The following is a 72,089-nucleotide window of genomic DNA, read 5'->3' on the forward strand; positions in this document are numbered from 1 at the left end:
TCTGTTAATGATGACTTTATGTGGCATCGCTCCTGCGATGACTTTATGTGGCCCCGCTATTTGGCGGCGACTGTTTGCAATCACCTATACAAATCTATCATATATCGTTTCTGTGACAGGTTTGTATGGGTGTTGTGGGAAGTTCTTGTACATGCGGTAGCTGCTTAGGGGTTTACCCATTGGAATAATAAATCTTTGATAATGTGAAGCTAAGAATTAAGTATTTGCAGGAAAATCTTGCCAAACTAAAATCATGAATAATAACCTCAACCCTTTCTGGCTTAGGGAGAAAAATAACTTTATGAGAACTTACTCTTACGTGATGAGGAAATTATGTGGGTCCAAAAAGTCAGAGTTAATTGGCTTCAAATAGGTGATAGGAATACAAAATACTTCCAAACCTAGGCTACTATTAGAAAGAAAAGAAATGAGATTCAAAAGATTAAAGATGATAATGGTATTTGGTGGGAAAGAAATAATGGCATGGAAGAAGTTTTTGTTCAGAAGTTTAAATCAAGATTCTCAAGTGCAACTAATACTCTTCTAGGAACCTTAAGGTGGTATTTGTTTGGGCTCACTAATACTCATCATCTACTCCTGGTCTGGTAAATTTCGAATCTGACAATTTATTTCTTCGATTTTGTTTCCAGATCGTTAAATTATTACTGGGTTTTCATCGATTTGTTGTTTTGGGTTTGAAAACTATGAAAATTCAAAGATTGTCAATTTTGTAGATAATATTAGTTTTCTTGAATTTTGTGGTTATGGATGTTTTTTTATTTGGGTTGAATTTCATAAATCAGTAGTGGCTAAGTGGTCCGAGGCAGGTGGGTGATTAGCGTTGTTCAAATTGTTTGTCTGTGTACTATGCAATGACTCTGCAATGGCAGTAGCCTGGTGCACGGGGCTGCACATTTGTTCATATTAATATCAATAATAATTAGGTGTTATATGAGGAAAGTAAAATGATAATTATGGTGCAAATTTTGATTAGAAAATTAGTATTAAGGACAAAGAATTGTGTGCCTCAGCATGTGGTGCTCTTGTCTATTCCTATCACGTCCACAATTTGATGTATATGCCAGGGTTTGGATGCAGATGCAAAGCTTTTGATTAGAAAACTAGTATTAAGGACAAAGAATTGAGATGCAAATACAGAGCTTTGGAGTTTGGGTGTTGTTTTTGGTGAATTATTAATAAATAAAATCCGAAAACTTAGAGCCAAATTCATTAATTGTTTGTCTATGTATCTACTTTGCAATGGCTGCCATGGCAGTAGCCTGGTGCACTGGGTTCAGTTGTTTGTTTTGGTCTGGTCTGTTGTACTTTCCCGTTCATATCCCTCCGATTCTATTTCAATTGCTTTTTACAATTGTTCATTTAATCTCACTTGCGTAAATAAATGTAGAAAAATGTTGTTGTTTGATTCCTTGTGCTGAAATACTTCAGTTATATTTGCAGTTCTTGGTTTACTTGCATGGTATTTGTCCGAGAAGATCAAAGTGTTTGATCACAGAGGCCATTCCACAAAGCTCTGCATTGTATTTCTTCCATTACTCTATGCTGCTCTCGTGGGAATCTCTCGTGTGATGATTACTGAATCATTAGCAGGACGTCTTCGCCAAAGGTCTTGTAGGAATTGTCACAGCTTTGATTTGTTACTAGCAATCCTTACCTCTCCTAAACCAGCTGGATGAGTCGGCACCTCAAGTGTATTTCCACATGCTAGGTGCATAGAGGAATGTTGGCCTGTCCTTATCTTCGACTACGAGGTTAAGCTCTCTTCGTATGAGATATGCGAAGAACAGATATTGAGAGTCCAAACTCAAGTGCACCAGTCCACTAGTTACTGGAAGAAGGGAGAAGATCCTGAGTTGAGTTGTATGCCAAATAGAAATCATATAGAACATATATTTACATTTGGTATACACAACGTAGTACTTCATTCGATGACTCCATATCATGTGCAGCTCCTAACATCATTCTTTAATAAATGAAAATTTTATAATTTTATATAAAAAAAATGTATGATTTTTGTTCTGAATTGCTTTGTTGGTCTTTTGGATGATGAATGTAATGGTTTTTCGTTATCATGCTTTTTAGTCCAAGACTGTACCAAACGTTTCATTAAGTTAGTCCAGCTTAGTCTAATCTAAGTCAATCCAGCATAGTCTCTTAAGGTAATCCAGTCCGAAATAATCTAGTGCAACAAACGCACCCTAAATGATTTCACTAGTATTATTGTTCTTCTATTTCAACACAACAAAAAGCTAATCTTTCGCAAGCGGTCACATATAAGGAAAATTTTGAAGCTGTTAACTCTATTGGTGGCCTAAAATCCCCTAAACCAGATGGGTTACACCACATGCAATTTTATTTATTTTTTTGTAATAAAAAATGCTGGACTCATGTTAAGGATTTCGTTGTGAACCTGGTGAAATATTTCTTTTTGCATGGTTCTAGCTTGAAACTCATTAATCCTACTAATATTGCTTTGATACCGAAAGTGGATAACCTGAAATTATTGACCAATTTAAACCTATTAGCTTATGCAATGTTAGTTATAAAATAATTTCAAAAATCATTGTTAGCAGTCTGAAACCAATTTTAAATCAATTCTCTGCTGCCTCAGGTCAAAAGATCAACTTCCACAAATCTTCTCTTTATTTTTCGAATGATACAACTAACCATTTGAGAAATGAAGTTGTAACTATATTGCACATTCAACACAATACTGCTATTATAGGGAAATACTTGGGAATACATAACATTGCTTTTTTTTTAAGGATCCCGTTAATAAGAATTCAGAAAAAGCTTGTAGGTTAGAAAACTAATACCCTTTCTCGTGCATGGAAGTTAAGTCTTATTAAATCTAACTTGGCTGGTCTGCCTAACCATGTTATGTTATAATGAAGAGAAATTTCAGTTGCACTTATTGGCCCCTGGACCATCTATGCCTAATTTGAATAGTTGGTTTAACCAATTAAATGCTAGTGACAATAAAAGCCCTTCAGCCCTGGGCAGAACCTTATTAATATGCTGGTAGATTTGGAATGAAAGGAACAATGTAATTTTTAAAGGATTTAAGAGCTCATCCTGCTAAGATACCTATGACTGCTGCTGTTGTTGGGAAGACTATTAAATAGAAAGCGAAAATGCGTTTAGAAGGGAAGATTATGAAATGGAAAGCTCCAACAGAAGGCATTTTGAAGATCAAATACTATAACTGTCGCTGAGGCTCTTGCTCTTAGGGATGCTCTTCTTTTGGCCAAGCAAAGTAATATGAAGGATGTGGTGGTTCAAGGTGGCTCCAAGATAATTATTTATGGGATTCTTGATCTTTGTAAGATTCCTTAGAGGCTCTGAGTTATTGTTGTGGACATCAAATGGCTGGCGACCTCTTTTGATTCTATTAAGTGGTAACGTGTTTTTAAAGAACCCAACTTCCTCGCAGATGCTATCACTTCTGTTGGTCAGAATGTTGAAAATATTTGTATTGGGATAAGATGCTTCCTAGTGAGGCTCACCAAGCGCTTTTAGTTATTTTTAGCATATATTTGTATCTGGGCTACATTTTATTCCTCTCTAATATTTTATAATTTTTAGCATACTGTGAAATATTATGGTAAAACACTCACACACCAACTACCATGTGTTGTTAAAAATTAATTAAACAACTATTTGTACCTGTTTGGAACAAATTGTCTTTTTATGTGTAAATATTTATCTTTAGAGACAAATATTTTGAATATAACGTCTAAGATTGAGCCAACAGGATCCTCTCCATATCCTCTTTGTGAGGATCCTAGGGATTCGTGATCATGTCCGTTCATGATATATCATGTACTATTCGTTTTTAATTTTAAATAATAAAATATAAAATATTTTCTGACCGTACGATGTACGATGAATAGACACTATTCACAAATCCCTGAGATCCTCACAAAAAGGATTCGACGAGGATCCAGATTCAAGATTGAGAACCATTTAGCAAAATTCCATATAAGATTTTAGATTAAAAATGAGAAAATTAGAATTCCCTGCACTTTTCTAATACTCTTTAGATCAAACATTGCTTCTATTTTGAGATTTGATTAGGACACCTAAACGATAGCCATGTCAGCATTTTTATATTTATTTAGATTATATTGTTGCAGTCCTATTAGATTAAGAATGTGATTGTGTAAATCCTAGTGTTTCTAGGGATATCTTTGAATATTCCCTTTAGTAGTTAATATCATATTAGAGTTGTAATCCTATTAGAGTAAGGATTTAACCTATCCTACAACTATAAATAAAGGCACAATGGGATGATACAACACACACCTTAGAATTACATCTCTCTCTTCTCTCTCTCTTTCCGCCAACCCTCTCCCTTTATAGTCCTAAATACAGTTTAGTAAATTAGGCCTACAACACGTTATCAAGAGACTCTTACTAGAAGCTAAGGAACTAAAGGATCGTTGAGGAGGCTTTCTTCTACAACACCAAAGGCTTCCAATTATTTTTTGCCAATCAAATTCTTTTAAAATAAATTAAAATATTTGAAACGACCTTGAAGCATGAAAACATTCCCTATATTTATATTTTCCTTTTAATTATATATATTGCATATGTGTTCATATATTTTGTCAATATATATATATATATATATATATATTTGTTCATGCAATACGCAATTATACTATGTGGAATTTGTGAGTCAAGGCATCAAAATTAATTTAGAAGCAATTACGGTTTTTAACCCTAGAATTTGAAAAAAAATCTGGGATTTTTTGCAGTTGAGTCGCACCTCCACGCTGCACCGCCGAGCCACACTAGTTGGCATGCAGCCACACCACAACTAGGACGGTGTCGTTTCGACGTCATGGACCTCTTGCAGCAGCCCCGTGGGCTTGCTGCCACTACACCGTAATCAGGCCTCGGCCTAGGTTGGTTTATGTATGGGCCCGAAGCCCGGAGTTCACTCCAGCAGGCTAGCAAGCCTTTGTTGGGCTCTATCCTTGTCTCAGCCCATCAAGCTAGCAAACTTTGCTTGCTCGGCACGCCATCTGTCTCGGTCTGTGATCACCAAAGCCAGCCTATGTGGCTGAGCTTGCCTAGAACCGACCCACAATGAAACCAGCTCTCGGTGGGCTTCACACTCACCCATCCCAGGCCAGCTTCGTGTTGGGCTTCTGCACCCGTGCCTTTTATGGCCCACAAACCAGCAGCAGACACACGGCCCACGGCCTGCAGCCATGATTGGGTTGCTCCGCAGCCAACCCGTGGCCCATTAAACCCCTTTTGGGGCCTTGCCCCGCACACAGCACTAAGCCCACCGAGATTGGGCTATAATATTAACCCGAATGTTATTATTATGTTTACTTCTACGATCAAACCTGAATGATTACGATCTATTGAATTAATTAAAGTGACCAACAATTTATTAATCTGATAATTAATCTAAAATTATTGACCTAAAGTTCACTTTTTGATAATTAACGATTCAATAAATTATTTTGTTTCTTTGAACCGTTGACTATCTTTTGTAGTCCCAATGCACTCACACTTGGATTCCTAAAGCAATCCACAAATTCACTACACTTTATTGTATTTTGTCTTCTGTGTTCTTGCAGGTACCTCTAGATATGAACTAAACGTTCATAACTAAATCGAACCTGTAGTTTCGAATTTAGTGCCTTTGAAACCTGCAATTTTCATTCAAATCTTACCACATGAAACCCATAGTGTTCATGCTTAAATTAAACCAATACATGTCTATAGAACACACATGTTCTACAATATATGTCTATGGTTTTCCATACGACTAACCATGTTTTGTTGTACCCTCTGTTTTAGGGACATGTCGAACTTGAACAAGCTCAATTTCACCGCTCTGGAAGTCTTTGGAAGAAACTACCTAAAGTGGGTTCAAGACGTGAAGCTCCATCTTACCACAAAGAGTCTTAGAGCTACTATCGAGGAACCTACCGATGATGAACCCATCGAAAAAACTCAGAAAGCTACTACTATGATCTTCATTGGCAAACACATCCATGACGCACTACAGATCGAGTACCTCGCAGAGGATGATCTACTTACCCTATGGTTCACTCTGGCCGATCGCTTCGATCACCAGAAAGACATTTACTTGCCTGAAGCAAGATACGACTGGCAGCATTTACACTTCCAAGACTTTAAGTCTACTATGAATGAATACAACTCTAAAGTTTGTAGAATCTGATCATTACTTAAGTTATGTAAAGAGGACTTAACCGAACAGGATCCTCTTGGAGAAGATTTATTCGACCCAATGCCACCAATATTGTCCTACAACAATAATATCGGGCACAGAAGTTCACCAAATTTATGGATTTGATATTTTTTTTACTTTTCACTGAAAAGCAGAACCAGCTTTTGATGAAGAATCATCAAGCTCGACCCACTAGCTTGAACGCTCTGCCTGAAGTGCATACGACTAATTCTAGCAGCCACAATAAACAGAAACCCCATCATGGCCGTGGAAATGGGAGGCAAGCCCCACCATAGGCCCAAAGTCAACAAAATAAAGGCCCATCCAAGGGAGGAAATTTGACCCAGAAGCGCCAACCCCTTGCACCTAAGGCTCCAAACTTCAAGAACAAGGGAAATCTATTGTTCAATCAACTTCCATTGCAATGGACATGTGCTATCATTGTGGATCAAGGATCATTGGTCACACATATGCCGAGTTACCCCCGAGGCTATTGCCAAGTATCATTCTTGTCGTGAGACTAACTTTGTGCATGTAGAACATCCTGAAGATACTACTACAACTCTGGAGGTTTCAGATTTTCAAGAGGCATCCACTTCCATGGAAGAATAAAGTTTTATTTTTCTAAGACATGTTAGGGTATTTTTACACCCCTAGTGGCCAAACCCATTAAGAGTGGCCAAACCCACTAGGAGTGGCCGAACACATCCCTTAAATTTTAGGTTTATGGCTTAATTTTTGGACAATTTTTCTAATTCTTTGGAATTATTTATTTGGATTGGTTTGTTTTGAATTAATAATTATTTTATGGATATTACTTCTAGAATTGATTAATTGAATGAATGGAATTATGTTTATGCATGTGATCGATTCAATTAATTTATTTTTAGGTATGACTAGTGGAGAAGTTAGTTGTTTGGCTAATAATGCCACCATGCACACCATATTGTGTGAGAAACACTATTTTACTAACTTCGTACCTAAAAATGCACATTGATAACCTTCTCAGGCCCATCCAATCTGATAGAAGGATACAGAAATGCCCATATTATGTTGTCTAATGGTACTGAATTAACCATTAAAGAGGCACTTTATTCTCCACGTTCCGGTAGAACGTTGCTGAGTTTTAAAGATATTTGAGATAATCAATATCATGTTGAAACCATTGAAGAGAATGGTTCTGAATTTCTTTGTATCACTGCTTACGAATATGGCTAGAAGAGTATTTACGAGAAGTTGGAACGTCTCTCGAGTGTGTTGTACATAACAACCATTCCATCCGTGGAGACCCATCACGTGGCCGACCCTATGGCTGGGTTCCAAAGCACTCTCCTGCTTTGGCATGATCGAATGGGACACCCCAGATGATATATGATGCGCCGTATCCTCAAAGCATCACATGAGCATCACTTAAAATCTTATCCCGGATATCCGCTTTGCAAAGCATGCTCCCTAGAGAAGTTGAACATTCAACCCACACTTACAAAGATTATTCACAACCCCTCTAAGTTTCTTCAGAAGATTCAAGGGGATATTTGTGGACCTATCTAACCAACATGCGGACCATTTAGATACTTCACGGTGTTGGTTGATGCATCGACGTGATGGTCACATGTCTACTTATTGTCCACACATAATGCTACATTTGCAAAACTCCTAGCATAAATTATTAAGCTTAGGGCCCACTACCCTGATTATCCGATCAAGTCGATTCAACTAGATAATGCTGGAGAGTTTACATTACAAACTTTTGACGATTATTGCATGTCTGTTGGGATTGAAGTTGAACATCATGTACCCCATGTTCACACCTAAAACGGCCTGGCATAGGTTTTCATAAAGCGCATTCAAACGATAGCTTGAACTTTGGTCATACGAACCAACTTATTGGTATCTGTTGGGGCCATGCAATATTGCACGCAGCTATGTTGGTCCGCCTAAGGCCTACCGCTTCCCAACCTTATTCACCGTTACAGTTGGTTATTGGATACCAGCCTGAAGTTTCGCATATACGTGTGTTTGGGTGCGCAGTCTATGTGCCAATAGCAGTGCCACTACGAACCAAAATGGGTATTCAGAGAAAAATGGGAATCTATGTTAGTTATGATTTGCCATCAATTATTCACTACTTAGAGCCCTTGACATGAGATCTCTTTACCTCATATTTTGCAGATTGTCACTTCGATGAGACAGTCTTCCCATTGTTAAGGGGAGATAAGATCACTAACATTCCTGTAGAACATCGCGAATTGTTGTGGATTACTCCCACTATGTCTCATTTAGATCCTCGTACCCCTCAGTCTAAAACTAAAGTACAACGTATTCTAGATATTCAAAGCATCGCTTAAAGCATGCCAGATGTTTTTACTAATCTAGCAAAGGTGACGAGATCACATATACCCGCTACAAACGCACCTGCAAGGATGGACGTACTCAACGTACACTATACCACCGCATTGGATGGCAGGACCATCCTAGAGGGTGGGGCGACGACACCTCCTACGCGGCTCGGTACACTAGCAGCTAGCCAATCATCTGTTCCTACCCTGAAGTGTGGCAGACCTTCTGGTTCAAAGGATTCATAACCCCGGAAGAGGAAAACGGCACAAATTAGTAACCCCAGTTTGAATCCGACCATTGCTTACTCATATGTTCCAACGTATGAGGTTATTATAGATTACGGTGATGTCTTAGATGAGACATATCGGCCTCTCGAGAATCGTGAGATTTTGGTCCATTACGCAGTATTGAATGAGGTTTGGAATTAGAATGAGATGATAGTCGATGATGCATTCGTGTATACAGTTGCTTTCGACATCATGTTTACGATCGTTGCAGTTTATGTCGACCCCATGAACCTTATTGGAACTCCCCCAGAGCTTAAGGAAATTGCCTTTCACTTGAAATCGAAATTTGAGATGAAAGATCTTGGGAAAACTCGATATTGTCTCGGCCTAGAGATCGAGCATTGTTCGGATGGAATCCTAGTACATCAATCGAACTACACCCAAAAGGTGTTGCGACGTTTTAATGAGGATAAAGCGAAGCTTTCCAGTACTGATATGGTTGTTCGGACTCTAGATGCTAAACGAGATCCCTTCGTCCCAAAAAGGATGAGGAAGAGATTTTGAAGCATGAAATTTCATACTTAAGTGCAATTGGTGCTTTATTGTACTTGGCTCAATGCACTAGACCCGACATCTCATTCGTTGTTAATCTTTTGGCTAGATACAGCAATGCGTCTACACGCAGACATGTTAAAGACATTTTCCGCTACCTCAAGGGTACGATGGCCGCCCCCTTCGGTCCTCAAGTTGATTTCCGCCTCATTGGTTATGCAGATGCTGGTTATTTGTTCGATCCACATAGGGCACGTTCTCAAACGGGCTATGTCTTTACCGTTAGGGACACTGCTATATCTTAGAGGTCTACCAAGCAAATGCGAGTTGTGACTTCTTTGAACCATGCTGAGATTCAAACCCTGCATGAAGCATTTCGTGAGTGCTTTTGGTTGAAAGCAGCCATGTAATATATTCGAAGCATTAGTGGTCTTACTTTCGTCGTTGACTTTCCTAAGACGATCTTTTAAGACAATGCAGCATGTATCAAGCAGTTAAAGAAAGGATACATCAAGGGAGACAACACCAAGCATATAGCACTGAAGTTCTTTTATTCTCACCAGCAACAACAACATCAGAACATTGAAGTTACCCAAGTCCGTTCCTAAGACAACCTGGCCGATCTCTTCACCAAGTCATTACCCAAGTCTACTTTTTCAGAAGCTCGTCCAAGGAATCGGTATGCGTAAATTATCTGCGTTGAATTGCTTATAGTTCTCTTATTTGGAAGTTATGTCTAACTCAGGGGGAGTATCCAAAATCATACTTATATGATCTTAATGTACTCTTTTTCCTATGATTAGGAGCATTTTTCCCACTGGGTTTTTGCTACCTAACAAGGTTTTAATGAGGCACCCATCTTAAATGATCATGCTTTGTTGAGTTCACTATTTTCATCATGTTTGACACTTGTTTTACACATTATGTATACTTCTCACCTTTTTTCTCCTTAGTATATGGGTTTTTACCTACCTTAGGTTTTACCATAGCAAGGCTTTGTGAGTTTTACTACCCACACATACTTTCTTTTAAATTTGAGACTCACATACACTCGTTGTGCCTGCGACTTCATCAATTGTTCTACCTCATCTGCTGAAGATATGATGTGATGTTTTGTTTGAGTATTTACATACTTAAAAGGGAGTGTTGCAGTCCTATTAGATTAGGAATGTGATTGTGTAAATCCTAGTGTATATAGGGATATCTTCGAATATTCCTTTTAGTAGTTAATATCCTATTAGAGTTGTAATCATATTAGTGTAAGGATTAACCTATCCTACTACTATAAATAAAGGCACAATGATGTGATACAGCACACACTTCAGAATTACATCTCTCTCTTCTCTCTCTTGCCGCCGACCCTCTCCCTCTCTAGTCCTAAATACAGTTCAGTAAATTAGGCCTACAACATACATGTCATTATTGTGTTTTTTTTTTTAAATTTAAAATGTTAATTATTAAATTCCATATATATCCTTTTAGGCTGACATATTTCTGAACGTGGCCTTTATTGTAGGAAGCCATATGGTTTGCTAGTAATGTTTCTAGAATTCTTCTCCCACGTTTGAATTCTATGATCCTCATTTTTTAATTTTGAATGGACTTATCTATTTCAATTATTGGCTGTTATTCTCTATTTTCGGAGGTTTGAGGATGGTACGTTCATAAGGTTTTATCGAGATTCTCTACAATGTCTACCTTGTTATCTATGGTACTTTGTGATAAATACTAATAGCTAATTTATAGTGATTGTGATATTTTGTTGTTTAGATATAAATGTGCTTAATGGGGTTTCAGATAATTATCATAAAGTTAATGCCTTTTTTGTAGTTTTGTCGATTTTAGTTTAGGTTCGAAAAGGGATTTGGATTGGTTATTTTGTTATGGGTTTGCTGCTTAATGCTCATTTATATTGATAAGTTATAACACTGGAAGATGCACACTAAACAAGTTGTGCTGATACTTTTGAAGATTTGAAAGTTGCCCAACACATATTTGATGAAATGCCCCAATATGCATTGGTGCTGCGTGCATTTTGCTTGGGCATGTAAGGCTTATGAAAGTCATGTTTTACACCAAATTTTAACAAAATAAATGAGAGAAAAGTTAAGCAACTAATAAAAATGGAGAGGACATTAATATATCTTCTTTGGTGTAAATAAGTTGTTATATAATAGGTTGTTTTTTGCTTTCTTCTTAGCTACTTTGCTAAATAGGAATTCCCTGGTTCATTTAGTTTTTCAGCATTGATCGATATATAATTTTACATTTTGCATTGGTAATATGGTATGTGTAGCTTAGTTTTCCAATTTATTTTTGTATGTAGGACTTCATGGAAGGAGCTATTGTTGGGAGATGTACCCATAATGATATTACTGCTTCTATTCCTATTTTTTAGCACACTTCATTTTTTGAGTTGTGCAACCAGGTTAGCTCAAGGTTCAACGGTTTGGTGGTTGGTTCATTTAACCTTACATATGCTATGAATGGATGTGCATGTTGTCTTTTGGAATGTGACATGGATGTGCGTATATTTCACACGCAGTTGCAGCTATCATGCACAACGGTAGCAATCCTTATGATTACATTGAAGATTATTTCACAGCTGATTACTATAAGTCTTCATATTCTTTTCCAATTGAACCAATTCCTGACATCCATCAACCCCCACTTCATATAGTGAAGGATTTTGTCATTAAGCCTCCAGTGACAAGAAAACAAGCCGGCGGACCAAAGGTTAAGAGGATTAAGTCTAATGGGGAATAATCAAGACCAATGAAGTGTGGGAGGTGCAAGAAGCTTGGACACCACAATAAGAACACTTGCTCAGCACCCTTTTGACTATCAATCATATCTATTAGTTTTTTTTTTTTAATTTGCTCAACACCCTTTTGATTTTGCTCAGTATTATGTTTTTGGTAATAAATCATTATGCTTTTTTATCTTACCATTATAAACACTTCTCTTTCATACTCAATGTTGTATACGCTCAGTTATCATACATTGTTGAAAGACATAGCTCATCTTCAAAATATTCTTGATATCTCAACAACCCATATATTAGGGTGCGTTTGGTACGTGGGATGGAACGGAACAGAGTGGAACGGACGCGTTCCGTCCCACGTTTGGTGCACTAAAATTATGTGGAACGCGTGTCCCATGGAACGAAAATGGGTTAAATTTTGGTTCTCCCTCCCCCCCTGGAACGGGTTTTTCCATCTCGTGGAACACAAAAATGATAAATTTTTAAGACAAAAATACCCCTTAGCTTTTTCAATATTTACACCTTTTAAATTATACGACAAACCCTGATCCTTCCTTTTCCTCTTCTCTGCCGCTGGAGTTCCTCTTCTCTATGCTGCTGAAGTTCCTCTTCTCTGCTGCTGAAGTTCTTCATCCTGCATCTTCCATTCGCAAACTTCCTCCTCATCCTCTTCCATGTGCCTCTCCGTGAACTTCATCTCTACATCTCCGTTCCAGGTTCAATCTGGATTCATTTTTTTTCAGTGTTCAAGTTTCGATTTTTATGTGCTGAAATGTACAAATCTGATGTCTTTGGGTTTTGTTGGATTGGATTATGTTTTGGATTTTCCTTTGTTGGATTGGGTTCTGTTGGATTAAATATAAACTAGAACCTTTGATGAATTTATAATTTTGATCGTTTAACATCTGGTTATCTTAAAGAGATGCATGATAACAATCATATTGGGCATTCAAAAAAGTAATCTTCTCACCTTATCTCTAATGAAGCTTTAAACCTTTTCCCGAATGATCTCATATGTGCTTGGTTCCTCAACACTCCCAATGTGCTTGAATAATGTTGTCAAAGAAGCTGTGCATACAAGAAGATGAGGTACATTATGAAAGAGAGAGATTTCGATGATCCTAGATGTATCAAGTGCTGAACTTAAGGACGTAGTAAGAAAAATACATAAATCTGCATAAAATGTGTAAGCGTTTGTTCATATATACATATTTACTTATAAATAAAATTGCTAACTTACAATCTGATGTAATGAAACATCAGTTAATTTGTAATAAACATGTAATCTATAATCGTGCACTATGACTTAATTTGAAGATCACAAATATACCTTTAACATCTTGCCTCAAAAGGGCAATAAGTGCTTTATGCACAACATCATGCTCCACAAATTCCTCTAAAAGCATCAACAAAGCCCAACATCAGACTCATATAACACAACCACCATACTCCCAGGATCACAATTCCTAACAAAGAATGGAAAAAACATTCCCAGTGTGTTGAGGTGTAAAATATGCCAAGAAATAGAAAGTTAATTAATTAATTTACAATTGATTAATTAATTAAAAATGATGGGAAGCAGTCGGTTGAAACAGGTAGATGAGAGTTTGGCACCGATGCACAAACTCCAATACATCTATTTGAAATTGTCACGGAAGAGGAAGGTAAAAAAATGCCAAAATTCCGATTGTTAATCACATTTCTATAAGCCACACCGATTGTCAGTGACCCTATTTCAAACCCCACCGATAATAAAACTTCAGTGAATATAGAGTTAAGAAAGGCACAAATCTTTCATTAGTGTGTAAAAAAGGGTGTCCTATAGCTAGAATTCTTGTAGTGCCAAGGATTTAACATGCCGTAGGTCACCGGAATATGAAGGGATTCCCCCACTCAGCTTGTATTGATGCGGTGGCGGCCTTAATGTTGTGGAAAATATCTCCATCAGATTTGTCATTATTTAGCTTGACCAGGAAGTCTTCATCCAGAAAAATCAAAGCCATAACAGAGTAAATGTTCATGATATCAAACAAACAGAGCAATACAAACAAAAGAGGAGAAACCGTCAAAGACATATTTTGTATAAGTTAATACCTGGTGAATCATGTATGTTAAAAAATAACTGGTGAACATGCAGTGCTTACAACTAATCTGAGAATTTGACTTCACATTTCCTTCTTTTTAAAGTGAAAAAGTGTATTTACTAACACCTAAAAAATCATCATTAATAAGCAAACTCTCGGCAACTCAACAAAAAGGTTAAGAAACTCACAGCAAGTCCCACATATCCTAAACTGAAGATCGATCATATAGCAGATACAGGACATGGAACTATCAATTAGCTATAAAATTGGTCTTGGCTAAAACTAAAACAGTTGCATGCAACCTCCTGAAAATTCGAACACCAGATGAAATTGGCTAAAACTGAAACAGTTGCTCAAGTTCACAACTTCCTGAAAAATCGAACACCAGATGAAATGTATGAAACTTGGAAGTGTACTGTGTATAGTATCCACTGACCCTATGTTGACTTTGTTTTTTATTTGCAATTTACTTATTTGCAATTTACTCTTTGTGGTTTAATATGTCATCCCAGGTTTTAGTTTGGACACTTTTATCATTATCAATTCCTATTATGGTTCTTTCGTTTCTGAAAATTTAGTATCATATTTTGATTCATTCAATAATTGAATCTTGCGTATGTTTTTTTTTCATGTGAAGGTATGGATGAATATGAGACTCAATTCTTTGTTCTTTTGAACGTTTGGATTATAATGGCACAAGTCTTTAGTATGAATTGCCAATTGTTGAGGTATAGACAACAACAAAGGAGACAACGGGAAAAAGCTAGTTTAGAGCAAATGACATTTGTTAGACTTCATGTTAGGAGAGAGGAAATAAATCGTATCACGCAATTGAGTGATACTAACTGTTTGTGGGAGCTGCGAATGGATAGGAATGCATTTGCAGTTTTATGTGATTTACTACAAACTCGTGGTGGGTTGGTAGATGATGGTCATGTTACAATAGAGGAGCAAGTTGCTACTTTTGTTAACATATTAGCCCACCACAATAAAAATAGGTCAATGCAAGTTAGATTCATTAGGTCTGGTGAAACTATTAGTCGGTATATTCGCAGAGTATTGCGTGCGTTGCTCAATTTGCAAGAGGTGTTGTTTGCAAAACCAACCCCTATCCCGGAGGATTGCACGGAATCGAGATGGAAATGCTTAAAGGTAAGCATCATAGTAAAATCATTAATAACATAATTATTTGTAGTTGGTAATCAATATAAGTTTTTCTTTTGTCTAGGGTTGCTTAGGAGCGCTAGATGGAACATACATAAGGGTCACTGTGCCTGAGGTCGATAGACCAAGATATATAACAAGGAAGGGTCATATAGCAACTAATGTGTTAGGCGTATGCACACATGACCTCAAATTCGTATATGTGTTATTCGGTTGGGATGGATCAGCTACTGATTTGAGAGTTCTGGGTGACGCTGTTACTAGAGCTAATGGCCTCAAGGTCCCAACTAGTAAGATAGACAAGACCTATTATTCTTCCTTACCTTTGTTGGCCAATAACTAAAATTTATTATCAACTAATGTAGGTACATACTATTTGGTTGATTCCGGATATACGAATGGTGAGGGTTTTCTGGCACCGTATAGAGGCACTAGATACCATTTGCAAGAGTGGGAAGGCAATTACGGGCACCTACGAATCATGAAGAATATTTTAATATGAAACACTCACGTGCTAGGAATGTCATTGAGAGGTGTTTTGGCCTCCTCAAAAGACGTTGGGCTATCTTGCGAAGTCCTTCCTACTATCCAATTAAGATTCAGGGACGAATGATCACTGCATGTAGTTTACTTCATAATTTTATCAGAATGTACATGGCGGTTGATCCTGAGGAAAATGCAAGGCTTGCATTTGATGAATTGCCTATAGGGGAAGATTTACCAGAAGTATTAGCCTACATTGAAACCGTTGAGTCAAGCCAAATATGGACTCAATGGAGGGATGATCTTGCAAGAGAAATATATGATGAGTGGAGAAGAATGAGGGCTTGAAAATGGGTTGACATAGTAGTTGTTGTAATTATCTTTTATTGTTTGATGACATTTTACTGAGATGATTGCTGTAATTGTTTTTCATTGTTTGAAGACTATTGAGATGTTTATTAAGTGGATTTGTAATGTGGTAATTGAGATCCCTTGGTGTAAGTGCATTTTCTATGTTTATTAAGTGCATTTTCTATGATCTTTAAAATTTTTGTTTGTAAGTGCTATCCTTTGGTGTTGCCATGTAGCCTTGAGTACATGGATAATAAATTGATAATTGATTACCTTTGATAGATTATATGGCCACCTCACGTAATTGGAATGATAATGAGGAGGATGTGTTGCTTACCATTGATCGGATCATATTTATATATATTTTTACTTCGAATTCACTCGTCTTTTCTTAGTTAGTTCCTTATATTTTTGAGCTATTTACGTTATTTTTGTGTTTATAGGATTTGTTATGCAAAGAAAATAAAAATAGAACAAGTGAAATTTTATGTAATAAATTCGTCAAAAGCAAATTTAAATTACAATATTGCCAACCCATTGTGACGCTAAATGTAAACCAATATTTAAACTATATATTTCATCCTTTTATATTTCTTTTCTTGTCTTGTCTAATTTAGTTAAAGCTTTAAGTATTTATGATACTTTTAATTTATTGTGTTTGTAGGAGAAGAAAGTGGAAAGCACTGAGAAATTAAATAGAAGAAGTGGAGAGACAGCGTGAGCAATAGAGAAAAGCAGAAAACGTGAAAGGGATCCAAGAGGGAGAGCTGCTTTGCAGCTGGGCAGCTCGCGGGGAGCGTGAAGCTGCAGAGAGAAAACGAGGGGAGAGAGGGTCCAGACGAGGTGCTGCCTTTGGGCAGCGAGAGGGGTTGACGCGGGTAGACTGACGGAAAGGAAAATAGAATAGAGGGCAGGTTTGAAAAGAAGCTGGGCGTGAGAAGGGAGTGACGGACGCAAGGCAAGTGAGGCGCGGGAGGTCAGGAAGAAGGAGAGGACGTGCAGGAGAGAGGAGAGACACGGGCAGGGCAGCACATTGCAGGGAGACCAGCAGACGCATGTGAGGAGGGACTGACAGAGCACGTACTGACGACGCGGTGAAGCTGCACAGCAACAGATCACCTTCTTTCGGTTTAATCTTTCCAAACTTCTATTTTATTTCTGTTTTAATAATGTGTAATTAAATTTATTTTGGCTAGAGGTTAATTCGAAACCATGAATATATTTGTAATATGAATTGATTACCTTCAGTTGTGATTTCTGAGTTGTGATTTAATTTGCTTAACTGCTTGATTGATAACTTATTTTTGTATGTCGATTAAGGATGCATACTTAATTTACATGCATGAATTTGATGCTAGAATATAAGTGAATTTCACCTAATCGTTCTGAACTTATATTCACAAGTAGTGAAGGTTGTTATCCACAATCGTGTTAAGTGAATTCTTGGCAAGAGTATCATGCTTTTCATAGTTACGAATGCCTCGTCAATGCTTATAGTTTTCACAAAGTTTAATGATTTTTGATTGTATCTCTATTGTGCTTTTCACGTAGGGGACTTTTGAAGAATGTTTTGAGTTGTTGTATGCGTTTTCCCGTCCAATTCAATAACTTAAAGAAAACTTGAAGATTAAAAAAGTGTTGTTCACGGTTAATCTGAAGTATTGAGATTCACAACTTATTGAAAGAACAACTGAAAATCAATTTAGGTTGCATATGTGTCATGTGTAGAGAAGAACCCTCTAGCTAATCCATCACTTATCCTTTCACCTTAATTTCATGTTTTTGTCAATTCTGTAATTTATTTAAGTTTAATTTACTTCTAGTCAAAACCAAGCACCCATCCATTATTAAATTATATTATTTATTTAGTTTTCTTTATTGTTAGTCTTTTAATTTAATTTCCGTCCATTTCAGTTCCTAGTGTTTAATTTAATTGTTTTCATTATTTTGAGTCATTTTAAGTGTGTTTCGAGTTATTAGAGTTTTTAGCCTAGTTTTGTGTCCTTGAGTCTTATTTAATATTTTTAAGTTAATTTAATAGATTAGCAATCCCTCCTAATCCCCGGCCTAGAACGATACCCTACTTACATCTATACTACAATTGTCAAAAAGAGGGTTTAATTTGTGTGTCAAGTATAATTTTCGCATCAAATTTTGGCGCCGTTGCCGGGGATTAGTAACTTTGCTAATCTTTTTATTTTTGTTTTTGTTTATGTTTATATTGGTGTTTGTGTATTTTACTTTTGATATTTGATTTATTTTTCTTTCTTTGATTTTAGGTACAAATGGAGCTGAGGGAAATTTAAAGGAAAGATGCGTCCGGCTAAAGACGTTAAATCAAGCGCTTCTTGGGAGGCAACCCAAGCATTCAACGAAGAGAGACTTTGGAATCGCTAACCCAATCAGATTTGCATTTTTACACCCTTATCTTTAATGCTTTCATTTTGTTTTGTTTAGTTAGTTGTGTTATTTGGTTGATTTCTGTGAGTTTGTGTTATTTAGTTTAAGTGTGGGGGAAGGTTAACCAAAGTCTCTTTACATTAATTTACATATATAAAAAAAAAAAAAAAAAAGTACAAATATTTTACAATGATGTAAACTAATAGTATTCATTGGTCGGGTGGTGCTTCAGTAGTAGGCGGGGCTTCAGCAGTCGGCGGGGCCACAAAAGGAGGAGGCGGCAGAGGTTGATCAGTTGGAGCTTCACTACGCGGTGCCGCTCCAGAAGACGAAGGCAGATGCGGTTGGAACAAACCCACAAACCTCCGATGATCAAGTAAAATTTGACCATCGGTGTCCTGCATCTGGTCAATCTTCCTCTTCATGCTGGTGGCATAGCTGTGTGCGAGCTTATGCAATTCCTTATTCTCATGCTTGAGCCCTTTAATCTCTTGCTTGAGACTCTGTATTTCAGCCACCAAGGATTCAACGTGACGGGTTCGGGCATATAGGCGTTGGGCCATGTTGGATACGGAACCCGCACACTGCACATTGAGAGCCAGAGATTCCTTGACCGCCAATTCATCAGACCGCCTTGCGAGCAGTCTGTTATCTCTGGGAGTGACAAGGTTCGGGGCCACCACCGCAGCAGTCATGTCATTTTTCATCACCGAATCCCCCACGGTAAGAGGACCGGTAGGGGATATGAAGGCGGAGCTGCCTCTTCACCAATGTTCAAGTCAAAACGACGATCGGAAGGGCCAGACATTTTTCAGAGGTGGTGAAGAAAGAAGAGAGTTGGACTGATCAAGATTAAACAAGTGCAAGATGGGAGTGTTTACTAGAGGGAGCTCAAGTGTGTTGTGGAACAAAATTAACGCCTCTATAAAAAGAAGAAATCAAAGAGGCGCTCCTCAGAAATTGAAGAGGCGTCCTTTCGCAAATCGAAGAGTCGGGGCACCTTTCTCAAAAGCCGGATTCTTTTCTCAAAAGAGGAGTTTCCGTTCTCAAAAGCCGGATTCTTTTCTCAAAAGAGGCGTTCATTTCTTAAAAGTTGGGCTTGCTCAGAAACCACGAGCCGAACCCCGGATTTCGCAAGATCAATTCGTCCAGACGTGTTGTCACCCATCACACGCAAACTCAGCTCTGCGAAAATCACGGGCAGTCTGTCGAAGTGCCGATTCCAACCATCTGTCTCTCTCAGCCTAGTCAGCATTTGTCACATGCAACTGGCAGCTTTGCGGAAATTACGGGCAGCTTTGTCAGAAAGCGCGTAATTTGTACTATTCATCCATCCACCGGCTGCCGACAATGAGTGAGAGAACAGTTCCGGTTGTGAAGAGAAGTCCTATAAGTTTCTACCTTCGCCTTCCACAGCAAAAGCACATTCTCTCAGCACACCCTCTCAACACCTCTTCATCTCCGAAAATGCATTCCCAAAGAATCCTCTCGAGTCACTCTGTGTTCCTCATTCCTTAGGATACTCCTGCGAACAACCCATTCAAAGCAAAAGTATTTCATATCATAAAGGTTGAAAGCAAGAGTATCTCATATCATGCTTTCTCCATGTCCTTCTCCTTGTCTTTGTTTTCCAACAAGGAGAAAGAGAGCAATCAGCCAGCATTTGGTATCAATCTTCCAATCTGGAGCCAACTGCCTGGAACCCCTTCCTGATTGCTTACCTAGCCTTGCTCTCGAGTACTCATCTTCATCATTTTATGCTTTCTCTTCGTCTACCACATCTGCCTGGGGGACAGTAAGGGAAGTGAAAATGATACCTCGAAGCATGTGGAGACAATTCAGCTAGGGACAAGGAGAAAGAAAGCAAGAGGTGGGCACTTGGAAAGATTGAAGAAAGAAATAAGGACCAACACCTTTGCCTCGTGCCTGCCCGCCGTGCTGAAGAAACAAGCAGAGAAGAATGCAGCTCGTACAATCAACCCAGCACAAGGAGTCCGAACTGAAGAACTAGAGAAGCTGCCACATCTGCTTGGAGAACAAATAAGGAACTGCAACATAACCAAAGAGCAAAGCTTCGCCATACAATATCATCAAATCATCACTTGCAAGTAAAAAGCTAAGTGTCACCCAGTTCAAGAGGAAAGCTGTGGAAAGTCAACAAGCACGACCAATGATTACTTATTAGTTTTATTCATTATCTTTTATCGTAATTTTCAATTTTTCGTTTGCAATTTTTTTTAATTAATTTTCTTGCGTACTTAACTGAATTATTTCTTTTCTTTGCAGGAACTTTTGGTTATTTCCACCCTTGAAGTTGATTGCAGAATTTTAGCGTGGGGGGTAATCACTTGATTTTACTGCAAATTAGGGAAGTTTTCAGTCTAATTGCTTTATTTTGTTTCTTATTATTTATTTATTTTATTTTATTTTTATTTTGCGTTATAGTGTTTTTTGACATTGGGGACAATGTCAAGTTTAAGTGTGGGGGTAGAAATCTCTAGAATTTCTTTTGTTTCTGTGTTGTTGCTTTTTGTTTTCTTTAAAAATAAAAAATAAAAAAAATCGGAAAATTTAAAAATCCAAAAATATTGTCTTGTTTCCCTTATTGTTTTGAATTAGATTTTTGTTAGTTTCCCGACCCAATGATATAATTGGATCAAATTCGAACCATGATCATCAAGAACTTAGTTAACATGTGTTTTGTGAAATTCCTTATTCTCTTGTTAGTTTTGTACATGTTTGACCATCTTTGAAAAACCAAATGCACATAGCCTTGTTAATGTGAAACTAAAGTATGACTTAAAGCTTCATATGTGAATTTAGTGACCATATACATCCTATGTGAGTTTTTGAGCCTATTGAAAGTGTGTCCATTTTTCATACACTCCTATTTTTTTATGTGTGATGAACTTATGTGAGATACATCTCTAGAACTTGCATAACGATCTTTCAAAATGTTTGTCATTGATTGCATGAACTTGGAAATGATAGAGGCATTAGGTTTACCACTATGGCCCAAATAACCATGTTTCCCAAATAAAAATGATATCATTAGATTGCCAATTTGAGCCGTGTATGTTGAGCCTTTTATTTCTTATCACCAGATATGTCTACCCTTATACCTGAAACATTTTTCCTTACCCTTTCCAAGCGAGCAATGCGAGATTGTCTTATGAGAAATGTTTGTGAAGTACTTTGAAGGTGTTTGGCAAAAGAATAAGTGTGGGGGTATTTCATGTTTGTATTAAAAAAAAAAAAAAAAAAAAAAAAAAAAAAAAAAAAAGAAAGATTGTATACGAAGAAAATAAAAAGTTTTTAAAGTTTCAGTTTAAGGGTGTGATTGGAGGTATTAGAAGAATTGTTGGAGAGCTTGAGTTCTTATAAATCTAAAGAAAAGAATTGCTTGCAATGTAGCTTGGAACTTGTGTTTTCCTATTCTATCGTTTCAATAACCCTATCCCTAAGCCTCATTATATCCAATAAAAGTCCTCTTGATTTAAGTTTTGCAATTATGACTGTGGAGAAGTGATCTTTATGCAAGCTTATGGTAGAAATTTCACATTTGATTCTTTGAGCGAAACACATTAAAACTAAACACATGTGTGATTGAGTGCATATCCAGTGAGAAGGTCGCTAGTTTGCATATGATGATCTTAAAAATAAAAACTTGAAATTGCATTAGCATGGCTATCTCACACACTACACTTCAAGGATGATTCAAAGATTACTGCTAATATTTGAATAAGGAAGATGAACTTGGATTAGTTTGTTGGTGCTAGCTATGGTTCTTGATGATTTGTTTTCTCGAATGAAATTCTATGAGGGTCACATAGGGGGAAACTAATGTTTTTCATGTTAGTACTTTTTCATGTTTTCTTTGTTTTGCTCGAGGACTAGCAAAAGTTAAGTGTGGGGGTATTTGATCGGATCATATTTATATATATTTTTACTTCGAATTCACTCGTCTTTTCTTAGTTAGTTCCTTATATTTTTGAGCTATTTACGTTATTTTTGTGTTTATAGGATTTGTTATGCAAAGAAAATAAAAATAGAACAAGTGAAATTTTATGTAATAAATTCGTCAAAAGCAAATTTAAATTACAATATTGCCAACCCATTGTGACGTTAAATGTAAACCAATATTTAAACTATATATTTCATCCTTTTATATTTCTTTTCTTGTCTTGTCTAATTTAGTTAAAGCTTTAAGTATTTATGATACTTTTAATTTATTGTGTTTGTAGGAGAAGAAAGTGGAAAGCACTGAGAAATTAAATAGAAGAAGTGGAGAGACAGCGTGAGCAATAGAGAAAAGCAGAAAACGTGAAAGGGATCCAAGAGGGAGAGCTGCTTTGCAGCTGGAAAAGAAGGAATCCAAGGAGTCAAAAACAGAGAACTTAGAAAATCAGAAAATAAAAGAAGGGGAACGCGGAAAGGAAAAGGGGGGGGAGCTGCCTTTGGGCAGCTCGCGGGGAGCGTGAAGCTGCAGAGAGAAAACGAGGGGAGAGAGGGTCCAGACGAGGTGCTGCCTTTGGGCAGCGAGAGGGGTTGACGCGGGTAGACTGACGGAAAGGAAAATAGAATAGAGGGCAGGTTTGAAAAGAAGCTGGGCGTGAGAAGGGAGTGACGGACGCAAGGCAAGTGAGGCGCGGGAGGTCAGGAAGAAGGAGAGGACGTGCAGGAGAGAGGAGAGACACGGGCAGGGCAGTACAGTGCAGGGAGACCAGCAGACGCATGTGAGGAGGGACTGACAGAGCACGTACTGACGACGCAGTGAAGCTGCACAGCAACAGATCACCTTCTTTCGGTTTAATCTTTCCAAACTTCTATTTTATTTCTGTTTTAATAATGTGTAATTAAATTTATTTTGGCTAGAGGTTAATTCGAAACCATGAATATATTTGTAATATGAATTGATTACCTTCAGTTGTGATTTCTGAGTTGTGATTTAATTTGCTTAACTGCTTGATTGATAACTTATTTTTGTATGTCGATTAAGGATGCATACTTAATTTACATGCATGAATTTGATGCTAGAATATAAGTGAATTTCACCTAATCTTTATGAACTTATATTCACAAGTAGTGAAGGTTGTTATCCACAATCGTGTTAAGTGAATTCTTGGCAAGAGTATCATGCTTTTCATAGTTACGAATGTCTCGTCAATGCTTATAGTTTTCACAAAGTTTAATGATTTTTGATTGTATCTCTATTGTGCTTTTCACGTAGGGGACTTTTGAAGAATGTTTTGAGTTGTTGTATGCGTTTTCCCGTCCAATTCAATAACTTAAGGAAAACTTGAAGATTAAAAAAGTGCTGTTCACGGTTAATCTGAAGTGTTGAGATTCACAACTTATTGAAAGAACAACTGAAAATCAATTTAGGTTGCATATGTGTCATGTGTAGAGAAGAACCCTCTAGCTAATCCATCACTTATCCTTTCACCTTAATTTCATGTTTTTGTCAATTCTGTAATTTATTTAAGTTTAATTTACTTCTAGTCAAAACCAAGCACCCATCCATTATTAAATTATATTATTTATTTAGTTTTCTTTATTGTTAGTCTTTTAATTTAATTTCCGTCCATTTCAGTTCCTAGTGTTTAATTTAATTGTTTTCATTATTTTGAGTCATTTTAAGTGTGTTTCAAGTTATTAGAGTTTTTAGCCTAGTTTTGTGTCCTTGAGTCTTATTTAATATTTTTAAGTTAATTTAATAGATTAGCAATCCCTCCTAATCCCCGGCCTAGAACGATACCCTACTTACATCTATACTACAATTGTCAAAAAGAGGGTTTAATTTGTGTGTCAAGTATATTTTACGCATCAACCATCCTCGAGGAGATGGTAGTTGATGGTGTTAGGTGTGAGACCGGCAGTTTTAAGGCTGGTACATTTGTAATGGTTGCCACCAAGATGAGGGAGATGATTCCGAGCATTAATATAGAGCCAAAGCATATACAAAACAAGCTGAAGCGTCTGAAAGAAAAGTATTCCTTTGCATATGACATGATGAATACCTCTGGATTTGGTTGGAATGACGAAAAAAAATGTGTTGTTGTGGATAGTGACGATGTACTACAGCTGTGGGTGAAGGTATATTTTGTTTCTTATTCTTTTTCAATTAATTGCTTTAATAAGATTTTTCTTCATTTGTAGTTAAATACCAAATTATTCTTTTTCAATTAAATGCACAGGTTCTACTAAGTTCAATTTTATTTTAAAATATTCAATTTCAATATTTGATTTCTTTGAAGTCATAACTTTGATTTCTTTGGGTTCTTATTGTAGAAACATCCTAATGCATATTACAAACCAAATAAGCCATTTCCATTGTATCCACGCTTGTGTACGGTGTTTGGGAGAGACCGAGCCACGGGTAGTATGGCTGAATCAGCAGCAGATGCAATGGAAAACATGGGAATGGAAAATGAGGATTGCGATGAGACCTTCGAGATGCCTCCGACTTCACCTACCCCATCTTCTTCTGTTGGTACATCCAGTGCATCTCAACCTCTTAGGAAGAGGAAGAGGAATAAGAATGATGCTGATGCAAATATTGTAGCTGTTATTCGTGAAGGTTGGGATAAAGCAGTTACTGAAATGAAGAATTTAGGGGAAAGTTTTACTTTAAGAGAAGCTAAAGCCAAGTTACCTTCTCAGCTTAAGGCCATGGGTATCCCATACGATTAGGTGCTGAAAATTTCAATGAAGTTAGTGAAAGATACTGATATGTTTAGTTTTTGGTGTACCCTGGATGACTTTGACAAGCCAGATTTCATTAAAATGTTTATGGATGGCATCTGAGCATTAGAGGGTTTAGTATGATATGAACTATATCAACTTCTAGGGCTTAGTAAGACCTTATCTTTTTTTCTTTTCTTAAGTCAGGATGAATGTTTAATTTGGGATTTCATGTTTAAGTTCTGGATATTTCATGTTTATTGCTTTAGCAAGATAATATGATTAAACTTATATATTTTTCATCCTTGCATGACAACCATTACATGGTTCTCATGAATAAGATAATATCATTAAACTTAGCCATGGTGCGGGCTTATATATAGAAGAAATCTGAGGACTTGGTTCTCAATTACAGGGTGATTCAGGGTAGGTGATTCTGTGCTAGATTCTGGAGGTGAGATGCCTCGCTAATATGCAATTTTTGGACTGTAAATTTGTAGTGAAAAACAGCCTTTTCATTTACAGTAACTGTTATTAAGCAGTAGATAGTGATCTACAAGGATAAAATTTATGTATATATATATATAGAGAGAGAAAGAGAGAGAGAGAGAGAGAGAGAGTTACTTAGACAGAACTTTAGCTCAAAGGTTTGTCATTAATACTTGCAACTGATATTGTGTTTAAGATAATGAGAAACATTGATTCTTCTGGACCTCCACGTAATGGATCGGGAAGGAATTCGTGTTCTCCATAGACACCCCTTAGCATTTCTCTCACGTAAAAGAAAAAACTCGTTGAGGGTTGCCGACTTCATTGGTTCCAAGATAATATATATGAATACAAAACTGAAGGAAGCAACGACCGATGCTCAATTCAATTTATCAAATACCCGACCTTAAAAATAACCGGAGAAGAAGTTCTTAAGAACAAGTAGGTAAATTAATTTCATTGATACAAGTTGTCCTAACTATCACTAGAAAGTAAAGAATCATCAAGAGAATAGAAAACGAAAAGACTATTCTTGGCACGAATAATGCTTGTTTACCAAGGTAAGCTCTCATGCCGCCTTTTCTAGACCGAATAACGCTTGTTTATCAAGGTAAGCTTTCAACCGGACATGACAACTTTGTCCTCTTGGTTGGCTTCAGAGGATTCTTGTTATCTTCTGCTCCTTTTGGTGAGAAATTTGGAGATCATGTTTGTTTAACATCATCCGTGCTATCAGAAATCAGAAAGATTCATAACTGCAAATAGCAAAAACTTCCAGAGTGAGCATCCTATAATTTGCCCTCTGGTCTACGACCAAGCAAACATGTCTGATCCAAGCTGCGGATGCTCCATCACTCGTGAGGAACCACATGATAGCAGGTTCATTACTCTGGACTGCATAGGTGAATAAGTGAATCAGATAAACACTTCTCTTCCACTCTGTGTTGTTTGACCCCTATCCACCTCGTGAAAGTAATGGTTGTATCCCTTCCCCATAAAGAATATTGATCATGTTCACCAAAGCTAGAGTAATCAAAGAGTGTTATAGTTACATTCACGTCGAACATAATACAATTTCCAGCCATTAGTAATAATTTCCATGTACACCCGAGAAAACCATCTTCCAAATTCTAGTATGGCTCTCATATTTGCCAAGGGAACTTGCACTTTGGCATGATGACAAAAAAGATCAGCAACTTTCTAAGTTCTGCTCAACACTTCACTCCATGTGAACAATGACACGAAAACTATATGTTTCTCAACCCATTTGGCAATAAACAAAACATTAACATTCAATCAATAACTAAGGGTGGCAGCAACTTGAGTTATCATCCCCACTGAGACATTATCTAATTCATGCTTATGAAGGTGAAAAAGCAAACCATGAACAAAAGTGGTCACTGGAGGCTGAACATGAGTAGGAGACATAGAAGTAGTAGGACCAGAAAAATACATCTCCATTAAAAAAACATGAGTCGTATGAGTCACAAACATATCTGCCATAAGATCAACGTTACATGTGACATTGAAGTGGCACCATGTTACATAGTCCTCACTATCCCAATACTTTTCAAAAGCAGTTCTCAAAGCAATGGAATCAATACCAAAGATAAGACAAACATGTCTTTGATTTTCAGAACTAAAGTAGGTGGCTGCCACTGGATTGTTGTACTTAAACATAACTCCTGTGAATGGTAAAAGTCTCTGTAACTTAATGAGAGATTCCATGTTCAGCGCCCCTTTATGATTCATACTAATAAGTAGTGTCATCCAGCTTATCCACACGTTCTCAAATATTTCCATGAATTTCTCAACCGGCTTAAGGTGCAGGTGCAAGACAATCAATGCAAAATCATTATTTAGTAACCCACTCTTATAAAAAGAGGTAGCAATGAACTTACGTAAGTGCATAGCTTCTGAACTCCAATATGCAGATGTCAAGGCAAGAATAATATCCTCATATGGAAGGAAATGAGTGTGAGTCATAAGAGGCATCAACCTTACGTCGACAGTATAACTAACCTTGAAGTGGTACACCATATTTTCCTTGCTCGAGACTGTTTGGAAATGTCTACAAATAATAGAAAAATCTTCAAAGGGCAGAAACATTGCTGTAAGGATCAAGATTAGTGGTCTTGTAATATGTAACTTGCTCCAATCTAAAGCTAAGAGAGTGAGCTCTAGACTTACAGGATACAAAAGTGTAATGTCCACAATGCTCAATTGATCCGAAATAATTTTAATACTTGTTTCTGTCAACTGACACAGTTGCCTAAACACAGCCTCGACAATTTGTAGTTCTCGTACCCCTCCCTCATCCAATAGAAATCTCAACATTCGAATTGCCCTTAAAGCTCTCAAAGCACAGTTTGTATACTCATTAAGAGCCAAACTAGACTTGAATTGTTCCATCCAAGGTGAGAAAATTAGGCATTGGGTCCTTAATTCTTCTTTTTGGCATTCCATCAAACATCTGGATTGCATGGGGAACCCAAGGTTGATTTCCAACAAGACTCAGAACATCAAATTGAAACTGTTGATACCCTTACCCTTGCTCTGCCGTAACATCAGAATAGCAAATATCAAGAACAAACCCTACCCGAAATCCCGCTTCAGTCGCGTTGTGTGCCCGACCCCAAGATCCGAATCTACGACGTTGGCATGAAGAAGGGCATCGAAGAGTTCCCTGCATCCACCTCGGCACCTGGGAGAAGGAAAACGGTTCCAGCGAGGCTCTCGTGGGAGAAGGGGTGACGATGAATGTTGGGTTTGGAGGGTGAGAGAAGAAAGTGGAAGATAAAGAAGAAGAAGCAGCAGTGGCGATGTTCTGTGTTGCTGTAAGAATGGTTTTGGGTATTTTAGTCATTTTAATCTTTTGGTACCGTTCCGTCCATGCGGTACCAAACGCAGGACGGAACAACCATCTTGTTCCGTCCTGCACGTACCAAACATAACATAGAACATCTGTTCCGTCCCGTCTGGTTCCGTTCCGTTCCGTCTGCGTACCAAACGCACCCTTAGGGAACCATTTGATAATCAATAGTATATGTAGTGCACGGTAATTTATACAGTAATTTACAATAGTTCAAACTTATCACATAATGTGTCAATATAACACTAACTAACATACCCATTAGTTGATAGTTTAATACCAATTGATCGTTAATCGTCGAACTAATGACAAAAGACAAACCAAATAGTTGGTACGTTTGGATTAACACACCAACACTTCGCCAGACCCTTATGTTTCAAAAATAAAAAAACTTTACGTACCATACGCCTAGAATGATATAATTTAATAGTATTTCATGAACTAAACGATCAATATGAGTCAGTGTAACATTAATAACGTACCAAACTCCTAGTACATTACAAACACACACTGTATAACTTTTTTCCAAACCTATATGTTTCAAAAATAAAAAACTTTACGTACTAAACACTTGGAATGATTTGATTTAATATTATTTCATGAACCAAACAATCAATATGAGTCGGTGTAATATTAAGTAACGTACCAAATTCCTGGTACATCATAAACACACACTGTATAACGTTTTTCCAGACCGATACGTTTCAAAAATAAAAACTTCACATACCAAACAATAAATATATGTCAGCATAATATTAAATGATGTACCAAACTCTTGGTACATTGCAAAGTTGCAATCCAATAATGTACCAAATTAAAAATGTTACCTGGTACATTTGAGCCAACACACAAACATAAATAATATGGCACAAAGTCAACTTATATTCTCAACAAAGCAATGAGAATTACGTTTCTACTAAACTAAAATAAATACAAAATATTATCCTAATGAAGGTCCAACAAAGTGCATTCTCGGAACGTAATTGAAAAGATAGCAATCACCACAATGATACCTTTGAGCGAACTGTAGAAGATTAGATCGGTAGTTCATGTTCCCATTCTTAGCCGTTGGTAGCGCCATGATGTACCTAAAACATTTTTAGTCAAATAATTTGTACCAATATATATATATATATATATATATATATATATATGATGTACCTAAAACATTTTTAGTCAAATATTTTGTTCCAATATATATATATATATATATATATATATATATATATAAATTCTAGCACTAACTAATTTGGAAATTCAAGTGGGTCAGATTGTCCAAGCTATAAATGAACATCAATTTGGTGGTAATTAGGGGTGGTTCGGTATGGGATACCATACCAAAACTAGTGTCCCGAATCCCAAACCGAAATTTTTCGGGACGGGAATTTAAAGACCAATCCCAAACCAAATTTTCGGGAATCCCAAATTTCGGGAATCCTAAAATATTTTCTGGATTTCGGGACAAATCGGGAATCCCAAATTAAAATATGAAATTATGAATTGTTGTTCAAATATATAATTCAAGAACACATTTATGAACTAGGAATGTCATTTCATTCACACTACCATTTAATCTAAAATTGGCATGCCTGATTGTTTTTATCAGAGTCAAAATTCAAATTAATTAAACCCTTTTTGCAATCTGTTGAGAGACAAAAGAATCAAGCCTTCTGAAATCATCAGCCATGGCAGCAACAATAATAAAATCCAAATGAATATCAAACAGAACATGAAAAATATGCAAGGTGTATGGCATTCCAGGTTGCGGAGCATGAATTAGAAACTACTAGCATCAATTATAAAAGAATAATATATATAATATATATGTATATATATATAATAATTAATATTATATATTTTCGGTTCGGTATGGATTTCCGAAATATCTAGAAGCCAATCCCGTATCGAAATTTTGGGATTGGTTCGGGATAGCATCTCGAAAATTTTGGAAATTTCGGTTTGGGAAATTTTTGGTTTGGGATCGGGATTTTTTCGGTTCGGTTTGGGATTTTCGGAAATTTTTTCCACCCCTAGTGGTAATGATCAAGAAGAGAATGAGGAACAATCAAAGGAAGCTTGATGTGCATATTGTTATGAGGTTCCTCAGCCTTACAAAATGAAGAGCCTTACATTCCTCCCAAGCCATATGTTCCACCAATTCCTTTTCCAGGGAGATTTGTCAAACAAAAGCATGATGAGTCACCCATAGATGTGCTTGGTGAAACTGTGCAGGACATAGTGTTTGAAGCTCTTCCTCTATCCTCTAATTTAATTGAATGTTTTTCCAAATCTGTGCCGCATTCTCCATGTTGTTTTACATCTTTTCAGGTGCTATCTTCGGAGTCTTTTGGAGATGATTTGCTACCATATCAAGAGAAAAACAAATTGAAGTTGGATGACGAATCATTGTTGCCCATTCACCATATGAAAGAAGATTCGGAGCTAGACGATGAGATTGCTGCCTTGAACGAATTTCATTCATCCATTGAAATCATTGCTCCAGCCACATCTTCAACAATTTTCGAGGATATGCTTCTTTGCAAGGAGAGACGAAAACACCATCACAATCAAGTCCTTTTGGAAATTCAACGGATTATATTCAAAGTCCCTCGAAAGAAACCACTTATTCCAACCAAGGTTCAGAGGTACCTTGACTTCTTGCCACCCTAGGCGTTCATCTATCATGGTACCATGTCTTGCCTAGACATTAAATAAAGTGCTTGCTAGGAGGCAACCTAGCTGGGTTTGTGTTCTTTCCTTTTATTTTGTGTCTTTTAGTTTTTGTCTTATTTCATTCCATGCTTACTCCGCCTTCCTGCATTACTGCATTCCATTCTTTTTTTTTTACGCATCAAGGACAATGCTTAGTTTAGGTTTAGGGGTGTGGGATTGAAAATTTTCGTTTGTTTTTAGTGTTGGTTAAGTTTGCTTTTGCATACTAATGTGAATGTATATGAGGGCAATGTTTACAAACAAAACTACAGTGTTGTCATGAAAAAGTTTCGTATCTTATTTTCTTTTACAAAGTTGTTACTCTTGGAATTATGGTGATTAAAGTACCATGCTTAAATTCTAGAAGAAGAATAGTGGAGACTACCCTAGTGAGTTATTTTTAGCCTATTAGCTTCTTTGAGAGGGTTTAAAGTGTTTTTGCTTCTATCTTTTTCTTTCAAGTTCACTTTAAATGATCTTGTTGTTGATTGAATGCTAAGAATAATTCTCTGGTAGTAGATACCATGTGGTTGGTATCACTCATGAATGAACTTAATGAGATGATGTTAGGCTATGCATGTTTTAACCATCAAAAGGCCAAAGTCCCCACCTTTATGTGTGTGCCATTACCCCGTTTTGAAGCCAAACACTTTTAACCTTTTTCTTTTCTCACCACTTATTTCCCTACCCTTTCATCTTAATTAGAGATACTAAGCCCATTATAGCTATACCCTATAGTTTGGGGAATACCAAAGTGATGAAGACAAAGATAATGATTAAGCTCTACATCAAGAAAATGGCGTGTACCGAGGTAACACATGCTGGAATTGCAAAATAAAAAGAGAAACAGAAGAAAAAAAATGAATAAAGAAGATGCAATTTCCCAATCCTTCACTATCACGCGCATGGTCCTGGACGCCAAGAACAAATAACAAAGATCAATTCAAGTGAAGAGCCTGCTTATTTCATAACAAAGACACTTTGGTATGTCCCAGACTCTAGTATTTCCTATCCATTCTTTGGTAGCCCCTAGCCTAAGCCTTACATTACAACCTTGTGAAAGACTTAGTTGATCTTTGGGGAGATAATCATGGGTGCTGGTAAGTATGTGTGCTATCCATATTCTTAGTGTTTGATTCCTTTCATGAGATATATTCAGAAATTGTGCTTTTATTTCACACTTCATCTGTGAGAATTTTGATTCCCTTTTACGTAACTTTACTCACATATGTTTGATGAGAGACTAAACCTTGAGATCTAAGTGAAAATTCGAGTGACAATCTGAAAGAATTAGAGTTGAAGCGAATTATATCTGTGGCATTTGAGTATGGTGTTTTTGAAGTAATGAGTCATGGAGTAATATTTTTACACTCTACACATGATGCAATTCTTTGAAGTGGCAGACTTTTGGTTGGAATGTACGACTAAGCTTTCATTGGTTCTTATTAGTTTGTTTCAAGCATGTTTTAACCATTTGCAGTGTCTGTAGATGTTTGTTGGCATCATCATTGTAAACCCTCAAGAGACACAACTCCTCCGACTAGGGACGCCTAGAGGTTTAAAGGCTTGCTACACATGCTCAGTGCAATCGTTTAACCAGCGAAAATGGTCTAGTTAGATTTTCTTTATTTTGTTTGTTTTAGTTTTAGTTTTGCTCGAGGACCAGCAAAAACAAGGTTTGGGGGTATTTGATAACTCATATATTTCATACATTTATACCATCCATTCCTAGTCTCTTTGTGATATTTTTTTAGTTAAACTGGTTGCGTTTTACTCTCTTTTGTGTTAATGTGCAGTTAATTGTATTTTAGAGTCATTTGATGGTAAATAAGGCAAAATGGTGTTGAAGGTGGAGAATTGAGTAAGGATTATGATGTAGAGAGAGATTTAAAGTGTACAATTGAATATGGAGATGAATATGGCCCTTTAAGAGACCAATAATAGCAAAAAACGTGAGAATTAAATGCCCAATTACCGGAATGTATTGGCAATATGTAATAGCCTCTTTAACCTTATAAAACAGAGAGTTTCAACCACTTTTACACAAGCTTCCCTTTGGGGTCGCCCAGAGCTTCTAATGTTGAACTTCTCCAAGAACAGCGCGGTTGCGTGGTTTCTTTGGTGGTTGCGGATGGTGAATGGAGAAAGGATTTTGTTTCTGGAAGAAAGGCCAAAGAAAGAGAAAAGAGAGAGCTCTGGGCGACCCCAAGGGGAAGCTTGTGTAAAAGTGGCTGAAACTCTCTGTTATATAAGGTTAAAAAGGCTGTTATAGATTGCCAATACATTCCAGTAATTTGGCATTTAATTCCCACATTTTTTGCTGTTTTGGTCTCTTAAAGAGTCATATTCATCTCCATATTCAATTGTACACTTTGAATCTCTCTACATCATAATCCTTATTCAACTCTCCACTTTTAGCACCATTTTGCCTTATTTACCCTCAAATGGCTCTAAAATACAATTAACTGCACATTAACACAAAAGAGAGTAAAACGCAACCAGTTTAACTAAAAAATATCACAAAGAGACTAGGAATGGATGGTATAAATGTATGAAATATATGAGTTATCATTGTACGTTCATAGGAGGGAAGAAAGTGCCACTGGAAAATAGATTTCACTAGAGAATATAACATTATTAATATTCTTAAATTCAAATCCTTCTGATATTCAATAATCAGTATTCTTCTCGGATTAAAACTCTAAGGGCACGTTTGTTTGACAGGATTAGCAAGGCTTGGACTGGACTAGACTATAGTCCTGTGTTTGGTGTGCATCCGGATTAGCTTTAATGAGCTTAACCCGGACTCGCGTGGACTAACGACCTCATTAGCCGTTCTTCGCGAGGAACCCCAAAATTGGGCGGACTTGTAAGCCAGAGCAAACCGAGAGAGATCTTCCCTTCGTCCTCATCGCTGCCTTCCCTTCGTCCTCATCTCAGAGTCCCATCGAAGCCGGTGCGGAAGACGAGTTCCGTGGCCAGAGGGGTCACAAGTATTGCCCCGTCGTCGACAACGATCGGGCCGTGCTCGAGATGTCGCCCATGGATCCTTCCTCCTTATCTTCTTCGTCGTCTTCTCTCCCGGTTCACCAGGCTTCCCTCAAGTATGTGTGTTTTCTGTATCTGAGACTTAGGGATTTGAATGGTGGTTTAAGAATGAATTTTGATGCGTTATGCTTTTGGTTTAATGGGTTAATTGTCGAAAATGAGTTAAACCCACAAGTTCACTTGATGATTTAAGCTTTGTGTATGGTGAATTCTTGTCTGAAATCGAACATGGGTTAAACCTAGAAGTGCAAGTTGATGCTTTAAGCTTTGTGTATTGTTAATTCTTGTCGGAAGTCGAAAATGAGTTAAACCCACAAGTGCAATTGATGCTTTAAGCTTTGTGTATTGTTAATTCTTGTTGGAATTCGAAAATGAGCTAAACCCACAAGTGTAATTTGATGCTTCAAGCTGCTTTGTGTATGACGAATTCTTGTTGGAAATCGAAAATGAGTTAAACCCACAAGTGCCCTTGCCAGAATGTTGTTTCTTAAGTGAACTGAGCTATTGAATTCAAAAAATGGGAAATCATAAGATGCTTGGATTCTGAATCCTAATATAAAGCTCTGCCCAAATAGGAGAGTGCTGATCCTGTTACAGCACAAATTTGGGTTAGACTGATGAAACTGTTGGGGGTGGTTTAGGTTTAACATAGAAAATCTTGTTCCTTACAGCACAAGTTTAGGTTTAACAGTTCTTTTTTTATTATCCTGCTTCTTAGTCCGAGACTGCACCAAACGCTTCACTAAGTTAGTCCAGCTTAGTCCAGTCTAAGCCAGTCCAGCTTAGTCCCTGCAGCTAGTCCAGTCCGAGACAGTCCGACGCAACAAACGCACCCTAAGACATTAGTTAGCAAGAATCTAGGAACCTTCTATCCTTTGGCGTGAAGAAACTGGATACGAGAAATTGATATGTTATAGGCTATGGCAAAATATGTAACTTAGGTTCATTACAATGGGTTAATTAAAATACACATGGCACCAAAATTGTAGGAGAATGTTGAATTAAAGTGTTAAAATGAACATATGTTTAATCTAAGAAGCCTAAAAATGAGAGGTCTATATCAAAACGCCCCATTAAAAATGGAAAGGGATCATTTCCGGATAGTTATAATAACTTTAGCCGTTTGATCAAATATCAAGGGCCCAGATTGAGTGATTTGGTGGATTTGATAGAAGGGATCCGGAGAGAATCCATTTCCATTAAAAATCTACTTGTATGTTTTTAAAATAAAAAAATTAGGCCTTTGAATTTAGACAACCATGTCATCTTGTGGACAAAAAGTTATGAGTACGTGATAGACATGCAACCCGCAATACATGATTGCTGCCATAAAATTTCCTAGACAACTTTTTCATTTCATGGGCCCATGAATAATAGTAGCCCATTCTTACCAAAATGGTCAAATGTAGTAAGTCCACAAGTAATTGGTCTCTAAATCTTTTTTAGTACATTTTTTATATCACCCCATTGGAGATGGATTTCAAAAGAAGAAAAAAAATGGCTACGTTGGGAATTCAACCCTCCATTGGAGATGGCCTAAGTTTCCTTTCCATATAGCCGCATGAGGCAACAACTTACAATTGGGGTAGCTCATGTTAGCTTCTTGTATATAATACATATACATACATACAGATATATATATATTGTTAAATTGATCTACCTCTTAACATGTAGCTGTTATATAGGTACTGAAAATTGCTAAACTAGCATTACTCTTAACCGGTTGAAACAGGTACTTGTTGGTTTACTCAAACCAGCCCATTAGTTAATAGGCTACTAACAGGTTCACCTATTATCAATCCAAACTCATTAAGGTTCAAACCAAACACTTATCGTATATGATTTTGCCAGGTATGGGGCCTTTGAAAGAAGGCCTATAATATGATAGATTTTCTTGTACAACCAATTTATCAAGTATAACTTGTCATTCATTGGATGTATACTACACTTTTTGAACACGAACAAATATATATCGGACGATGAAACCATTAAAATTGAAAACTCCATGACCGAGAAAAGATGGTGTAATCCACAAACCTCTTTTCACCTTTTACATACAGCTCTTAATTTTCAATCGTTAAATTAAATGAATTGAAATTAAAAAGGTGTGTGGAGGTTAATGATACGTGTGGATGGAAAATCCCTCACATCTATAGCATGTGACGCCCATTTTACCTGAATCAGCCCACGTCCCAAACCCAAACCTAGGAGCCACCAAAAAGCCCTTGTTGCTTACGGCATTTCTTCTGTTTGGCTGTCGTGGCAGTTGCCTTCTTCTCCTTCGCTACAACTCCCCTCAGTTAATACAATCGTTTTAGTGTTGTGTAACGATTAAACGACGACAGATAGCCCTACAGGGGAACCGGAAGCTTAAAACCCTAACCCTAGCTCTTTGGATTTTAGGGTTTTCTTGCTGCCATGGAAGCCGACGAGGAAGATGCTTCCAAGGTGAACGAGCCTTCGATTTCACTCCAAGACGACGCTTTACCGTTGCCTCATACAGGAGAGGAGCTCCGGAACACCGAACCACAATGCGACCCGGAGTCTGCACCTGAGCCCGAACATGGCGGCTCGGGGCTTGGGGTCGACGGAGAATCTGATTCGGTTGCGGCTTCGGTAGAGAGAGGCGATGGGGATGGAATTGAAGGAGGGTGTAAGGAGGGGGATACGGAAATGGAGGATGTGGCGGAGGCGGTGGTGGTGGCTGCGGAGACAGTTGAAACTGATGCAGTGGAGGATTTGGGGGTGGCGATGGAGAAGTCTGCTGCTGACGCGGGAGAGAAGATGGTGGTGGAAGAGGAGACGAATGTGGTAGAAGGTCACGTGGCCGAGGACAGGGAGGTTGAGGACGTGACGAATGTGGCTGAAAGTCACTTTAGAGAGGAAACGGAGGTCAAGGAGGAGATGCATGTAGCTGGAGGTCACGTGACAGAGGAAACTGAGGTGAAGGAGGAAATGACTGTGGCCGGTGGTCATGTGACAGAGGATACTGAGGTTGTGAAGGGGATGAATGTGGCTGAAGGTCATAGCACAGAGGAAGCTGAGGTTGGGGATGTGGATGATGAGGTATTGGAGACAGAGATGAAGGTGTTGCCTGAGGAAGCTGCTGTGGCTAACTCGGACATGCAGGAGGCTGATTCTAATGTGGCTGAAACGGCTGAGGAGACTGTGCTTTCAGTGAAGGATGAAACAGAGCAAATGACGGGTGAAGCCAAGGGAGGTGAGGTTGAGGCCGAGACAGTGGGAGAGGAGGATGGGAACGAGGCTGTGGGAGAGGAGGATGGGAACGAGGCTGTGGGAGAGGAGGATGGGAACGAGGCAGAGGAGGCTGAGGCCGAAGCGGAAGGAGAGGAGGCTGAAGCAGGGGGAGATGATGAGGAGAATGCGGCAGACATGTTGGCTGAGACTGACACAGTTGGGGAGGTGGATATGGTTGATGATGTAATGGAGGAGACAACGGAGGCAGAGGAGATGGGGGCAGCAGAGGAAGAAGCAGAAGAAATGGAGGTGGAAGAGGAGGAGGAGACGAAAAGGGCCGGCAGTGGCGGGAAGAGGAAGCATGTGAAGAGTTCTAAGGACACGGGAAAACTCCTCTCAAAGAAGAAAATGGAAGAGGATGTCTGTTTCATTTGCTTTGATGGGGGTGAGCTTGTGCTTTGTGACCGCAGGTCAGTTGAACTTTGCTTACTGTCTGTGGTTCTTTTGACGTTATTTCTGTGATTGGTTGATTGATTAGTTTAATTGGTGGTTTCAGGGGATGTCCCAAAGCATACCATCCTTCATGTGTTAATCGTGATGAGGCCTTCTTTCGAGCCAAGGGTCGATGGAATTGCGGTAAGTTGCTGCAGCTTAAATCCTTAATTTTCTTTTCCTTTTCACCAAGTTTTATTGTTTTATTTAATTCTGATGTAGTACGTTAAGGGCCAGTAGACTATTAATGCACAATGTACTTGGTTGTACAAAGTATATTCAGGATTTTCTAGTATGCTCCAGGGTATTCTATACACTGGGATTTGATGACTGAGATCTAACGGCCAACAATCCCAATGTATTGGATACCCCTAAGTATAGTAGAATTTCGTGTATATTCGTAGTGGATTTTCATTACTAAGTTTAAATGCATTTTGAACAAACATCCATTCAGCACATACACCTCATTAAACAATTCATCTAGTGTAATAGGCCTTTAAACTAAGACCCTTTGTAATCTTGAGGAGGCTTCAGTTTTCTGATCAGTTCCTAGATTTATCTTTGAGAATTTAGGTTTTATCTCCTAGCTTCCACTAAATAGAATTCTCTTTATTTTTATTTATTCCATGTCTTCGTATATTTGTTTCTTTGGTGATCATTTATGTGTTTAGCATGTGCTTTCTGTAGGTTCAAACTCTAGCTGCATTAGTGCTTCCTTGGTGCAGTGATGATTGAGCTAGTGTTTTTATGTTGTAAAATTATTTTTTTGCTTTTCATTTTCGTTTTTGATATTTGGTTTAAATTATATGAAAATGATATTTTATTAGTTGCTGGTAAGGTCTAAAAATACTGTGATACTTTTGAAATATTTGTATTTTTTCAAGTAAGTGAATTTTTTTGCATACTTTCAGTATGCTGAAGTATTGGATTGTTTGTGTCTAGTTAGAGTTGATTTGGAGTGCATGGTTGTAATTATCGACCTGGAATATAATTATTCGGATGGTTATTTGTTAATTGCCCTTGAACAGTTTGTGTGCTTTGAAGATATTAGTTAGTCTCCAAGTGATTATGTATTTGTTTCGAATTATGACTACATGTACCTTTAAGATATAGTTCTTTGTTTACTTTACAGTTAAAAAAATTTGAAATTGTTTACAAATGTACTCTTTAGTTGTCGAGATATGGTTATTACCAAGAGGAGGGCATTGCTTTTTCTGCGGAGAGGGATCAGTTTTTTGATCCTTGGTTTAGATTTTCTTTTATAATGACAAAGGGAGAAACAATTGCTGCTGTAATGACCTACCGACTGCTAATTAGGGAATTGGCGGACATTGTGTTTTGACCTATTACCAAAAGAGTTACAACTGCTTGTATAAGGTTATGTTATAATATAGAATGGGGACTTATGCAGGTCAAATAAAATTGGGAAGAAATATATCAGGCATAAGATCAAGCCCTACTCTGCCAGATTTTGATTTTCCTACCTGTTCTGTATCGTGTACAGTTAAGTTACTGTTAAAGCAACATAACAAGTACCAAACTCCTACCAAGTACCTTAGCAAACCATGTTTTAGGCAACACTTTATCAACTTCTTTTCTTTTCTTTTTTCTTTTTTTTTTTCTTCTTGTTTTTGGAAAAATTTTAAGGGTTCATCAAAGGTATTCAGCATTTACCTCAGTTCAGAATTCAGACCCTATCCTTAACCTGGACTTTATGTGTTTGTCCGCTTCAGTTTTTATTATTCATGTACTTTTAGTGAATCTAGTAGCCAGTGTCTTTTTTGAGAGAGATTGCAGGCATTATGGCTGTATTTTGAACTCTTCATCTTATAAGCACCAGTTCTTTTACATGTGTCACTGGGTTTCATCACTTAATGATGTTAACATCATTATAAAAATGCTTATTTGAAAATTATTTTAGTTCTTTTGGTTGCTGGGCAGTATCTGATGTATTAATAAATGTCTTTTAGGTTGGCACCTTTGTAGCAGCTGTGAAAAGAGTGCCCACTACATGTGTTATACATGTACCTTTTCCTTGTGCAAGGCGTGTATCAAAGATGCTGTTATCTTATGTGTTCGAGGAAACAAAGGCTTCTGTGAGACATGCATGAAAACTATCATGATGATTGAAAAGAATGAGCAAGGAAACAAGAACAAGGTATGATGCCTTCTTTCTTCTGTTATTCCCTAATCACTTTTGTATGTTCCTTTTGCTAGCATTGTCACGACTAGGGTCAAGGGTTATATCTTTCTTGGGAGTGTTTTAGTGTGTGAAAGTAGTGTGTCGTGAAGTTCATTTTTGCTACATCCTAATTAAATCAGTCAGCCAAAAGGGAAAAAAGAAACAACAAAGTGTATACATTTGGAGGTTTCGTAGGCCTCTGTATGTAATCAGGTTAGTGACTTCCCTTTCTTCTAATCAAAGGTGAACTGGGAACCAGCAGTATCTTGGTTTCCCTGGTGATTTTTTCCTAGGGTTGTTGATGTCTGGGATTTGTCTTTATATGCTCTGTCCCTTGTTCTCATCTTGTTTTGTTTGAGTTCCCTTCTGGCGGACTGTAGTTCACTCGATGAACAATGTATCCAGTCAGTGCATATTGAGTTGCTTGAGTTTGTACAAGTCATATATCCAGAATTATACGTTGAATTATATCAATAAATTTAAGGGAAGCTAGTTTGATTGAGTATTCTTGTTTTGTAATATTTTTTTTGTTTGTAAGAAATCTTTTATAATATGTTGGAAAATATGGCTTCAAGAATAAAGCATCTAATTGTAATTGCATGTATCGGTTTGAAACCTATGGCATAATAAAATGTCTGGCTATAATTATGTGCAAAAACGAACAAAAAAAAAAAGAAGATTAGATGTAATGTGGCTGAAAGCTCATGTGAAATGGTTGGGGTGTTGCATATACTCACCCTCTTAGAGATTATAGGTCTATCATTGCCTGTGTCGATAGTCCTTTGATACTTAACTGCTGCAGCCCAAGTTTTCATGCGACAGAGGAAATGTAGTTTCAATCTGTCATTGTACTTCATGTAAGTCAAAGTCAGAGAGTGTTTGTCTCTCCATTTGGTTGGGAATTCTCAGCAATGTCCACTTGTATAATTCTAGCGTGTCATGGTTTGAGTGGTATGTCATTAGACATTAGGTCTGGTCAATTTATTAAAATCAAAATTATAACATTACAATTTATAACATTAATCTTGTCCTTAACTATGTACTGTTTTCACTTAACACGTTTAAACTGCTTGCAGTGGCATTCATTTTATTCATTTTTTTTTTCTTGTGCTTGTGCAGGATGAAGTCGATTTTGATGATAAAAGCAGCTGGGAGTACCTCTTCAAGGATTATTGGATAGACTTAAAAGAGAAGTTATCTCTAACGCTTGATGACCTTGCTCAGGCCAAGAATCCAAGGAAAGGATCAACTGGACGTGCTAATAAACAGGAGTCACGTGATGAACCCTATGATGCTAATGATGGTGGAGGGTCTGATTCTGACAACTCTGAGAATTTGGATTTAGTTAACCCTAAAAAAAGAAAGTCCAAAAAACGAATGAGAACCCGTGCAAAGGGGAGGGATTCATCAAGTGCAGCTACAGCAACCGGCTCTGGAGGTCCATCTGCAGATAATAGTGCAGGGTGGGCATCAAAGGAACTTCTAGAGTTTGTAATGCACATGAGAGATGGTGATGAGTCTCCTTTATCTCAGTTTGATGTCCAGGCTCTCTTGCTAGAATATATAAAAAGGAACAAACTTCGTGACCCTCGGCGAAAAAGTCAGATAGTTTGTGATATAAGGCTTCAAAATTTATTTGGGAAACCACGCGTTGGGCATTTTGAAATGTTAAAGCTTCTTGAATCCCACTTTCTTGTAAAAGAGGATGCTTACACTGATGATCTTCAAGGGAGTGTTGTTGATACCAATGACAATCAGTTGGAGGTTGATGGCAACTCTGATACCCCAGCAAAGGCCAGTAAAGATAAGAGACGTAAAGCACGTAAAAAGGGTGATGGGAAAGGACCTCAATCTAATATTGACGACTTTGCAGCCATTGATATGCATAACATCAATTTAATTTTCTTAAGGCGTAATTTAGTGGAAGATCTACTTGATGATCTGGATAACTTTCAAGACAAGGTTGCTGGCTCTTTTGTCAGAATTAGAATTTCTGGTAGTGGTCAAAAGCAAGATTTGTATAGGCTGGTGCAAATTATAGGTAATTATTTGATTAATTGTCTTTCATTGTATTTTTGGCCTGAGCAACGAAGGCATTAAACTATCAGAATTGTAAAGTTCATTGTCTAAATGATTTTCTGAACAGGTACATGCAAAGGTGCCGAGCCATATAAAGTTGGTAAAAGGATGACAGACATCTTGCTAGAGATATTAAACTTAAACAAGACAGAGATCATTTCGATTGATATCATCTCAAACCAAGAGTTCACTGAGGTGATTTAGCATATAACTAACTATTTCCTTTCAATTCCAAACTCGGTTTAAAAATAACATAAATGTGGCTCTTAAAGAAACATGATTTGGACATCCTTGTTCTCAATGGCATCTCGTCCATTAGAAATAACATTAGAAAGACTGATAATGCTTGCCATTGGGCAAGATATGGTACAAGGGAAACGTGAATAATTCTCACATCCAATAGAATGGATAGTGTAGTTTGCTTTTCCCTCTTTATTGGGAGAGATTGCAGCTTTATGTGCATCATAGTGAAGATTGCTGGAAAAGCAATCTTTGTTTGAAATTTTTTTGTTTCTGCTTTCATTTAGAAATCACTTGTTTGATTATCACCTTGTTTCATTGTTTATTTTTAGGACGAATGCAAACGACTGCGTCAGAGCATAAAATGTGGACTTATCAACCGGCTTACTGTGGTATTTCTATCTTCTATTGTTACTTTTGTGTGTTATGTTAATTTTTATCTTCTCCTGAGAAAGTGGTCGCTTGCAGGGTGATGTTCAAGACAAAGCAATAGCGCTCCAAGCAGTCAGAGTCAAAGATGTAAAACTCTTGCCCTTTTATCCTTTAAAGTTGCTTTCTCACTTGTTAACTTCTTTTTTCTTCAATTTTTTATTTGCATCTTGGACATGTTCTATGTACGCTTAGGCTTGCACATGTTTCATGTCGCATCAGACGTTGATTGGTAATTCATCTCAAAATTGAGCTCTATATTACAGCATTGACTTTAGGGATTGCTGTAGATTTGATTTCCAGGATAAAGTTTTAAAGTGTACTTAGGAAAGTTTTGTTTCACATAAAAGGAAAGAAAAGAAAATATGATGATGCAAGGACGATGATGATGATGAAGAAAATATATACCTCCACCGAGTGTCCACTTAGGGAGAAGATTGTAATATACTTCCTTCATAAAAAGAACTGAATTCATTAACTAGTCTAAAATATACAAGATTTGTGGACTGCATACAATATAATGGAACTGAGAAGTTCCATTTATTGGCCATAAAAAGATACAGAAACCACTGATTAAAGGTACCTAAGCACAGCTTTCCTTCCTCCAAATATATTAGATACAGTAAGTAGCCCTCCAATCTGCAAAAGTGACAAAGAAACAGTTCATTGTAATCCAAATACGTGTGTTACATTACTGGCTCATCGTTATAAGAACCAGGGATCTTATGATTCTGTAAATTGGTAAACTATATAATTTGGAAGCATGCAAAGACCAAATAATGCTTGTAGGCTTTTAATATTAGTATAGGCTCATGTGGTTGCCAAATTCCAATCCCTTGAATTAGGTACGCTAGAAACTTACGCCACAGTTAATAAAGGACTTAGGTAGTGATCTGAACCAAGGTTTTATCTATTTTTTTAGCCCAAGCAGGCTTCTTTTTTCGTGTTTGGTTTTCCAACTTCAGTTATTGGCTTGTAAAGGGAAACATGGCTTGGCATATTTGCTTACCACAATGGGTTTGATTATAGAGGTTATGGGGTCCTGGTTTCCAAGTTTAATTCTGATTGATTTTTTTATCTGTACCACCCATAAAGGCACAACAAAGAGGAGTAATTTTGGTGTTACTATGTTTTTCAATTTAGAAGATATTTGGGGTATGGTACACCATCACCGTGTAATAAACTTGTCTAAGGTTGAGTACTAGCTGTTACTAGCACTATGGTGTAATGGTTTTCCTCTCCATTTGTAAGTGGATCTGAAAGGTTGCATATGAAGCCTAGGTGAAGCAATTTATTTGCTTTTTCCAACTTAACTGGACATCTGAATGCTATGATGTCGAGCTTCAACAGTTGCATTTCGAGTTGGTCTTGAACAAGTAAAGGCCGACCATTGAACCCCGAAAATCAAGCTTGACGATTTTACTTGCTGAGCTTCGTAACCACTCAAGCTATGGATCTGTATTTAAGCCTTAAGTCTCTCATTCATGTATTTTCAAATGAAGTATAACACAGGGTGACATGGCATAAATACCTAATGTTGAGATAGGCAGGTGCTTGATTTTTGTAACCCTATGGTTGGGTTCTAGATCAACTCAAATATAAAACAAGCTCAATCCAATCTTGAACTTGTGAGCAGATCAAGTTCTTTGCAGCCATCCTCTGCCATTTGCTACAGGAGTTTTAATGTTTTCATGAAGAGATAAAAGACCTAACATGTCTGCAACATAGGAATATCGGCAAGAACTAGTTGCTTTTCCCCAATTAATTCCTAATAATCTCAACCAGATTTGTTCTTTAAGAAGGATTGTTTTGTCCTCCTCTTCTTAGATACAATATGGATTCTGGCTCCTTTGTTGTTGACTCAACTCTTATCTTAATCTTGTAGGTGTAAATTCAATATACATTATGCCCTCTGTTTTTCCTATAACTTGATTTTGATATTATTTTTTTAATAGTTTTCCTTGCTTTTCTTTGATGGATTTGGTTTTATTTATTCTGATACAGTGGTTAGAAACGGAGATAGTGAGACTCATTCATCTTCGTGATCGAGCTAGTGAAAAAGGGCGCAGGAAGGAATATCCTTTACTTTTCAAGTTTAATACATTTTTATTCACAATTTTTTTTTTTTGGTGGTAAAGTGATTTCTGCAGACCCTTCTTTTTTACCTTATAGTTCTACACATTCATTTTAATTTGGCCCTTGATTTGTTCACTCCAATGGCTAGAAAAAAGAGGGGTTTATAGTTCTACACATTCATTTTAATTTGGCCCTTGATTTGTTCACTCCAATGGCTGGAAAAAAGAGGGGTATGCAAGAGGTGAAATATGGTGTGCAGAAATCATCTCCCTTTTCTTGGTTTGTGATGTTTGAATGTGTTGGAACCTTATGCACTACTCTCTTTCCTGAAGTCTGAGCTATTTGGTGTAATTTTATATTTACTTGCTTTCTGAGGCTGTGGCCTTTGATATAAATTGACCTGTTTCTTATATTAGCGATTTCCAGAAAACTTAAAAACGTTATATTGGTAAAGGCGGAAATTTTACTATCTCGCAAGTTTTTTTTTTGCTATGATTAGAAGTAATGAGTGACACATGTGAAGGGATACTTTATACCAGTTGAGGTCTTCTTTTTCTTTATGTTTTGTTTTGGAGGGGAATTGGATGTTGCAATAAGCAGATGCATTTGGCATTTTACAAGAAATTTTAGCACTTTTAACTTTACAAGAAATTTTAGCTCCTTAATAGAGCATCAGATACCTATTTAATAGTTCCGTCTGCCTTTTTCATTAGTTGATGCCCGAAACATGTATTTTCACTGTCAATATAAAAAAATCTTATTAATTTCTTGATTCCTTGGAAAGAAAACCTTAAATTGCTTTTTTCTTTTCTTTTTTTTTTTGTATTTTTTTAGAGATGCTTTTGTTATACACACACACACACACACACATATATATATATATACATATATGTATATCCCACTTGGTGGGATAAGGCTTTGTTATTGTTGTTGCTGCTGCTTTTGTTGTATATGGTACTTTTTTTTAATTTATTTTTATTTTTATGGTCAATGTTGTATATGGTACTTTAAGATGACTAGGAATCGGTATGATGTAAAATCCTTAACTTTCTTTTCACGCTTAGAGAGTGTGTAGAGAAGTTGCAGCTTCTAAAGACGCCTGAGGAACGCCAGCGTAGACTAGAGGAAACTCTAGAAATACATGCGGATCCAAATATGGACCCGAGTTATGAATCTGAGGAGGAGGAAGACGAAGGAGATGACAAGAGACAAGGTCCCATTCTTTTTTTTTTTTTTTTTTTTTTTTTTTTTTTGGAATTTTTATACCTTTAATTCTCTAGTGCTATTTTCTTTTTCATTAATTCGATCATAATTTTAACCGAAACGATAGCAATAATCCAGTCATTATTTCAGTCATTAATAACATAGCTTTCAACCCATGCAGATAGTTACACGAGACCTACAGGTTTTTCCTTTGGAAGGAAAGGGAGGGATCCAATTTCTCCACGAAGAGGAGGATCTTCTTTTAATGATTCCTGGGGTGTGACAAAGAATTATTCCAATACAAATCGAGAGTTAAGCAGGAATACGTCAAATAAGGGATTCTACAACAAAGCAGAAAATACAACTGGAGCTGGTGAGAGAGTGAATGATTCATGGGGTCAAGGAAGAGACAGAGAAACGCAGCAAACAAGCCACTGGGAGAAGAAACAAATTATTTCAAGTTTAGAAACAGGTGTTAGGAGTACGCAATCTGTGGTACAATCTGAATCATCTCCTGGTGGCTCAGGAAATTCAGTGGCACATTTCACCACTGGCGCAGCACAATCGACAGCCCCTATCAATGATTCAGAAAAAATATGGCATTACAAGGATCCTTCCGGGAAGATTCAGGGACCATTTTCCATGGCACAGCTACGCAAATGGAATAACACTGGCTATTTTCCCGCCAACTTGAGAGTTTGGAAAAACACTGAGAAGGAAGAAGATTCTATCCTGGTAACTGATGTATTGGCTGGAAAGTTCCAGAAAGACCCTTCAGTGGTTGACAGTAGTTTTCTAAAGGCCCAAATGGTTCATGATTCATGTCTCTCACCTGCACCGTCTGGGAAGCCTCAAGGAGGTCTCTTTCAACGGGGTACAGAAGGCCAAGCTGGAGGAGGAAGTTGGGGATCAGAAAACGAAATTACTTCATCCTCAGCCAGAGGTACTCTATCGTCAGTTGAGGTTCCTAAGTATTCTTCAGATGGGTGGGGCACAACAAACTTTCCCTCGCCTACTCCATCCCAAACTCCATTAGGTGGGGCAAGGGGTCAAGCTTATGAAAGTAATTGGTCACCCACCCCTGTTCATCCAACTGGCTCTGTCTTGGGTGGAAATGGAGTGATGCAACCTAGTACAGTAGCTACTCCAGAAAGTGCACTGCGAGTTTCTGGAATTGATCGCTCAAGCTCTCTTTCTGGCATTAATGCAGTACCCAAGTCTGAAACTGCTGTGCTTCTGGGCTCTACAAATACTCGTCAAATGCATGGTCAAGTAAATGCTTCAATGAATCAAGTAACAGATGTGAAAAATCTTGTTTCAAATCTGCAAAATCTGGTACAGACTGTTACTAATCGTACTCCCGGTGGTGATACTCGAGGGTGGGCTTCTGGTTCAGTTCCAAAACAGGAAATGACTGCTCCAGGGCCAGTACCTGGGAGTGAAACTCAATCCTGGGCAGGTGCTCCGTCCCAGAGGATAGAACCAATTAATGCTTCTACTATGCCTGCACAACATCCGGCCCATGGTTACTGGGGTAACGCTTCATCTACTAACAATGCTACCCAGTCTATTAATACAGGAAATGCAGCTGGAAATTTGCCTTCATCAGGCTTCTCTGGTGTTCCACAGTCTGATCCTTGGAGACCCCAAGTCCCAGCTAATCAATCATACATTCAGCCTCCAGCACCATCGCCCCAGGTACCTTGGAGCATGGGTGTCCCAGATAACCAAAGTTCTCTGCCAAGAACGGGGCAAGAGAATCAAAACGCAGGTTGGGCACCAATTGGGGGAAATCCAAACATGGCCTGGAGAGGACAAGTGCCAGGAAATACAAACATGAACTGGGGAGCTCCGGGACAGGGTCCAGGGTGGGCTGGACCTGGTCAAGGTCCAGTACCTGGAAATGCAGCGCCTAATTGGGTCCAACCTGCTGCTCAAGGACCTACTTCGTTAAGTGGAAATCCCGGTTGGGCTCCATCTGGCCAAGGGCCAGCAGTTGCGAACACCAATCCTGGTTGGGGTGGGCAAACTCAAAATGGAGGAGATAGGTTCTCAAATCAAAGGGATCGTGCTCCGCATGGCGGAGATTCTGGTTATGGTGGGGGCCAGCCCTGGAATAGGCAGTCGTCCTTTGGTGGTGGCGGCGGGGGAGGAGGGTCGTCGAGGCCGCCCTTCAAAGGGCCCAGAGTGTGCAGGTTCTTTGAGAGTGGTCACTGCAAGAAGGGCGCAGCGTGTGATTATCTGCACCCGGACCAGTAAGATTTTTGGGAACACAGAAGCAGCAGAAGCAGCAGCAGCAGAAGAGCGGTTGATACTGTACAGCAAATTTCCCATGGAAGAGTTTTGACTTATGTATAAACCCTTTGTTTTGTTAATCTTCTAATTACAATAACTAGGTTAGTTTAGTGTATTATGCTTTGTTTGGTCTTTCCTACATTCTTCCTTACTGTTTAGATATTCCAATGTGTTACAATCATGGGTGATGTTGATGCATGTAAGATTTCTTGTATCCTAAGGAAAGGAAAGAAAATGCAAGTTTTTATAAATACAGGGAGATTCGAACTCGCATATCTATCGACTATGCACAAGTTCTAGTGTTTAAATTGAAGGGAATTGAACTCTAGACGCATCTCATTCTCAATATTAACACATCAATTGATCCTCCCTCGCAACTGTCATAATGAACGAGGATCGTTATGGTAACATAAAAGTCGGATACAATTTACACATGTTTTGGCGCCTACTTTTGTACCGCACGATCAGCATCGAACCGTCGAGGACATTCTAGTGCAGATGACAAGGAGGGAAGTGAAAAAACAACATCAGACAAACAAACAAGTAAATGGCAGGAGATCGGGCGCTTGCCCATTTGAAGTATGCCTGCGTTGGTTATTCGGTCTTCTTAGACAGAAATGATACTCCTGCTGATCCACATAATAAACAAGCAGAATTGCCGTTTTGTGTTGGTCTTGAGGCGTTATATCTTCACTCTTATCTCTTTTTCCTTGTCTCCCTGATTTGCGAAACTCGTGCTATGAAGTATTTGGAATTTATTTGGTGGAATATCTGTATCACTTTTCTGTCCAAATTAAAAGTCTAATTACATAAATACTTCTAATACTCATATTTTTATGCTTAAGATCTTCTCATCAACTCGGTTGATATGTGACATAACTAGCTTGTGTCAGGTATTGTATGACAAAAAACCTGCAGGCCATACTCATGCTCCAACTCCTGCTCATAAAAGTGAAGGTATGTTAAGTTTTTCTTTTTATGTTTCTTCTTCCTTTGTCAAGGGGAGGTGGTATGCCAATAAGGTCTTGATTCCATGAATGGTGAACAAATACATCTCTCCCATGAGGCACTTAGTTTCTGATACTAAAATGTATCGTGTTCCAAACCTGTCCTGCAAATGAAATGCATACCAAAATTCCTATTAATTAGATTAGTGACATGATCTTCTCTCTCTCTTCTTTTCATTATGGAGAAAAAAAAACATGCAATGTGATTCTATTGCATTCTCGAATGGTATGTTCGGTTACCATCAGAATGAATTCTCTCAGTTTTGTTCTTTATTTTGCTGTATAGTTTCTCGCTTGATGAATACCTCCACAGGTATGGCAGAAACTCGACTTAGCAGAGGAGAAAATGAGTTGCCAATGACATTTTTCACATGATTTATTATTTTAATTTCAGGTCTTGTTTGTTATCTTTCGACTTATGGTTCAAAAACCTCATATTTATATCTGCAGGTTTAAGAGGAATGCGGCACTAGTAGCATCAGGTGTTGATCGAAATGTGAATAGGTGCACCTTGTTCCAACTTTTGTAATCACGAATACAAGACTAGCATGGTTGGTTGGAGATATGAACCCAGAAAACAGTGGGTTGAAGAGAAGTACCTTAATCACGGAGCGAATCCACCGCTAGCTGAAGGGGTTTAAACATGAAAGGAACTTCTCCTTGCCCTCCACTCTGAGGGTTATTGCAATGGATAAGTTTATTTTTGAGTAATCCATCATCTACTTTGAAGTTAGACCCTAATTTTTGAGATAAAAGATCTTGGTCCACTGAAGTATTTCTTGCGTATTGAAGTGGCCCGTTTGAAGGATGATATCTTTCTATCACAAAAGAAATATGTTCATGATTTATTACATGGGACGGGAATGTCAACCAGTCAACCAGTCAACCAGTAGATATGTCATTCGAAGAAGGTTTAAAGTTGTGGTCTAATCCAGATCAACCAAAGTGTGAAAAGAAGAGATATCAACATTTGGTAGGAAGATTGATGTATTTGGCTCATATGCGGCAAGTCTCGGCTTACGTTTTAAGTGTGTTAAGCCAATTTATGGGTGATCCTAAGTAACATATGGATACATTGATGCGAACTTTGTGATATGTTAAGTCAGCTCCACATAAAGGGGTCTTGTTCTGAAAGAATGGTTAGTTGGACGTTGAAGTGTATACATATGCCCATTGGGCAAGATGGATTGATCATAGACGATCAGCATCATGTTACTTCATATTTGTAGGAGGTAATATGGTTACTTAGAGGAGTAAGAAACAAAATGTATTGGAATAAGTCAATATTTAGAAGAAAAGGAATGTAAATATCTTGTAATTATTAGAGTCATGTTTTAGGAAGGATATTGTGTCCTTTACTTTGTTTCCTTTTGTAACAAGGATTGTATGTACTATTTATTCAGAATATGGAATACATGAAAATTAAGCCGTAAAATTCTATTTAGCATCAGAGCCAAGTTTGTCGTAACCCTAGAAACTGTAAAACAATATTTTCTTCCGCTACTGTGTTCGGTCAACTTGTTCCTGCACTGCTTGTTGCAGAAATCGGTCAGGGCGTGTATAGTGGATTTGCAACAGTGTGATCTTGCTGCCGTGTGTGGTGCTATGCTTTTGCAATTGTGCCGTGTATTGGTGTGTTTGTTCTGCCCGTGTAAGAGCTACAAGCGTGTTGTGCCGTGTGAATTGATGGTGCTTGTATGATTGCAGACTTGATAGTAATAAAAAAAAGGGAGATTTGATGTTGCTTGTTGCACGATTGCAGCATGTAAATCTGTGACCAAAACCAAAATAATAAAAAAATAAAAGGGATTTGTTGCTGCTTGCAGCGTGTGAATTGTTCTCTTGTACTGTGGGCTGTAGTTTATGCTACTTATTTCTGTCCGTAGATCAGTGTGGCCGCTGCTGTCAACTAAGAACAAAAAGATTGTTGCCGTTTGCTGTCCTTGGGCAGCGTGTAAGGGTTTCCTTTTTATACCGTGAGGTTTTGCGTGTCTATTGCTGGAACTGCAGTGTTGTGCTGCGTGGTTGCCTGCAACTGTTGACTGCAATTGTGTGGTTTGTTGTGTATCTGCATTGTGTCGTACTTGTTGTTTTGTCAGTGTTGTGCAGTGTGTAGTGACTGATGTGCAGTATATTGTTATTTCAATGACAAATACAGGTTGGATTTTAGATTCTGGTGCTACGGATCATATGACGTATGATAGAACTTTGTTTCAGTCCATGAAAGACCCTCATAGAAAGTGTGTGGCAACTGCCAATGGTTCTACTGCTGCTGTTGTTGGAGCAGGAACAATATCTCTTACACCATCTCTTCCCTTACATAATTGTTTATTGGTTCCATCATTGTCCCATCACTTATTGTCTGTACCTCAAGTCACTGAACAATTGGATTGTGTTGTATTAATGTATCCTTCATTTTGCTTACTTCAGGATATTTAGACAAAGGAAATCATTGGGCGTGGCACTAAGAGAGAGGGGTTATATTATGTGGATGACGTTGTTTCTGGCAGAGCTAATGCAGTTCGAGCATCTCGTACCAATAATTTATAGGAAGTTTGGTTATTGCATCGTCGGTTAGGACATGCTTCGTTTGGTTATTTGAGGCGTATGTTGCCTAGTTTATTTCATGAAATAAAAGAATCAGACTTACATTGTGAGGTATGTATTCTCGCGAAGAGTCATCGCGTTTCGTTTCCTCCTAGCATGAATAAAAGATTGTTTCCTTTCGAACTTGTGCACTCTGATGTTTGGGGTCCCGCTCCTGTTAGTACTTTGTCTGGAATTAAATGGTTCGTTACCTTCGTTGATGATTGCACTCGTATGACTTGGATTTATGTGATGAAGAATAAAAGTGATGTGGGTATGGTGTTTCGATCATTCTCTCAAATGGTTGCAACACAATATTCCTCTGTTATTAAGTTTCTTCGCTCTGATAATGGAGGTGAGTATATTGGTTCCGAGTTGTCCGGCTTTCTTCGGGATCAAGGAATTCTACATGAGACTACTTGTCCTCATACCCCACAACAAAATGGGGTTGCTGAAAGAAAGAACCGTCATATCTTGGAAACTGCCCGTGCCTTGCTCATTGGTGCATCTGTACCTAAACGGTTCTAGCCTGAAGCTATCACCTATGCCGTGTATGTGATTAACCGTATGCCATCCCGGGTTGTGGATTTTCGTACACCTCTCCAAGTATTGACATAGTTTGTTCCAGTAATGTCAACTAATACTCTTTCTCCTCGTGTATTTGAGTGTGTAACATATGTTCATATTCACAAGATTCATCGTAGTAAGCTCGATCCATGTGCTCACTGGTGTGTTTTTCTGGGATTTGCTCCTCAACAGAAAGGGTATAAGTGCTACCACCCTGAAACTTGTCATATGTATGTAACTATGGATGTTACCTTTTTTGAATCCGAGTTCTTTTATGCTTCGACTCCATCACCTTCCGATCACCCGGGGGAGAATATGAGTGGTGATCTTGGGTGGTTGGAAATATGTAGCTCAGGGGGAGTATTTATTGACAAAAAAAGCTATGAAAGCTCTCGGCAAAACACTACTAAGAATGGAAACAGTAAATCTCGGTAAGACACTGCCGAGAATGTGAGTATCATTCAGCCAAGTAGCACCGAACCAGTTGAGTCTTCTCGGCAATGTGCTGCTGAGTGTGATGCAGAGTGTCAGCAGGGAGTTCCCGAACCAGTTTCACCGCTCCAGCAATCATTAGCTACCGAACCCGCAACCCCCTCTCTCTCAAGCTCAATAGTGCCACCCAATATGTCTTCTCTGAATATTCCTGAGGTAAGTACTACTGATGCTCATGTAACTAATCCAAATAATGTTATGAGTACATATAAGTTGCCGCCAAGGCAAAATCGTGGTGTTCCTCCGACAGGTTTTCTCCTGAAGGAAAAGTGAAGTATCCAATAGCTAATTATGTGTCATGCTCAAACCTTGCACCAGAACGTCAAGCCTGGGTAAACAATGTGGAAGCAATCCAAGCACCAAGCCGAGTTAAGGAAGCCTTGAAAGATCCTAAATGGGCTACTGCGATGGCTAAGGAAATGATGACACTACATAAGAATGATACATGTGAGGTAACTGAGCTACCTAAAGGGATGAAACCAGTTGGGTGTAGATGGGTCTTTACGATCAAATACAAGGCAGACAAATCGGTAGACAGGTATAAAGCAAGGTTAGTAGCAAAAGGCTAAACTCAAACTTATGGTGTTGATTATCATGAGACTTTTTCTCCAGTAGCGAAGATGAATACATTACGAGTTCTGATTTCTTTAGCTGCAAATTTGAATTGGCCACTAAAACAGTTTGATGTGAAAAATGCTTTTCTTCATGGGCACTTGGAAGAAGAAGTATTTATGGATTTTCCTCCAGGGTACAATGCCGGAGGGAAAACCGGAGTATGTAGGTTGCGAAAGTCACTTTACAGACTTAAGCAATCGCCTTGTGCGTGGTTTGGTAGATTTTCCCAAGTTATGAGGCGGATTGGGTATTATCAAAGTCACTTGGATCATACATTATTTGTGAAACAGGAAAGTGGTAAAGTGACAGCCTTAATTATTTATGTGGATGACATGATAATAACAGGTGATGATTCGAAAGAGATGATGAAGCTAGAACAAAACCTTGCCGCCGAGTTCGAGATGAAGAATTTGGGAGATTTGAAATATTTTCTTGGCATGGAAGTTGCTCGGTCATCTAGAGGTATTTTCTTGTCTCAACGTAAATATGTTCTGGGTTTATTAAAGTGCACAGGAATGATGGGATGTAAGCCTGTGGACACTCCTATCATAGAGAAACATTATTTGGGGATTTATCTAGATCAGGAACCGGTTGACAGAGGTAGATATCAAAGACTAGTGGGGAGGCTGATTTATGTTTCTCACACTTGTCCAGATATTGCCTATGTGGTAAGTGTGGTTAGTCAGTTTATGCAGTCACCAAGTGTGGATCATATGGCGCAGTAATGAGAATCTTGGCATATTTGAAGTCTGCCCCTGGTAAAGGAATTTTGTATGAATGTCATGGACATATGAGGATTAAGGGATTTACTGATGTTGATTGGGTAGGTGATGTGACTGATAGACGGTCTACATCTGGGTATTTTACTTTTGTTGGAGGTAATTTGGTTACGTGGCGAAGAAAGAAGCAGAATGTGGTATCACGGTCTTCTGCTGAAGCCGAGTATAGGGGTATGGCACATGGTGTGTGTGAGATTCTTTGGCTACAAAAGTTACTTTGAAGTCTTGGTTTTAAGCAGAAGGAGGCAATGAAGTTGTATTGTGATAATAAGTCTGCCAGGGAAAGAGCCGAGAATCCAGTACAGCATGACAGGACTAAGCATGTTGAGGTTGATAGACATTTTATCAAATAAAAGTTGAAGAAAAAGATTGTGTCAATACCGTTTGTGAACTCAGAAGAACAACTTGCAGATATCCTTACTCATGCCGTGTGTAGTAGAAGATTTGGTAATTCACTTGCCAAGTTGGGCATGAGTAATATCTATGCTCCAACTTGAGGGGGAGTATTGGAATAAGTCAATATTTAGAAGAAAATGAAAGTAAATATCTTGTAATTATTAGAGGCATGTTTTAGGAAGGATATTGTGTCCTTTACTTTGTTTCCTTTTGTAACAAGGATTGTATGTACTATTTATTCAGAATATGGAATACATGAAAATTAAGCCGTAAAATTCTATTAAATGTTGTTGCTCGCTCGAGTGCCGAAGTAGAGTATAGAGGAGTTGCTTTGGGAACTAATGAAATGCTTTGATTACAAAATATTTTGAAGGATTTATGGTCTTAAACACACCATGAAGCTATATTGTGAGAGTAAAGCTGCATGTGAGATCGTAGCTAATCCAGTTCATCATGATCGAACGAAGCATGTGGAAGTAGATTATTTCTTCATAGCTAGATTGAAAGATTATTGAGATACCAAGAGTCAAGTCGAAACCTCAGCTTGCATATATGTCTTAACAAAAGCAGTGTCGAAAAGGATTTTTGCAAAACTTGTAGCAAGTTGGGCATGTTCGATAATGCACGAACTTGAGAGTGTTGGAAATAGAAATGCAAACATTGTAATTGATTCTATTGAAAATTTCTTTCCTTAATAGGTTTCTTAGATTAATTGTGATTAGGGTTGTACAACTATATATATATATATATATATATATATATATATATATATATATATATATCCGAATAACAATAATAATGTTGAAGCATTCACAAATTCTAAGCAGTAAGCACCACTCCCTCTTATCAATGAAAGTCACTCTTGACGTCAAATTTATTAAGGATTTAGGGTTTAGTACATTAATTCTACAACATGGTTACAAAGTGATAATGATGAAGCTCACCTAAGAGAATTTTTTTTTTTGAAGAAAATTTACTACTTGTCATATTTGCAATAGTAATGAGGAAACTATCACTTGAATAAGATGCATTGAGCACAACATGAAGCTTTCTCAGTTCTTTACAACACGGTAAACCTTTTAGTTTTGCATTTGGCTTTGGAGAAATACAATATAAACTAAAAGAAATGGATGATGCTAAAATGATCATCATTTTAAACCATATTTTATAGATCACACAATATGACAACGGTTGATGACTAGTTTAAACATTCGAAGAAGGAATCCAACCATCAAGCGTCACATCATGTGATTTGCAAAATATGATCTAAAACTGATTTGTCTAGGATTTTTCAAAACAAAAATTATTATGATTAGCCATCCACAAAAAAAATCCCCAAATTTTGAATTTAAAATAGAGTAATGTTATCCACACACTTATTTTTACTTCTCACCACCCTCTTAATTTCGGCCGTCAGATCAAATAAATTTTAAAAAATCAATGACAAAAAATTACTAAATATGTGAAAAGTAAAAATAAATATGTGAACAGCTATGTATAAGTTTGGAAGTACAACCGCAAGACTTGACTTGGGCAAAGGCTTGTAACGACCGAGACAGAGTCACAGGAAAGCATAAATATAAACGCAAGCTGTTTGCGTTTCCCCCAAGCAACCGCAAAACTACTTTCCCTTTTCATTTTTCCTTCTTCTTAACGTCCTTGGGCCATCCGCCATCCACGTTTGTTCGCCGCCTCTCTCTTCCTCTCTCCAGTGGACCCCACTTCGAGTATCAGCTCTCCCTGAAAGATTTGAAGCAAATCCATGGCGCTCTGCAAGCGGGTGCTTCAAACCGGTGCCGAATCGGCGTTTCGCTTCTCCGGCTTCCGACGAAACTTCTATGCGCCTTCCTCGACGGGCAACAGAGGACACGGACTCGTGAGCAGGCAGATTTCGCAGCTGGTCAAACCGAACGGAAACCGCGCGTTTCTTGTCGACACGCTGGCTCTGGTCAGGGGTTTGGAGGCCAAAGGCGTGCCGACGAAGCAGGCGGAGGCCATCACGGCTGCGATCACTGAAGTTCTGAATGATAGCTTGGAGAATGTAGCTCATGCTTTTGTATCTAAATCCGAAATGCAGCAGGTAAAATGCTGCTCTCCAACTGTTTGTTGATTTGCCTCAGTGGAGTGTTAGTTTACAAGTTGTGCGTGTTTTGTTCGATGTTTTTACTGCTCATCTTGCGGTCTAATTTTGATGCGTTTTTTGATTTTGGTATTTGTAGGCTGTAATGCTGCAAGAATCAAACCTGTCAAAGTTCAAATCCGAAGTACAGAGTTCACAGGTTCCAACAGATTTGTCCTTCCTTCTTCATAAAACTTAGCACTTCGAGAATAATTTATAGCTATTGGAGCAGTACTGCTACTGTTTTGGTATAGCGTTCCGTGAAAGTTGCTATCATATTACATGCCACCAAATGGAATTCAGCATTGTTTGTTATGATCAGCTTGGTTTAGTGTTCATTGTTCCATCATAAACCTAAGTTGGGGGAGAAAGTATCTGATTGCTATTTTTGGATGGTTAACGTTGAAACAGTAACAAAATAGATTGTGGTAGAACAATGCATTCACTGACAAAATAGATCGTGGTAGTAATAAAATAGACATGAGTTTTTGAAGTAGAGTAAAATTTGGTAATTTGCAATTTTTTTAGGGAATTCTTATTGGCACTACTAAATTCTCATTTTGCACTCCAAACTTTTTATATTTAGAAAGAAAAATACACTTCTAAGGAGTGCATAATGAGATTTTTGGAGTGCTAATAACAGTTTCCTTTTTTTATATCGAAACTAGCAGGGGATGGATTTGTTCCTTATCCATCACCCTTCATTCTTTATCAGAAATCGTATCTAGTTCTTTCGAGGGTGTTTAAACCTAATTCGATTTCCACATACATTTAACTTGAAACTCAATGAAGTCGATTAATTACTTGGTGATAAAACAATGAATTCACTGAAAGCAACTAACTTGATATGCTTGTATAGGACTTACAACCTGACATTGAATGGTCTTTAAAAAAAAAGGATTTGCAGAAAGGCTGAAACACCATAAAATTGGCTTTGCGTTCCTTAATGTGTTTATATCTTGTGTTAAAAATCAGTTCTAACCATGCTATGGCTTTATGATGCTGGTAAACTCTTTTTGAGGTAGCATAGCATGATTTTAGATTTATTAGACTATTGAATGGTTTTAGTATTGAATAGTCCTATACATATAGAATACAAAAATTATCATTTTCTTATTCTAATTAATCGTTGTTTGGTCGTAGGAGCATCATTTTACAGTGTTGCAACGTGAAACTGAAAAACTTCGTGGTGATATAGAGAAGATGCGCAGTGAATTGAGGTATGTCTTCTGATGTATTATGTTTTTGGTTCTTCTACTGTCAAGGGAATTATTGACTCATAACTTATTATTCCAATACTGTTATTTTTCTTGGTGGTCTTAGTTCAATAGTTTGTTTACTGAAACAGGTACGAGATTGACAAAGTTACAGCAGGGCAGCGTTTGGATTTAAATCTTGAAAGAGGGTAAGTTAATTTTCTTGTTGTCTTCAATTTTATTAGTCCCTTGGTACCATTGTAATAAGTTTTGTTTACACCCACTTTTCATCTTTGGACACCCATAAATTTTTCTTACTTTAATGACCATTGTATCCCATTATTAAATTTACTGAAAAATTAATGGTGAAGGGCGGTTGTTCCAGCCACCTCTGAATCCACTCAATTATCTCTCTCCCACCCACAGATGCAATCCCACCACCACCCCCTTTATCCTCTCTTTTTGTCTCCCTCTCTTCACATTTTATTATCCTTTTATCTCTCCTTCGCCGGACTAATGGTGATCGGTGGCTCCTCCCATCTCCAGATCGGCGGAGTGGCAGACGGCTATGTTCCAGCCACCTGGGCTGGTGAGTTACCTTACAATAGAAGAAGAAGAATAGCCATTGTTTCTCCAATTTCTTTGTGCAATGGATCTTTTAGCCTTAGCCACACTTTTGGGTTCGGTGGGGATGGGGATTTGCTGTTGTTGGAGAAGAATAAGAGGAGGTTATTAGGGGTTGAGTTGGATTCACCAATGAAGGTGAGATGGGTGGTTGTGCAATTTTTTTTCCTTCTATATTTTTTTATGTAGGGTTAATTTTGGAATGTTATAAATTGAATGGGGTGTCCAGAGATGAAATTTGGGTGTAAACAGATTCCTCTCGTAATAAATAAATAATTTCTGATTCATGATTGCAGGCGCATACGCGATGAGCTTGCCAACCAAAATGCAGAAACAACTAATCTCACAAATAAACTTGACAGAGTGAGCACGATTACTGCACTGGAAACTATTGTGTTTACATCAGTTGACTTATAACATAGGGTTTTATTAGAAATAATGATCTTGAACCTTGTTGACAGGAAATTCATGCATTAAGAGCACAGGTGGAAACTGCAAAATATGAGGTGATCAAATATTGCATAGGTACTTTGGTCTCCATAACTGCTGTTGGACTCGCTGTAGTTCGTATTTTCGTATAGGATTGTAGGTACTTTGGTCATCGACGAGGCAGAAACTCGGAGGTCACTATTCTTTTCGTGGCAATGTGATGCCTGTTACAGGGTTATATAGCCGATATAGACGTATGGTCATGGGAATTTGATGTTAGAACGAACAATTCAAAGTACTGTTACACATGTTTACAGTTCCAATAGTTATAGCCAATTTAAATTTTAATGGTAGATCTCACCCTTGAGTAGGCGAAAATGTTTGGTGTAACTAGTTATTTATCATATGTTGTAGTTTCGCGTAATGTGGGAGATAGAAATTTGAATAAATAGCAAGTTACAAGGTAAAATTCTTCCGTAAATACTCTTGTAGCGACGGCCGTGATTGAGTCGAGAAGTAAAACTTTACGACACTGTAAAAAATTAAAAAGTTAAATTCTAACATCACAAGATCTACCAATCCATAGTTACAACTCGGTGGTTCCGAATTTTGTCAAAAGGAAACACAAAAGTAAAGAACAGGTAAATTGAACTCAGAATCTCGGCGCACGGTAAATATTGTGTGGCGGAGTACCGGAATGTCACACGGAGCAGCAATGGCGAGAATTTTTTGAAGCTCATGTGCATCTAGAGCAGCTGCGATCCGGGCGTAACCAGGCCAGGTTTTACGGCCATCTGCTAGCTTAAACAATCACAAGTTCATCATGTCCGCCTCGTCGCTCACATCAACAACTTCCAGATTCATGAGTTCGTCGGCCTTCTCGCCGGCCAACCTCAGTTCTTCTTGTCTCCTCGTCTCCTCCACTAGGGGATGATCAGCCATCTGCTTATGAATCGCGAACTCTCTCAAGGTACGAAGCGAAACAGGTACATCTTGTGCTGCATCCATTCTAGGGTTCAGAAAACAATCAATAACATTTAATCAGTAACCTTAATTTGATGCAAATAAACATCCAATTTTCTGAATTATAAATTAACAAGAAACACACGTGCACTACGCCAAAATCTCCTATTATTAACATTAAGACATAAAACAAATTGAACATACATACCTTGTATATTGTGGCGCTTAAAAAATTATGAAGTTTCAAATTTTAGTTCAGTTGTCTAATACGATGTAAAAATATTGAATTTGTTGATTTCATTCATGGGATAAACTCTTTATACACCACAAGCCTTGGCTGCAAGGATTATGATTCCTTGAAAAGTACGAAAAGCCAATTACATTTAATTACAATACTTGTAGAACAAGGTTTCCTAGCTAGGGTTTTATTTTATCAGTTGAATAAATCGTGAGACCAAAAAGATGAAAAATAGTAAAGAAGTGGTGGTTTTTGGTGGAGGCAAACGGAGAGAGTGATTAAGGTGGAAGGGCTACGGTTTCCCACATCAGAAATATTTTGGCGAACTTTTTATTTATTTTTATTTTTTCAACGTATAAAACCAAATGGAGGGGAAAAAAAAGTTGGGGTATTTTTAGGGTGGTGTTATCTACACACATGTCTTTACCTTTTATACACTCTTTTTAACTTTTGGTCATAAGATCAAATAAGTTAGAAAAGATTAAAAAATAAAAATTAACAACAAATGTTGTGAGAAATAAAATTAAGTATGTAAATTGCACCGCCATATTTTTACTTTATATTTCGAGTTTGGATTCTCTCCTATTCCACATACCTAAGTTTTAAACGTAATCATGTCATGTGTATGATTTTAGTTTTTTTTTTTTTTCTTTACAAATAAAGGACATAATCATGTCACGTGTATTGGTAACAACACACTTCCTCTTTCCTTTTTAGTCTTATTCAACATCGTGTATAATTTATATTATTTTTTATGCCAAGGTTAACCCTTTACAAATTACAAAAAAAATCATATTAATTTTACTATTAACGTAAGTGGTGGATTGCATTAGTAATAAAGTTTTTCTCTTTAACTCACTAGGATGAAGTCTTCTTTTTATAATAGTTTAGATTTGTGATATCACTTGTAATAAAAAAAAATCAATACAACAACAACAACAACAACAAAGCCTTTTCCCACTAAGTGGGGTCGGCTATATGAATCCTAGAACGCCATTGCGCTCGGTTTTGTGTCATGTCCTCCGTTAGATCCAAGTACTCTAAGTCTTTTCTTAGAGTCTCTTCCAAAGTTTTCCTAGGTCTTCCTCTACCCCTTCGGCCCTGAACCTCTGTCCCGTAGTCACATCTTCGAACCGGAGCGTCAGTCGGCCTTCTTTGCACATGTCCAAATCACCGGAGCCGATTTTCTCTCATCTTTCCTACAATTTCGGCTACTCCTACTTTACCTCGGATATCCTCATTCCCAATCTTATCCTTTCTCGTGTGCCCACACATCCCACGAAGCATCCTCATCTCCGCTACACCCATTTTGTGTACGTGTTGATGCTTCACCGCCCAACATTCTGTGCCATACAACATCGCTGGCCTTATTGCCGTCCTATAAAATTTTCCCTTGAGCTTCAGTGGCCTACGACGGTCACACAACACGCCGGATGCATTCTTACACTTCATCCATCCAGCTCGTATTCTATGGTTGAGATCTCCATCTAATTCTCCGTTCTCTTGCAAGATAGATCCTAGGTAGCGAAAACGGTCGCTTTTTGTGATCTTCGCTAGATTGCTCCGGTCATTAGTGTGGATAAGTATATAAATGGATAGAGATAGGAAAGCAAACACAAGATGTACGTGGTTCACCCAGATTGGCTACGTCCACGGAATAGAAGAGTTCTCATTAATTGTGAAGGGTTTACACAAGTACATAGGTTCAAGCTCTCCTTTAGTGAGTACAAGTGAATGATTTAGTACAAATGACATTAGGAAATATTGTGGGAGAATGATCTCGTAATCACGAAACTTCTAAGTATCGGAGTGTGGTGTCGTCTTGACTTGCCTTATCTGTCTCATAGGTAGATGTGGCATCTTCTCTGGAAGTACTCTTCCTCCATCCAGGGGTGGTATCTTTAACTGGTGGAGATGCACAAGGTAATGTATCAATTTCACTTGAAGCTTACTTGTAGTTTCAGGCTTGGTCAAGCGCGATACAAACCATGTAGTAGGAGTCCCCCAAGTCGCCGAGCTAGGGGGTCTGCTGAAAGAGGTGACAGACAAGGTAAGCAATCAGAGCTCCGACTGATTGTTCACCTTCTCCCCATCTTGCAGCAGCATGAAGGATAAAGAGAAGAAAAATGAGAAGAGATGATATGAGATACTTTTGCTTTTGAAGAAGTAACTTTCCACAGGCTTATTCTTGAACTGAGCTGGAGGGTTTTCTGGTTTCCTCCAGAGTATAAGGCCGACTGAAGAATTTGAGGGTCAAAACAAGTCCATCAAATCTAGAGTACGTTCCACCCTGCTGATATGGGATACTTTTGCTTTTGACAGAGTAATGGATGTATCGGCACGTGTGCTGTTACGCTTGTCTCCACATGCTTCCTTGTATCCTTCGCACTTGCCCTATCTGTTCCTCAAGAAGATGCGGAATCTTCCCTGGAAACATAAGATGTTGAAGATGAGTACTCGAGAGCAATGCCAGGTAAGTAATCAGGTAAGGGGTTCCAGGCAGTCAGTTCCTGGCTGGAAGCTTGATTCCAACTGCTGACTGATTGCTCTCTTTCTCCTTGTCTTGCAGGTAAAAACAAGGCCAAAGGAAAAGACAGGGAAAAAGCATGATATGGGATACTCTTGCTTTTAACCCTGATGATATGAGATATTCTTGCTCTAGTATAGCTTGTTTGCAGAGGTATTATCGGGGGGAAAGAAAGCTGAATATTTCGAAAGGCTTCGTTGGGAGTGCCCTCTCAGATATGATGAAGGGTTGAGCATTTTTGCAGGTCTGCCTGTCCGTTGGGGATGGAGGTCGACATATATAGGAGTCTCCCTAACAACAAGTAGTAATGCTATTCCTTTACCCTGCTTGGTCATAGCACGGTAGTGGGAGCTGCCAGTTTCACATGTTTTAACTCTGTCAGAGCACTTTGAAAAAGTGGTCTGTGGTATCTGGCTCTCGAGATTCGGAAAACGATGCCTCTTCGATTTTTGAGAAAGCAATCATGTTGGGGGTCTGACTCTCGAGATTCGGAGAGCAGTGTCTCTTCGATTTTTGAGGAAGTAATCATGTTGGGAGTCTGGCTCTCGAGATTCGAAGGGCGGTGCCTCTTCGATTTTGGAGCAAGCAATCTTGTTGGGAGTGTTGTCTCGAATGTGAGTAAAGGTTGGGCATGTTTGCTAGTCTACCTTGCCACGAAGCACAAAGGTTGACACACAGGGACTTTCCAATTATCCAGCAATGGTACTGTTCCTTTACCCTCTCTTCAATTTTGAGAAAGTAGTCATGTTGGGAGTCTGGCTCTCGAGATTCGGAGGACGGTGCCTCTTCGATTTTGGAGCAAGCAATCTTGTTGGGAGTGTTTTCTCGAATGTGAGTAAAGGTTGGGCATGTTTGCTAGTCTACCTTGCCACGAAGCACAGAGGTTGACACACAGGGACTTTCCAATTATCCAGCAGTGGTACTGTTCCTTTACCCTTGTGGGTAATAATATGGTAGCTAGACCTTCAAAATTTATGTGTCTAAACTTTGTTAGTGCTGTTTCTTTGCTATTCTTTTACCTTTCTTGGTCAGAGCGATGTAGTGGGAGCTGCAAGCTTCACGTGCTCAACTTTGGCAAAGTTATATGTGGTACCCATGAGCTATTGTTGCGTGTGGGAAGTGGGTGATTGAACAGTAAGATTCATGTGCTTTCTACTTCACCAGAAGTCTTCGACAGAATGCCCATAATTTCTGCAAAGCTGAGTGTGCGTGTGACAGGTGCTGACAAGGCTAGAAAAGTAGGTGCCTCTTCGATTTCTGAGATTGGCCCTCGTGGTCTCTGAGCAGCCCAGCTTTTGAGAAAGCGAGCGCCTCTTCGATTGATTCGGAGAACGATGCCTCATCGATTTTTGAGAAAGCAATCATGCTGGGGGTCTGGCTCTCGAAGATTCGGGGAGCAGCGTCTCTTCGATTTTTGAGAAAGTAATCATGTTGGGAGTCTGGCTCTCGAGATTCGGAGGGCGGTGCCTCTTCGATTTTGGAGCAAGCAATCTTGTTGGGAGTGTTTTCTCGAATGTGAGTAAAGGTTGGGCATGTTTGCTAGTCTACCTTGCCACGAAGCTTCTCTTCGATTTTTAAGAAAGTAGTCATGTTGGGAGTCTGGCTCTCGAGATTCGGAGGACGGTGCCTCTTCGATTTTGGAGCAAGCAATCTTATTGGGAGTGTTTTCTCGAATGTGAGTAAAGGTTGGGCATGTTTGCTAGTCTACCTTGCCACGAAGCACAGAGGTTGACACACAGGGACTTTCCAATTATCCAGCAGTGGTACTGTTCCTTTACCCTTGTGGGTAATAATATGGTAGCTAGACCTTCAAAATTTATGGGTTTAAACTTTGTTAGTGCTGTTTATTTGCTATTCTTTTACCCTTCTTGGTCAGAGTGATGTAGTGGGAGCTGCAAGCTTCACGTGCTCAACTTTGGCAGAGAACTTTGGCAAAGTTTTCTGTGGTACCCATGAGCTATTGTTGCATGTGGCAAGTGGGTGATTGAACAGTAAGATTCATGTGTTTTCTACTTCCCCAGAAGTCTTCGATAGAATGCCCATAATTTCCGCAAAGCTGAGTGTGCGTGTGACAGGTGCTGACAAGGCTGGAAAAGTAGGTGCCTCTTCGATTTCTGAGATCGGCCCTCGTGGTCTCTGGGGAGCCCAGCTTTTGAGAAAGTGAGCGCCTCTTCGATTTCTGAGATCGGCCTTTGTGGTCTTTGAGCAGCCCAACTTTTGAGAAAGCAAACGCCTCTTCGATTTCTGAGATCAACCCTCGTGATCTCTAAGCAGCCCAGCTTTTGAGAAAGCAAACGCCTCTTCGATTTCTGAGCAGGCGCCTCTTCGATTTCTGAAGCTCCGTCGAGTGCAGATTTTTATAGGGGCTGGCATTAAGTTCCAAAGCACACTTGAATCTCCACCAGTAGAAGCTTCATTCTCGCACTTCTAAGATCTTGATTTGTCCGACCTCTTCTCTCTTCAACACCTTTGAAAATGTCTGGCCCCTCCGACCGTCGTTTTGACTTGAACCTTGTTGAAGAGGCAGCCCCGCCTTCTCCAGACAACATATGGCGTCCATCCTTCGTCTCCCCCACTGGTCCTCTTACCGTTGGGGATTCCGTGATGAAGAATGATATGACCGCTGCGGTGGTGGCCAGGAACCTTCTCACTCCCAAAGATAACAGACTACTTTCCAAACGGTCTGATGAGTTAGCTGTTAAGGATTCGCTGGCTCTCAGTGTTCAGTGTGCAGGTTCTGTGTCTAATATGGCCCAACGCCTATTTGCTCGAACCCGCCAAGTTGAATCATTGGCGGCTGAAGTGATGAGTCTCAAACAGGAGATTAGAGGGCTCAAGCATGAGAATAAACAGTTGCACCGGCTCGCACATGACTATGCTACAAACATGAAGAGGAAGCTTGACCAGATGAAGGAAACTGATGGTCAGGTTTTACTTGATCATCAGAGATTTGTGGGTTTGTTCCAAAGGCATTTATTGCCTTCGTCTTCTGGGGCTGTACCGCGTAATGAAGCTCCAAATGATCAACCTCTGATGCCTCCTCCTTCTAGGGTTCTGTCCAGTACTGAGGCTCCAAATGATCCCCCTCCGGTGCCTTCTCTTTCTGAGGCTCTACCGACTGCTGAGACTTCTCCTAAGCAACCTTTGTGAAGGCTCCCTCTTGTGTGTTTATTTTGACTCATGTATATGTACATATTTGTAGCTTATCGGGGATATCAATAAATAAGCTTTCCTTCATTTCAACGTATTGTGTTAAATACACCAAAGCCTTATTCGCTAAGTTCTTTGAATTTTCTTTTGTTGAAGCTTGTATGTTGAAGCTTTCTGAGTGGAGCATGTAGGTTGGGGTAGTGTTCCCTTAATTTTCCGAGTGAGGAAAACTTCTCGGTTGGAGACTTGGAAAATCCAAGTCACTGGGTGGGATCGGCTATATGAATCTTAGAACGCCATTGTGCTCGATCATGTGTCATGTCCTTCGTTAGATCCAAGTACTCTAAGTCTTTTCTTAGAGTCTCTTCCAAAGTTTTCCTAGGTCTTCCTCTACCCCTTCGGCCCTGAACCTCTGTCCCATAGTCGCATCTTCTAATCGGAGCGTCAGTAGGCCTTCTTTGCACATGTCCAAACCACCGTAACCGATTTTCTCTCATCTTTCCTTCAATTTCGGCTACTCCTACTTTACCCCGGATATCCTCATTCCTAATCTTATCCTTTCTCGTGTGCCCACACATCCAACGAAGCATCCTCATCTCCGCTACACCCATTTTGTGTACGTGCTGATGTTTCACCGCCCAACATTCTGTGCCATACAGCATCGCCGGCCTTATTGCCGTCCTATAAAATTTTCCCTTGAGCTTCAGTGGCATACGGCGGTCACATAACACACCGGATGCACTCTTCCACTTCATCCATCCAGCTTGTATTCTATGGTTGAGATCTCCATCTAATTCTCCGTTCTTTTGCAAGATAGATCCTAGGTAACGAAAACGGTCGCTCTTTGGTATTTCTTGATCTCCGATCCTCACCCCTAACTCGTTTTGGCCTCCATTTGCACTGAACTTGCACTCCATATATTCTGTCTTTGATCGGCTTAGGCGAAGACCTTTAGATTCCAACACTTCTCTCCAAAGGTTAAGCTTTGCATTTACCCCTTCCTGAGTTTCATCTATCAACACTATATCGTCTGCGAAAAGCATACACCAAGGAATATCATCTTGAATATGTCCTGTTAACTCATCCATTACCAACGCAAAAAGGTAAGGACTTAAGGATGAGCCTTGATGTAATCCTACAGTTATGGGAAAGCTTTCGGTTTGTCCTTTATGAGTTCTTACGGCAGTCTTTGCTCCTTCATACATATCCTTTATAGCTTGGATATATGCTACTCGTACTCCTTTCTTCTCTAAAATCCTCCAAAGAATGTCTCTTGGGACCCTATCATACGCTTTTTCCAAATCTATAAAGACCATGTGTAAATCCTTTTTCCCATCTCTATATCTTTCCATCAATCTTCGTAAGAGATAGATTGCCTCCATGGTTGAGCGCCCTGGCATGAACCCGAATTGGTTGTCCGAAACCCGTGTCTCTTGCCTCAATCTATGCTCAATGACTCTCTCCCAGAGCTTCATTGTATGACTCATTAGCTTAATACCCCTATAGTTCATGCAATTTTGTACGTCGCCCTTATTCTTGTAGATAGGCACCAAAGTGCTCGTTCGCCACTCATTTGGCATCTTCTTCGTTTTCAAAATCCTATTGAAAAGGTCAGTGAGCCATGTTATACCTGTCTCTCCCAAAAGTTTCCACACTTCGATTGGTATATCGTCTGGGCCTATTGCTTTTTTATGCTTCATCTTCTTCAAAGCTACAACCACTTCTTCCTTCCGGATTCGACGATAAAAAGAGTAGTTTCTACACTCTTCTGAGTTACTCAACTCCCCTAAAGAAGCACTCATTTCATGTCCTTCATTGAAAAGATTATGAAAATAACCTCTCCATCTGTCTTTAACCGCGTTCTCTGTAGCAAGAACCTTTCCATCCTCATCCTTGATGCACCTCACTTGGTTTAGGTCTCTTGTCTTCTTTTCCCTTGCTCTAGATAGTTTATAGATATCCAACTCTCCTTCTTTGGTATCTAGTCGTTTATACATATCGTCGTAAGCCGCTAACTTAGCTTCTCTGACAGCTTTCTTCGCCTCTTGCTTCGCTTTTCTATACCTTTCACCATTTTCATCGGTCCTCTCCTTGTATAAGGCTTTACAACATTCCTTCTTAGCCTTCACCTTTGTTTGTACCTCCTCATTCCACCACCAAGATTCCTTTTGGTGTGGGGCAAAGCCCTTGGACTCTCCTAATACCTCTTTTGCTACTTTTCGGATACAACTAGCCATGGAATCCCACATTTGGCTAGCTTCCCCCTCTCTATCCCACACACATTGGGTGATTACCTTCTCTTTGAAAATGGCTTGTTTTTCTTCTTTTAGATTCCACCATCTAGTCCTTGGGCACTTCCAAGTCTTGTTCTTTTGTCTTACTCTTTTGATATGTACATCCATCACCAACAAGCGATGTTGATTAGCCACGCTCTCTCCTGGTATAACTTTGCAATCCTTACAAGTTATACGATCCCCTTTCCTCATTAGAAGAAAATCTATTTGTGTTTTTGACGACCCACTCTTGTAGGTGATCACATGTTCTTCTCTCTTCTTAAAGAAGGTGTTGGCTAAGAAGAGATCATATGCCATTGCAAAATCCAAGATAGCTTCCCCATCCTCGTTTCTCTCCCCAAAACCATGGCCACCATGAAAACCTCCATAGTTGCCTGTCTCCCTGCCCACGTGTCCATTTAAATCTCCTCCTATAAATAACTTCTCCGTCTGAGCAATTCCTTGCACCAAGTCTCCAAGATCTTCCCAAAATTTCTCCTTCGAACTCGTATCCAACCCTACTTGAGGTGCGTACGCACTAATCACATTGATAAGTTCTTGTCCTATTACAATCTTGATTGCCATGATTCTATCTCCTACCCTCTTGACATCTACAACATCTTGTACCAAGGTCTTGTCCACGATGATGCCAACACCGTTTCTCGTTCTATTTGTGCCCGAATACCAAAGTTTAAACCCTGAGTTTTCTAGATCCTTTGCCTTACTACCAACCCACTTAGTTTCTTGTAGGCACATAATATTTATCCTTCTCCTCACCATAACTTCCACTACTTCCATAGATTTTCCCGTTAAGGTTCCTATATTCCACGTTCCTAAACGCATTTTGCTCTCTTGAACTCTACCCTTCTGTCCTAGCTTCTTCACCCTCCCCCGTCTAATAGGATCAAAGTACTTCTTTTGTGTGTCCCGGGTAAAGTTGATAGGAGCATATGCTCCCAAACAACTTTGAGTGGAGTCGTTCGAAAAGAAGTTTCTATGGCCCCCTTGCTCATTTAACACTGCATCCGGGTGCCGATGGAGATACAGCGACCCTTGCTCACTTATCACTGTGCTCGGGCCACACAGCGCGCCACTTACGGGTGACGCCCTAGCTTTAGCGCGATTTTGTTCTGGATTCATTTTCATAAGGATTCGACGTGATCATGGAGTGCCGGCTGTCGACTACCTGACGCCCTCCCCCTCCTCCTTTATCCGGGCTTGGGACCAGCCATGTAAGACATAGGCGGAGTTTAAAAAAAAAAAAAAAAAAAAAATCAATATACATACATAATGCAATAGTAATGCTGACTTAGTTAGGGTTTGTTTATACCATACTTGACCAATCCCGAAACTACTGTGCACCGGTCAACGTTATACCGTCAAAGACCCAGAAGAGTTTCCCTCCAACCAGGAGGCCAATCACAGTGCGACACGTGTCGACATCAGAAGCCAATCATAGCGTGACACGTGTCAACATCAGAAGCCAATTACAACACGACACGTGTCAATGTCAGAATGAAACTAGAAACTCTATTTTATAAATAGAGATCATTCTCTCACAATATTTCCTAATGTCATTTGTACTAAATCATTCACTAGTACTCACTAAAGGAGAGTTTGAACCTATGTACTTGTGTAAACCTCACAAGTAATGAGAATTCCTTTACTCCGTGGACGTAGCCAATCTGGGTGAACCACGTACATCTTGTGTTTGCTTCCCTATCTCTATCCATTTGCATACTTATCCACACTAGTGACCAGAGCAATCTAGCGAAAGTCACAAACTTAACACTTTCTGTTGTACCAAACTCCTCACGATTTTGTGCATCAATATTTGGCGCCGCCTGTGGGAACGACACTTATTCCCACTCTCTTCAGCTTTGTTAAGCTGGTTTTCACCATTCGTACACTCTCTTTTGACCAGACATCCATCTCCAACATGGGGAGTGAAGAAAGCCACAACACGCAGAATGACACCCCTCTTGCACTTGGTGCGAAGCAACAAAAGAATGAAGGAAAGAGGGTTGCTCTTCAAGCTAAAGTCGATGAGCTAGAAGCTTAGAACAACAAGATAGCAATGAAGAATAAGGTTATCCAGGAGCAGTATGAGAAGCTTTTTGAGACGCTCCACAAAACTAGGCGTACTCAAACACGCGAGCTCGTTACCCCTGTGGACATTAACCATCATTTGGGTGCCTCCCAACACAAAGGGTCACCTTCCTTCGACATGGGTATCCCTGATGAGGAGCGAGCTAATCATCAAAACATTGATCAACATGAGACTTCTCTCAACCCAGCTGCTTCGACCCAAAGTAGGAGAAGTGGAGGAAGACACCTCCTTATAGAAGGAGTGGAAGGATCGAAAGCCGTCTTTCACGACTGTCAAGATTTCCTAAAGCAACGTCGAGACAATCCGATCAGTGTAAGCTCGAAGATCAATGACCCAAGGGTCTCTGAAAGACTCGGTCCCCTCCCATGTCCCAGGCCGGCTACCAATTTGGAAGGGACAACAAATCCTAGAAAAACACGAAGGTATAGGGGACTCAGCGATGTTCTGACAAACATACCTTGGAAGTCAGTACGACGAGTCTAGGGAAAAATCACATGCTTTTGATCAAACCTTCATACTTCTAAGAGGATTTGGAGATTTACGAAAGAAAGCTCCAGTGGTACATGACTCCACTCAGGAACCTCTTGTCCTACAACTTCTTAAAGAAGTAAACAAGTTGAAGGTCGAACGACAAGCTGAGATACCTGATTGGAACCAACCTAGGCCTGGCCCTCTCACAAAGAGGATCCTCGACACCCCCCTTCAAGCAAAGACAAAACAAAAGCTTTGTTTACAACTCTATACTGGAAGGGAGGACCCAATTGAACACCTTAACCTCTTTGAGTCCACCATGGCATATTGGATGCACACCGATGAAGAGCGATGTCTTTTCTTCCCCTTCACCCTTTCTGGCGGAGCTCTAAACTAGTATTGTCGTCTTCCACCTGAGACAGTGGACTCATTTGAGGAACTGAAGAAACTGTTTGTCTCTCAACATATCTTCCAGACCGATCGCTTGCATTCTACATATGACTTGTACACTATTCGCCAGAAGCTAGACGAGTCACACGAAAGTATGCTGGTCGTTTCAGCCATGAGTATTCTCGCTGCACTCAGGCAGATGACAAGACCACCCTCAAGGCCTTCACGGCAGGCCTACGTGATTGTTTCTTCAAGTACATGATCAATGCCAACACTTGGAAGACTTACTCTGAGGTGATGGCACAGGCTTACAACCATGCCTCTGCCGAGGCAATGACATATCAAGGGAAACCCCCCACAACCACCTTTTATCAGCAAGTAGGGAGTGGAAGCCAGATCCAACCAAATGAGAAGACCTTGACCTTCCAAACTGCAGCGGTGCCTCCCCCTGCCTTATTTAATACTTTACCAAGTCAACAGACATATCAATCTCAGGGCAAAAGGAAAGATTTCCATCCTTACTAGTCTCATTTTAGTAAAAAGAGTAAGAGACACTAA

At 38.8% G+C, this 72,089-nt stretch overlaps 3 protein-coding genes across 4 annotated transcripts; all 3 read left to right on the forward strand.

Moving 5' to 3' along the window:
* The first annotated feature begins 12,687 nt into the window (after positions 1–12,687).
* On the forward strand, positions 12,688–25,293 carry LOC126622539 (uncharacterized). The gene is made up of 6 exons (XM_050291330.1): positions 12,688–12,834; positions 14,840–15,354; positions 15,431–15,656; positions 16,483–16,528; positions 24,414–24,696; positions 24,892–25,293. The coding sequence occupies exons 2-6, from the start codon at positions 14,842–14,844 to the stop codon at positions 25,291–25,293; spliced, it is 1,470 nt and encodes a 489-aa protein (XP_050147287.1). The 5' UTR covers positions 12,688–12,834; positions 14,840–14,841.
* Positions 25,294–36,591: 11,298 nt separating this feature from the next.
* Positions 36,592–48,872, forward strand: LOC126624690 (zinc finger CCCH domain-containing protein 19-like). The gene is made up of 10 exons (XM_050293781.1): positions 36,592–38,073; positions 38,160–38,239; positions 40,066–40,253; positions 41,397–42,318; positions 42,424–42,551; positions 42,929–42,988; positions 43,065–43,115; positions 45,030–45,100; positions 46,160–46,314; positions 46,486–48,872. The coding sequence occupies exons 1-10, from the start codon at positions 36,824–36,826 to the stop codon at positions 48,561–48,563; spliced, it is 4,983 nt and encodes a 1,660-aa protein (XP_050149738.1). The 5' UTR covers positions 36,592–36,823; the 3' UTR covers positions 48,564–48,872.
* A 7,708-nt stretch (positions 48,873–56,580) lies between these two features.
* Positions 56,581–59,787, forward strand: LOC126624694 (protein FMP32, mitochondrial-like). Of its 2 annotated transcripts, XM_050293785.1 has the most exons (6): positions 56,581–57,121; positions 57,261–57,320; positions 58,304–58,380; positions 58,509–58,565; positions 59,277–59,343; positions 59,442–59,787. In XM_050293785.1, exons 1-6 carry the CDS (start codon positions 56,804–56,806, stop codon positions 59,559–59,561), a joined length of 699 nt encoding a protein of 232 aa, XP_050149742.1. In that variant the 5' UTR covers positions 56,581–56,803; the 3' UTR covers positions 59,562–59,787. The 2 variants fall into 2 exon arrangements, with proteins under 2 accessions (XP_050149742.1, XP_050149743.1); XM_050293786.1 differs by lacking the exons at positions 59,277–59,343; positions 59,442–59,787 and adding an exon at positions 58,903–59,267.
* The last annotated feature ends 12,302 nt before the right edge of the window (positions 59,788–72,089 follow it).

Source organism: Malus sylvestris, chromosome 5 (assembly GCF_916048215.2).
Source record: "Malus sylvestris chromosome 5, drMalSylv7.2, whole genome shotgun sequence".
NCBI lineage: Eukaryota > Viridiplantae > Streptophyta > Magnoliopsida > Rosales > Rosaceae > Malus > Malus sylvestris.

Bases quoted from the DNA above. Each gene is read 5' to 3' on its own strand.
- LOC126624694 (XM_050293785.1), top strand. From the start codon at position 56,804: ATGGCGCTCTGCAAGCGGGTGCTTCAAACCGGTGCCGAATCGGCGTTT. The intron at 57,122-57,260 runs GTAAAATGCTGC...TGGTATTTGTAG, and splicing joins CTAAATCCGAAATGCAGCAG to GCTGTAATGCTGCAAGAATC. The intron at 59,344-59,441 runs GTGAGCACGATT...CCTTGTTGACAG, and splicing joins TCACAAATAAACTTGACAGA to GAAATTCATGCATTAAGAGC.
- LOC126624690 (XM_050293781.1), top strand. From the start codon at position 36,824: ATGGAAGCCGACGAGGAAGATGCTTCCAAGGTGAACGAGCCTTCGATT. The intron at 38,074-38,159 runs GTCAGTTGAACT...TGGTGGTTTCAG, and splicing joins CTTGTGCTTTGTGACCGCAG to GGGATGTCCCAAAGCATACC. The intron at 46,315-46,485 runs GTCCCATTCTTT...CAACCCATGCAG, and splicing joins AGGAGATGACAAGAGACAAG to ATAGTTACACGAGACCTACA.
- LOC126622539 (XM_050291330.1), top strand. From the start codon at position 14,842: ATGGATGAATATGAGACTCAATTCTTTGTTCTTTTGAACGTTTGGATT. The intron at 15,657-16,482 runs GTAAGATAGACA...TACCTTTGATAG, and splicing joins TGGCCTCAAGGTCCCAACTA to ATTATATGGCCACCTCACGT. The intron at 16,529-24,413 runs GTTGCTTACCAT...TTGTGTGTCAAG, and splicing joins AATGATAATGAGGAGGATGT to TATATTTTACGCATCAACCA.